This window comes from Ischnura elegans, chromosome 7 (assembly GCF_921293095.1).
Source record: "Ischnura elegans chromosome 7, ioIscEleg1.1, whole genome shotgun sequence".
Taxonomy (NCBI): Eukaryota; Metazoa; Arthropoda; class Insecta; order Odonata; family Coenagrionidae; genus Ischnura; species Ischnura elegans.
The window spans coordinates 43,812,622-43,884,710 of record NC_060252.1 but is presented as its reverse complement, the minus strand read 5'-3'; the positions used below and the strand labels follow the sequence as shown (position 1 = coordinate 43,884,710).

Here is a 72,089-nt window from a genome sequence, read left to right as displayed (position 1 = left end):
ACTTAATGTATTCAATATCGCTATCTAAGGGTTTCACTTTCCGCTGCGCTGGCGGAAACCGGCGCCCTAGGAGGTCCTTGAGACGGCATCCGCCGCCACCCACGCTCAACCTACAAGAGGCGGATGTGCGGTGTGGCGCGTAGGCGGAAAATCGCAGAGGCCAAGTTCATGCCCTCTATGCATCGTCGCATCGCATCTTTGGCTCTCCGTTTCAATCGCCCCGTCCCCCATCGACAAATATAAAGCCAAAATTTTTCCCCCTTGAGGTATCTATTGTATCTTCCCGATAAATTTCAATTTTTGTTGTCGAGTTTTTCATGTCGTTTAAAACTCGATTGCTCGAAAAATCGGTATTTTTCCATTTCTATTTACGCCAACTACAAATGTTGATAATTTTCTTAAGGGTAAAGCGCTCCATGAAGCTGAGGTTTAATTTTTTTCAAGCACCTTCAATAGAGTTGACGAGCCAAAAATATCCTTTGACACTTTGATGGCACCTGAAAGTTTATTTTATACAACGTACTCCTCACCAACCACAGGTGTAGAAAATTTTGTTTGGGTTAGAGCCCTCAAGGAAGTTAAAAATTTAGTTTATACTATGACCTTTTACAGGGTTAAGGAATAAAAAATATAGAGTGACACCTTGATGTTGCCTAAGAAATGAATGTTAATTTTTTACCAACTTTGTCTATACTTATCACGGACGCAGGCAATATTGTGTGGATAAAGGTGATTTGAAATTCGAAAGAGGTGAAAATAAATAATAAGAAATATATCAACCAAATAACTTTTATGAAAAGTGATAGCTGGTCTGAGTGAACGGTCCAATTTCAATTTTACTGAAAGTTACTTTTTTCATAATTTTGTAAAAACGGAGTTTAAAAATTGTGCCCATCATGATATTTTCAATTTTTTGGGTGTACCGCGTATGAAAAGGACACATGCCTCCTTCTCTTCCGGTCGTTTTTGGCTACATATTACTCGCATAACACGTAGGCTATCACCTTGAAAACTTTCAGGGTAGGCAGAGTAGACCCTTAATAATAAAACGTTATTGTACTTTTCCACACGATTTAATTAATACGACCGGTTTCGTCGCAGAGGCGACATCATCAGGTACAGAATCCGTTATAATAACAGTTATTTTGTTCTTGTTTATCTGGTTGCTATTACGTTGGTAGGGGAGGGTTGCGTTGGGGTTGGAGCGTCACTCAGCTTCAGGGGAATCTCCAAGAGCGGGGAATAGTTTACAAAAATATTTTCATTTGCTAAAATTCCATTTTTTATATGCTTCCTTATCTCCAACTCCTCCAAGCAGTCCATCCTTCTTCCCTTTCCCTCAAGGTGGAGAATTTCCGGAACAAAATTGCTCCTGTGGTCACTCTCCCATAGATGTTTCGCAAAATGCGATTTTTCTAATTCCCCGTTTCTCAAATGCCTTCCATGTTCCTCTGCTCTTACTCGGAACGAACGTCCAGTCTGGCCTATGTAATAGGTCTCACAGTCACTGCACTTGAGTCTGTAAATGCCACTTCTATCATTTAAGTCAATTTTATCTTTTGTATTGCATAATAACGCCCTTAAATTAGATGTGTTATAATATGCTATTTTAAAGTCTTCTCTGGGAAAAAGGTTTGCGGTTGCCTGTGAAATATTTCCATAATAACTCAGTTTGCACCAGCGTTTCTTATGCTCATTATGAATGGATGAATGGTATATCATTTTCTGTGCCCGGAGGGAGTATTTCTTCCTTAACAATTTATCTATTACACTTTCTTCGTATCTGTTTTTAACTGCAATGTTTTTGATGGTTTTGATTTCCATGGCGAGGTTCTCGGCAGATAGGGGGATGTTGAGCGCTCTGTTTAACATGGCATGAAAGGCGGCTAGCTTATGAGAGGGGTGGTGGCGGGAGTCGGAGGGGATGACATGGTCGGTGGTAGTCTCTTTCCTGTAGATTTTGAAGTCGTAGCCTTTTTCCGAGGTTGAAATAGTGATATCGAGAAAGTTGATACTATGGTTGGATCCTTTTTCACATGAGAACTTTATGTTTTTGGCTTGTGTATTCAGTTTATTCAAAAATATGTCCAGTTGCCTCATAGTACCAGTCCATATGGCAAACACATCGTCAACGTACCTGTACCAGCAATGGATAAAATTGGTGTTCACTGAATCTTCACTGAAAATTTTTTCTTCAAACTTGTCCATATATAGTTCCGCTAAAAGCGGCGATAGCGGAGACCCCATTGCCAAACCTTCTTTCTGTCTGTAGAATTTGTTATTAAATTTAAAATAATTCTCTTCCACACACACTGTCAGCAATTTCACAAAATCGTCGAGGAAGGGTGGATCGGCTCCGGCTTTCCTCAGTGTTTCTTCTGCTATTTTAACAGCCTCGGAAATTGGAATGTTAGTGAATAAATCTTTCACGTCGAAGGATACTAACGTATGTTTGGATGGCGGGGGCTCTCTTTGGGTGAGAAGACGGCACAGTGCAGTTGAGTTATTCACCCCGTATCTTGGCTTGAATCCGGTGAATTCTCTGAAGATTGAATTGAGGTGGGAGGCTAGTTTTCTTGATGGTGCAGCAACACTTGAGACTACGGGTCTGATTGGAATGTTTGTTTTGTGTAACTTTGGAAGACCAAAAAATCTTGGTGCCTGCGGGTTCATCACTGTTACTTTGTACATCTCATTTGTTTTAATGATACTTGGGGCAGAATTTAGGGCTTTTTTCAGCAACTTCTGAAATTTGTATGTTGGGTCATTAGGTAGTTCCACTACAGGGTTGTTCTCAATGAAATCGTTGCACTTTTTCGCGTACTCAACTTTGCCCATCACAACAACTGCGTTGCCTTTGTCCGCTTTCTCAATAATTAAATTTTCTTCCCTTAACAGTTTTTGGACGGATTTCAAGGGTTTCAAGTCACTGGAAAATTGTTTTGCTGTGGGGTTAATTCTCTTAATTGCATTGGAAATTTTATGAGAGAACACTGATTTATGTCCCCTGTTGCTATTAAATAGGGCTGCGTCGCAGTCTATGATTAAGTTTTCAAGCTCTCTTTTGCCTATGGGAAGGTCGGGAACGTATTTAAATCCTTTTTCCAGGAGTTGGATCTCTTGCTCATTAAGTTCAACGTTAGATAAATTAACTACTCTGTTATAAAAACAGTTGGCTGGTACATCTATACGGGGCTTTTGTGGTGGAACATGGTTGTCTTCTGTGAGATTCTTCAATTTATTCATTAACACCAACCTTTTCTTGTGCGCAATTTCGCTGCTTCGTTGGCGAACGTAGTCGTCAAAAATGGTCCATTCCGTCCAACTTAGTTCCCTGCAGAGATCCAGGTGTAGACGGAATCTATATTGGGCGATGCTGTCCCTCTTCATGTACCAGCTCTGGAGTTCCTTCCTTATCCATGTCCTGCGTGCCGTCTCTAGAGCTATCTTGGCTGCTGGAGACTTGGAGGCGGTGGTTAATGTCACATACTTCGGTGTCAAACCCAGAGCAAGGCATCTACTATTAAAGTAAATGTTTAAAGATGCCACTCTGTATTTTATAGTCAAGGTCCGGTAGAGTTTAGCCTTCTTTGCTGTACTGGCGTTTTCAATAAACTTGATTGTTTCTGGCTTTACTTTGTGAAAATCCATTCTTAATAATAAAACGTTATTGTACTTTTCCACACGATTTAATTAATACGACCGGTTTCGTCGCAGAGGCGACATCATCAGGTACAGAATCCGTTATAATAACAGTTATTTTGTTCTTGTTTATCTGGTTGCTATTACGTTGGTAGGGGAGGGTTGCGTTGGGGTTGGAGCGTCACTCAGCTTCAGGGGAATCTCCAAGAGCGGGGAATAGTTTACAAAAATATTTTCATTTGCTAAAATTCCATTTTTTATATGCTTCCTTATCTCCAACTCCTCCAACCACCGCCTCCAAGTCTCCAGCAGCCAAGATAGCTCTAGAGACGGCACGCAGGACATGGATAAGGAAGGAACTCCAGAGCTGGTACATGAAGAGGGACAGCATCGCCCAATATAGATTCCGTCTACACCTGGATCTCTGCAGGGAACTAAGTTGGACGGAATGGACCATTTTTGACGACTACGTTCGCCAACGAAGCAGCGAAATTGCGCACAAGAAAAGGTTGGTGTTAATGAATAAATTGAAGAATCTCACAGAAGACAACCATGTTCCACCACAAAAGCCCCGTATAGATGTACCAGCCAACTGTTTTTATAACAGAGTAGTTAATTTATCTAACGTTGAACTTAATGAGCAAGAGATCCAACTCCTGGAAAAAGGATTTAAATACGTTCCCGACCTTCCCATAGGCAAAAGAGAGCTTGAAAACTTAATCATAGACTGCGACGCAGCCCTATTTAATAGCAACAGGGGACATAAATCAGTGTTCTCTCATAAAATTTCCAATGCAATTAAGAGAATTAACCCCACAGCAAAACAATTTTCCAGTGACTTGAAACCCTTGAAATCCGTCCAAAAACTGTTAAGGGAAGAAAATTTAATTATTGAGAAAGCGGACAAAGGCAACGCAGTTGTTGTGATGGGCAAAGTTGAGTACGCGAAAAAGTGCAACGATTTCATTGAGAACAACCCTGTAGTGGAACTACCTAATGACCCAACATACAAATTTCAGAAGTTGCTGAAAAAAGCCCTAAATTCTGCCCCAAGTATCATTAAAACAAATGAGATGTACAAAGTAACAGTGATGAACCCGCAGGCACCAAGATTTTTTGGTCTTCCAAAGTTACACAAAACAAACATTCCAATCAGACCCGTAGTCTCAAGTGTTGCTGCACCATCAAGAAAACTAGCCTCCCACCTCAATTCAATCTTCAGAGAATTCACCGGATTCAAGCCAAGATACGGGGTGAATAACTCAACTGCACTGTGCCGTCTTCTCACCCAAAGAGAGCCCCCGCCATCCAAACATACGTTAGTATCCTTCGACGTGAAAGATTTATTCACTAACATTCCAATTTCCGAGGCTGTTAAAATAGCAGAAGAAACACTGAGGAAAGCCGGAGCCGATCCACCCTTCCTCGACGATTTTGTGAAATTGCTGACAGTGTGTGTGGAAGAGAATTATTTTAAATTTAATAACAAATTCTACAGACAGAAAGAAGGTTTGGCAATGGGGTCTCCGCTATCGCCGCTTTTAGCGGAACTATATATGGACAAGTTTGAAGAAAAAATTTTCAGTGAAGATTCAGTGAACACCAATTTTATCCATTGCTGGTACAGGTACGTTGACGATGTGTTTGCCATATGGACTGGTACTATGAGGCAACTGGACATATTTTTGAATAAACTGAATACACAAGCCAAAAACATAAAGTTCTCATGTGAAAAAGGATCCAACCATAGTATCAACTTTCTCGATATCACTATTTCAACCTCGGAAAAAGGCTACGACTTCAAAATCTACAGGAAAGAGACTACCACCGACCATGTCATCCCCTCCGACTCCCGCCACCACCCCTCTCATAAGCTAGCCGCCTTTCATGCCATGTTAAACAGAGCGCTCAACATCCCCCTATCTGCCGAGAACCTCGCCATGGAAATCAAAACCATCAAAAACATTGCAGTTAAAAACAGATACGAAGAAAGTGTAATAGATAAATTGTTAAGGAAGAAATACTCCCTCCGGGCACAGAAAATGATATACCATTCATCCATTCATAATGAGCATAAGAAACGCTGGTGCAAACTGAGTTATTATGGAAATATTTCACAGGCAACCGCAAACCTTTTTCCCAGAGAAGACTTTAAAATAGCATATTATAACACATCTAATTTAAGGGCGTTATTATGCAATACAAAAGATAAAATTGACTTAAATGATAGAAGTGGCATTTACAGACTCAAGTGCAGTGACTGTGAGACCTATTACATAGGCCAGACTGGACGTTCGTTCCGAGTAAGAGCAGAGGAACATGGAAGGCATTTGAGAAACGGGGAATTAGAAAAATCGCATTTTGCGAAACATCTATGGGAGAGTGACCACAGGAGCAATTTTGTTCCGGAAATTCTCCACCTTGAGGGAAAGGGAAGAAGGATGGACTGCTTGGAGGAGTTGGAGATAAGGAAGCATATAAAAAATGGAATTTTAGCAAATGAAAATATTTTTGTAAACTATTCCCCGCTCTTGGAGATTCCCCTGAAGCTGAGTGACGCTCCAACCCCAACGCAACCCTCCCCTACCAACGTAATAGCAACCAGATAAACAAGAACAAAATAACTGTTATTATAACGGATTCTGTACCTGATGATGTCGCCTCTGCGACGAAACCGGTCGTATTAATTAAATCGTGTGGAAAAGTACAATAACGTTTTATTATTAAGAATGGATTTTCACAAAGTAAAGCCAGAAACAATCAAGAGTAGACCCTGTTCGACATTTTCCTGTAACTCTAATATTAAAAAATTACGTGTGAGAAAATAGTCTTCTATATATTTAAAAGATGATGTCTGTTTGTCTGTTCGTTATACGTTTCCATACGGCTGCGAGGAATGCGAGTTAGTAAATAGGTGCCTCTCATGCTCCTGAACGCCGCGCCGTAGCACTACTTCTCGTTGCGTTCGACGCATCCTTTGCGTCGTTTTCTCAGTATGGTATTTGAAGGAGGCGACCGACAGCTTAGGTCATTAGCGCCATGAAGGAAGGGTAGGTAATTAAGGTTGGAGAGAAACCCGGCGTCGGCATTAGCCTGCTCTTAACGAAAAGCGCCAAGGGGACCACGGCTTAACGTACCATCCGATAGACGGAGTGTCCTTGAAATGTCCACCACACAACATTCAAGTCTATGTAAATTCTCTGCCACCGCTGGGAGTTGAACCCGAGCCCACAGGGTGGGAAGCCAACACTCTAGCCACCACACCGACCCGATCCCCGTCGTTTTCTCATTACCGAACCCCCCAAGTGCACTCATTGCCACCTAGCAACCATACCCCGTCCTCTGCTTACTTTCCCACCTTTCCAAAATATAGCATCTTGTAATAACATCGTCTATAAAGATGAGTTTTAAGCCGTCACCTATCAGTTTCGCATTCCGGAGATAAAGAGTTTTCTATATTGCCTATTTACACTAAGTTTTCCGTTTATTAGGATGACGGTTGCCACACCTGCTGTGTCCTTTACCTGCAAATCCTGCTATGTGACCATGAATTCTAAGCTCCATGTTTCCCCACCCCCTTCCCGAGCAACGCTGGGTGGCCTGCTATTACATATATTTATAATAGAGATTGCCCGTTTGTCTGTCCACGATACATTTCCATACAGCTGCACGGAATGCAACCGATGTTATTAGGTGCATCTTATGCTTACAAACCCCTTTGTGCTACTTTCAAGGGCGTCCAATGCGTCGTTTTCTCATTACTCTTTCTTACGTCACTTCTGTGGTGTGACATCCTGCTAGGTAGGCACACCTCTTGACTTTCTCAAAAGGAAAACATAAAAGGTTCTCTACACTCAATTACACAGGCCAACGATGAAAAAACTTTTTTTACTGAAAATACCTTATTCTTATGTTTCTTAAGTTGCTGAATCCAAATTTGAAGCTTAAAAAGTTGTATCACCCACCATTTATTCACATTTTAAAGTTAAATTTATGAAATCAAGCTATATTTTTAGAATTTAACAGCTTTTTTTATAGTTAAAGTAAAATTGAGAAAGTAGGTCTAATGAACGAAGATAATGGGGGATTACTGTTGGTACTTCACCGAGAAGTTCAGCAAGCGATTCATCGCAGAAAAAGCTACACAAGAAGCTTCAAGGAAAAAAGGGAAAGAAAATGTAGACCAATTCCAGTTGACAAGTGAACCCTGTATTTTCACACTGTAGTAAATACAAACAATTTTATCGCGATGTAGTGAACAGTAAATACAAACAATTTTATCGCGATGTAGTGAACAGTAAATACAAACAATTTTATGATGTAACACAGTGTTTCATTGATTTCCCTATGTACCGTATCGTGGTATTAGACTGAATATTAAATACACATTGCTTGGAAACTATGGGTGATACAAAAAAACTAAGGCCAGGTTTGGATTTGGCACATAAAAATCTATAAAGATCAGCTATTAAAATAAAAAAGTTTTCAAACAGATTTTTTTTGTTGGCCTGTGTTATTAATCCTCTTGGTGCAAACCCTTTTTGCTGGGGTATGCGTTCACACGACGTTTTTGGTCCACGCACGTACGGGGTACACATAACGAACAATTTTGTGGAGCGTGGTATAAGCTGATTTCCTGCGCGGTACACGGAAATAGTTTTTTCAATTGTTTGCTGTCGCATATCGATACCTCCACTGCAAAAACGCTCAACAATCGCCCACCGAATCAAATCCGCTAATCTAGTAGCCATTATAGTACTAGATGGGCGTATTTGATTGTAGCCACCGAGAGACAAGGCCTGAGCAACCAGCCGTGACTTCACGACAAGAAGGATTAGATTCCTGTCACTCGTCGTTCGCTTGAACGATCACAACTGAACTGAGCGTAATTCTTTCAATTAAATATTCGAATTCCTTCGCATTAACATCCCTACATTAAAATCATTACCATACATATTTCCGATTTACTTCATAAATTGTTCGAAAATCATGGTATGTATCCGATAATTTATTCTATAAATTCCTTATAAATGAAAAACTTTACATTATAGGACACTTTTAAGTTGTATAACACCAACACATATCTCAAAACGTGGGAAAACCGACTTTTGTCCGGAAAAAGGGTTCCCCAGGCTACTGCGCGTCAGAGGGCGAATGCCGGATGTATATACCGCTCCCGAGCTAATGGATTAACCCCAGTAGATCTGAAGAGGCGAAAATCTTACCAGCTGTGGACGTATATTTATCTTTTGTTTTTATTTAAGAGATATTCATGTACTGTTACTTCACGGAAATACCTCCTTAAAGAAGTAGACGCGAGACATTTAAGATGAAACTAAGCTAAGCTAATTATTGGCTTGAGTAAAAATGTCCAAAGAGAGGTAAAACCAACAGGCCAATTATCATTATCATCACTGGTCAACAATCCTAAGATTGGTTTGACGCAGCTTTCCTCTCAATTCTCCAATCAGACAATCTTTTCACACCTACGTATTTCTTCTCTTTCACATCCTTCTTTACTCGTTCCATATATTTTGTTCGAGATCTTCCTTTTCCGTTCTTGCCTTCCACTTGTCCCTCGACGATTGTCTTCATCAGGTCATCATGTCTCAAGATGTGGCCTATAAGGTTATTCCGTCTTCTTATTAAGGTTTTCATGAGGCTTCTCTTCTCTCCTACTCTTCTTAGGACTTCCTCATTACTAACTCGGTAGATCCATTTGATCCTCATTGTTCTTCTACAGTACCACATTTTGAAGGCCTCTATCCTTGCTTTCTCCGCTGCTGTCATTTTCCAAGCCTCACATACATAAAGGAGCATACTCCAAATGCAGGTGTTTATAAATTGTTTTCTTACTTCCATAGTTAAGTTTTTCGCTGTTAGCAGGTCTCTGTGCTTGTGGAATTCTCTCTTCGCTTGGGCTATTCTACTGATAATTTCTTTCTTGCTTCTCCCGTCGCAAGTGATACGTTGGAAAAATCTCCGGAACTGGAATCTCATTTTAATTGTTAATCATTTGCGGGGAGATGAATATGTATTAACCTGTCTATAGGAACCATGAAATAATACTCCATGTCTTTTCCTATCTTTCCACATTACCTTCTAAATTCTTGATCATATCTACTTATCCTCAAGCCATACACCTCCCCTAACCCCCCTATTGCATAACATGCTCTTACAAAAAATATGGTAATTTTGAAAATTTCAAGGTAGGTGGACATAAGTCAACATTTTATTGAGTCTCCGGTAGAAACAATCATGATTTAGAAAACACTGAGGTTAATTCGTCATATTCTAAGTTAAGACTAATGTTGAGAACTGTCTTTTTAATGTACCCTGAGAATTTCTCTTTGATAGCATCTTTTTTAAGCAAATTTTCTGTCATTGAATCATTACGGTGGAGATGGAAGAATGTGTTTTCATAATCACTTTCTTCTTTTCTTCACTGAGTGAGTCGGAAGAGAAGGGGTAGTAGTAGACACCTCCCAAAACACCCTCCTTTACAATTTCCTCCACCGATCCCGCCTCTCTCAAATAAAGCCCGTAGTAATCAATCAATCAATCAGACACCCTCTCCCCCGAGCAAGCCTTTCTCTGCTGAGCTGAGTCCTTCCTCCTGCCCCTACTTATCTTCTCCGCAACCTCCCCGTACTAACCCCTCTCATTCCTCGGCTCCTCCTAGAGTCCGTGTTTATCCAGAGAGGAAGAATGGAGGAGGAGGTATGGGCGAGCGGGAAGCGATCGAACTCTCTACGCGGTCAGGAAGCAAGTGGAGCAAGCACACTCAAGGTTGGTCGAGTCGATTTCATGAACGCTCGCTGATACGGCGATGAAACCGCGGTGTTCCACGGAACTTATAGGTGGACCTGAACGATATTCAAATTTCGATCGGATTACGATATCTAAATGTCAATATCGTAATCCGATCACTTTTTTAAATATAGATAATTGGCGACCACTATGCCTAATAAGTTGATTTGATAGCTGTAGTCTCAACGGACCCACAATAAAAATGTTGGTAATCACGATGAAATAAAGTCATGTATTACCCGATAAAAAGCCGCACCTAGAAAAAATATAATGATTTATCGCATTTAATGTTGCGGTACCGGATGTATATGTCGGATTATAATTTTGATATTTCATCAGACAACGATTTTTAGCGGATGGTTGCGTAGTATTGTATTCCGCGCTAATTAAAGTTGATATTTTTTTTTATTTACAAACTCTGCTTTATTGCCAAGGATTTAACATATTAATAAATAATGTGTTATAATGATGATAACAGCAGTAGTTTCAAAACAATTGCTTTAACCAATATAACAAAAAAAAAAGATTTTTATAACATTAGCAGCAATATATCCTCACGGTCCTGCTAAGCCAATCAAGGCTTGTCAGCAGGTGCCGGCTGGAGTGTGTAAACATAAAATTATCCATAAAAATACATATTGAGTGCGTTCACAGATAAAGAAAAGACAAAAAGAAACAAAACCATGTATGTGGAATTAACACTCAATTAAAATACAACAAAATATTTTCATTTGCAACAAGCAAAAATATCTCTCATTTAAGTAGTACAATTTCCATCACAAAAAAATGCCTTCACCCACAAGAAAAAGCATCCACTGCATATAAAATCTTAGTCCAGAAAGATTAATGTCAAGCTTGTGCTAAGATATTCATTAAGCTTCTTTTTTTTAATTCACTCAAATGATTTAGGCATTTAAGGCATTCAGGTAAAATCATTAAAAATCATTGGTATTTTTACCTTTGATTTGTTTTTTCTATACTACCAATCCAAACAAGAGAAAACATCACCATATATGTGGAATTAACACTCAGTTAATATACAACATAATATTTTCCTTTACAACAAGCGAAAATATCTCTCATTTAAGTGGTACCAATTCCATTACAAAAAAATTACCTTCACCCACATGAAATAGCATCCAATTGCAGAAAGAATCTTTGCTCAGAAATGATTATTGTATAGCTTGTGCTAAGATATTCTTTTAGTTTCCCCTTTTTTTTTAATCACTCAAATGATTTAGGCATTTAAGGCTTTCAGGTAAATCATTTAGAATCATTGGTATTTTTACCTTTGATTTGTTTTTTTCCATACAACCAAGCCATACAAAAGAAACAACCATGTATGTGGGATTAACACTCAGTTAACATTGTTAAAATAAAATAAATTTGCAATCTTCCACAGTGAATATTATATGATAAAATTAATAATAACATTATTTTTATCTTAATGTTACATTATATTAATTTCCGAAATTATATGCTTAAATTATAAACATAATTGTGGAAATGTGCTATTACATTTTATTTTAATGCGTCGAACTTCTAATACATCTCTTCTGAATCACATGAAGTTTTACGATATTATTGTTCCTTGCTACCGGCTACTTATAAGAGTAACTCTTGCTTTCTAAATTAATGGCTATTTTAAATCGAGCTTTGCGGTTATTTATGGGTGCAAGTTTCTGTAAACCATTGGACGCTTTTATAAAGCTTTAAACCCGTAGATAAGTCAAATTTATTTTTTGTGAAGGGAGATTTTCGTTGTTTTACCATCCCTCACGCTGTTAATCCTGATTTACACATCGAAGTGTACTGGTTTAGAAATCTGTCTCTCGTTACACTCGTTTGAGTAAACATTGACTGCGAAGCACTGCGAAGAGATTACTAATTGAATAAGGACTCGGTCGATCTTAATTTGATCTACTAGGCAATCTGAATCATTTCAACTCTGAATGCTGTAGGAAGCCATTGCTATCGATGCATAGCAAGTGGAAACGTTGATTTGACTAACACGGCAAATTTAATTTCGCTTTTTTTCATAATGAAAATTAAAAAGCAGGAGCAATTTCCACAATTTCACATTTATTAATGCTTAGTAAAACTTAGTATTAATACTTAGTAATAGTAGTATTAATAAATGTAAAATTGTGGAAATTGCTCCTGCTTTTTCATTTTCATTATGTCACGTTTCCACTCCATCTCGCCTGAAACCTCAGACTATATTCGCTTTTTTCAATTTATTACCTTTGAGGGGTCGATGGTAAACCATGACTTTACGTATTTTCTGAGAAACAAGAGAAGCTAAAGTATTTCCCTTTAGCAACCCTTAATTCTTTAGTTTTTCAACCTCTGTCAGCAATGAGGGTATTGGTACTCTTGGGAAACTTCTGTGCAGATAACAGTAGCGAGCTATCGTGTTTGAGGTAGGTACTGCTATAGCAGTGAACATAGAGGTGTAAACCACGTTTAATTACATCTCCGCCACCCAACAATGACAGTTTAGGTATAATCGACCTTTTCGATAAAATCGACCCTTTCCGATACAACCGACCAATTTTACTTTCGAATGCCCCCCATTCGCGTGGCGTTAACATATTTCACATCGATCCGTCCACGTGCGGAAGGAGTTTTCCCTCGATGCTGGACTGGAGGAGATCTTGGATGCCTGGGATGCTGCCTCCTCCGTTGCCGGCCGGGTAATTTATTTCCCTGTTTACATTCAGTCTGGAGAGGAGCGCGGCCTTTAGATTTCGCGGCATTCCCTCACTCGCTTCACTCCCCCTCGGCTCGAGGAGGGAGCCCGAGGGTCGACCCACTTGGACCCTTGAGGAGTGGCGCCCTATATGAGTCCCCGCTCGTGTGCCACCCTCGTCTCACATCGGACAAAATGAGCTTCGCGGAGAACTTGAATGAGAACACTCGAGGGAACGGGAAAGAAATTCACGAACGCTAACGCTCTAGTTTTTTTTCCTTATGGATATCCACTCTTGTTTCCCAAAACTTCCACCCTGATTCACCATTTCTTATCAACTTTATGTAGTTTTGTATTTCGTCGTTTTATTTTCATCAGATCTGTAGAAGTTAAGTAGCAAAGTTGGTAGAGCGCATGATTATTTCAAAATAAGGGCCTCAAGTTGGACTCTAAATGTGTTGCCACCCACCGCGAATATATCGTAACTGGGTTTGCAAAAGTCTCCACACGTGTCGCTGACGGACAAATTGATCCGAATTTCACTGAGAAATAAGGTATAATTTGGGGTATTAACAGAAACGTGTACACATTAAGATGTAATTTATCAAATTCGTTACTTTTCAATGCTATTCCTCGCAATAGTAACATTATTCAGTTATTATAATAGCTCCATTATTCATAACAATGCAGAATATTGGAAAAAAAGGATCGCATTGCACTCTCACCGCGCCGCGGACATTTTTGAAAACCGATTAAAATTCAACTGAATTGGCGAATGAGATCAGCCTTCTAGGTAATGGAATTGAGCCTACGTACTCTATGCAGTTTACTCAGCAGAGCACTTGACTTATGATAGAATCGACCAATTCACTATCGAATTCTCCCTATTCGTGTGGTGGTAGCACATTTCATGTCGATCCGTCCACGTGCGGAGGGAATCATCTTTCCTTTTTGAGGGTTCCGGGTTCAAAGCCTGAGAGACGCCTTAGGTATCCCAACGTAAATAACCGCATATCCTTAGCATAACTTTTCACTACTTTTTTTTATTTTCGCCTCCTCATTAATTTTATGGATTTCTTCCTCCGAGAGCCTAGGATCAAAAAGATTCAAAGTTTCAAAATATCTAAAAGAAAGTTTTATTAATCTCCACAGAAAACAAGATAACAATCGAAGGTGAAATTAAATTCGTTTTTTTGCATCAATTTTGTTTAAAATAAGAAGGTATAATTTCTTTTATCTGGTAATTATCTGGTAATATTTTTTTAATTTTATTTTCTTCGACCCAAGGGTAGAAAGAGAAATTTGTAGATTATTGCCAAATACTTAATTATGAATAGACGCAGTATAATTCCACTCGGTGACAGCCAAAAGATTGTACACGATCGCCACTGTCAACAGCTTCGTATCAGATGGAGAGAGCCACAGTGATCTGTGAAATAAATCCAATGTGTGGGAGTATCATTTCAATGTAATAAACGGCAAGGTAATAATGGTTGGCTGCTTCGCCTTATTTACGAATGCATCCGAGATACTCGATATCTGTGTTCTCCCCAATGCCAGGTGGTGCATCAGTGATGCTGGTTGCCGCGGTTATGGAATCTAAAATGAATCGCCTCCAGTGCAGAACTTGCGACATCCCGAGAAATAAGAAAATATTCCATCATATTGAAGACAGTTTGCGGTTCAATCCTCCCATGAAGACTGCGGTTGAGCTACCAGCATATTTCCTCTAAGCATATAGCTGCATTATAAGGACGGTGTCAAAGAATCTGGTTTAAACCGATTTGAACCCATGTGTTTGTTTGCTGTTTCATTGGTAATCTTTTCGTTTAGCTTCCGTTGTTAGCATTAGATTAGATAGCATGAATCCAATGTCTCTAATGAGCAAACCTCTTGGTTCAGCCTGCTACCATACCAATAAATTAGATTAGTGGATCATTCAGAAGTAAATTCGATCAAAATACTCAGAAAACGCTTTAGAATCGCAACAAACGCATTGAAATTTCAAAATTAAATTCCTCTGAGAAAACGGAGAGAAAGTTCACATAACTAATGTTTACGTAAAAAACCATGCCAGTATTTTTTTAAATGGGCAGTGAAGGGAAAAAAGTTTTCATCTCCCGTGGAATACTGCTTAAGCTTCACTAAATTAATGGTTTGGAATAGTTAGTTCGAAATTAATACGCTTTAATGGAAACTGGGACGGTGTATTCTTCATTTAAGTCCATATTATTACTAAAGAAGTGTTTTATTCTATTATCATGTTATAAAAAATCCACAAGATAAAATCTAACTGTAAATTAATTTCTTTTATTCCTGTGGGTAAAATAGGCTGTTCAATGAACTTGTTCTTTGCCGTTTTAAGTTATTTTTGCTGGTTACATGAATAATTTCGTTTCTTTAAAGGAAAATTTACACATAATATATTCATTTTATATTTCCGGAGAAACATTTTTCCGAAATATTTCCCTACATTGTATCATAATATAACTTTCTCAGCAAAATTTGATTATAATCTCATTATTTTAAAGAAAAATGAATACATATTGCTGGCAATTGTTTCAATTGTTAAGCCGACAGTAGCCTCACAAAACTGTACCAGCAATTACGATATTTAATTTATAGAAGTGAGTTTTTATATCTAATTTTATACTTGGTGATGTTTCCAGTTTTTGTTGGAGTGAGATTAATTTAGTCAATGTGTCAATTATATTACTTATTCATGTTTAATAGTAAAAATCTTTATTTATACGGATAATTATATAATTTAGTGGTATTTTAATTAGCTAATTAGGATGTAGGAGGATCTAATTATATCGTTTCAAAATTCAGATTCTCAAGCGTGGGATTTGATTGCGACGAGGAAAATGTATGCATGAAATATCATCTGCCAGTCATTAATAGCTCCAAGACTGATCCTATCTATCTGAACGTGATTTAAATTCTAATCCGCGCAGTTCATTCATGGCAAATTGAAAGTTGATTCATGAGAGTAATACGATGGCTATCTTTCCTTCTGCATCGTGGGAACAAAATGCAATAGTGAGTCACCAAGCGTTCCCCGCTGTGAAAGACCATTGCGGCATAAATCGCTATGCAAGTGAAAGGGAATTGACGTCATTCGAAGCTGTAGCGAGAAACAGAGACGTCATTCTTCGAAATGCAAGAAAGTTCTAGGACCTCGTCGCAGCAATAATCTACCCACATAAACCGTCGCGACGTCTGGACTCATTTCGTAACTACGTCTGTAAATTTTTCCTCATTGCAGAGAATTCAGTATTCGTTCAGAAGGCGACTATTACGTCAAATTTACTCGTATTAGAATAATACTTCTAATTAGGGGGGTTAGAAGGATAAGAAATTGAGAAAATATAAATATGAAAATTCTTACGATAATTATACCAGTGTAACTCAATTGATTGAATTTATAATGGGTAAGACTAACTGATGGAAGGGAAAAATTTACATAAAATCTTTTGCGGATATTGCGGGTACAATGATTTTTGCCTGATGTTCAAGACATTTTGAGAGAGCCTAAGTATTATGTAAGAAAAGATCACAAAGTTAAGAAATAGACTGCAAAACCGATAGATTTCGTACAATAAGGGGACATTACAGCTGCTATAGTTAACCTCTGGGATATCTCGACTCTAACTAGGTAAAATCGGCTCTCTATGTATAGTTAATGACTTATTATATTTGATTATACGAGCTATTTGCTTGCATTTCTTAGCATTTTGTACTTCATGTATGAATTACTTACGGTAGTTTTTCGTTTTATATTAACATTATCATAGGGTACTATTATCATACTTACTCTATTCTATTATCCTTACATCGATCGTCCTCAGGGCTATGACTGGTGCTGACTAGTGCTGGGGCTGACTTACCATATGCATTCACCCTGATGTTTGCTTGCGCGGTACCTTGTAGATGTAGATTACATACGTCCCAGCAGCGTGATTAAATTGACGCTCTAAACTGCGTACAACTTTTTATAAATAATTTTTTGAAAATTCTCCTAACATATGCTGTATCTTTTCATAATAAAACCTAGTTATCTACGTAATATCTTCATTATTATTCGTATAATTTTCAAAATAAAATTTTATTTCGACTATTTGCATCGAATGCAGCTTGTTTGGTATTAAATTAATCTATGTTCACTTCCGATAGTAATTCTGACAGGCATAATAGAGATAATAGCCCAGAAATTTGTCGGGTGAGGTAATTATTTCTCGGAGAATGAAAGATTTATTCACGCTTCAGTGAAAAATATTCTAAATAAATAGTCACCTGCATAGTGATGTTGATTATTATTGATATAAGTTACAGTTGAGAAACTCTAACGTACCTTATGTGTTTTCAGACATAATTTTAGTCGAAGTCTCCTTCTTTCTCACGAATCCTACGGCGCGTTTCCCTTATAGTGATAGAATCGAGAAAATATACAACTCTGTAAAGGGCTCGTCAGCTAAAAATGGAGTGAGAGGTGCAGTCAACAAAATTCACATCAGATATATTGCACACATTTCCAATACTGTTGCTCACTATCGATATGAGTTACATTTGATTAACTTTTACGCATGCGTCTTGAGTGTTTTCTGACATAGTTATTGCAAAAATCTCTTTCTTTCGAATACTACAACGCGTTTCTCTTATATTGGCAGAATCGAGAAAATGCAAAAACTGTAAGGGGTTCGAGTGGAGTGAGGGATACCGTCAATGGCCTTGAGAGAGGGAGGAAGGGTATAGGGAGGTAGACTGCGCTGGAGTGTGAGGGGTTGAAATGGGGTAAAGGGTACTCGGAGAAGGGGAGTGTGGTGAGAATGGAAGGGATACATGAATGAAGTGGCTGCGACCCGCAAATACGTCGATACTCAATCGCATGGAATGGAGAACCGAGCGTAACAGCCAAATACCCATTGCTGGACATTTGGGCGGGGTATATACCCGTTTATTAAAGAATTATTCTACCGATTAAGGTCGGCTTGCATCGGGTATTTACTCAGTACAGTAGAAACTTTACCCTTGATTTCTCCGTAGCTGTCATTGTCCATGCCTCACTTACGTACAGAAGCATACTTCGAATGTTATTTCCCCATTATATTTACGCGTTATTTATCAATTATATTTACGCGTTATTTATCAAATTAATTAGTAATACGGACATTTAATTTAATTATTAAGTTGTTATGTTCCGTATTCAGTATACTTTGGAGGATCAAATCATCACCTTCAATTCATGTATGTTGATGACACAGCCGAGAATAAAGGCATTATTCTGACCTAAGTAGGATCCGTTATCGGTGTTTGCCTATGACCTGCATTAATACCGAAAATTGATGCAATAGTTATGAATGTTGCTCTTAGGGGTTATTTTTAAGGACTACGCTTTACAATGGCTGATTCATATGTGATGCATCGGAAATGAGAATCAATTAGATATCATTGACTTACAAGAGCACTTTATTCCATGTTTTATCATAAAAAGCATTGATTAAACTCCGTGTCTGTGAATATCCCCCCATATGTAACGAACAAAGTTTTTCCTTCCGCCTCTACAAGTACAGTGCTATTCAATTACTTGTTATCATTTTATGTGTGAGTTACGCATAGATCGATATTTAATTGGTTATTTTACGGGGTCTATCGAGAAAGTAACACAACTTTTGTCATAGCACAGCACTGGTCGAGACTAGCGCCGCTATCTTGGTGTCAAAATATTTCTATACTCCGTACTCTTGCACTTCGTGGCTATCGAACTTTGTATACTTACAGTGAAGTGTTAGAATGAGCGCTGCAATTGTAAATTCCCGCCAGTTGTCAAGTGCGAGCCTTGGTAAGTTTTTATTGCGATAAATCACAAACCAACTGAAATTTATCGCCAGATTTTCTATGTGTACGGACAAGGAATAATCATTCAGAAAATTGGCATGGGCAACACAAAGCAAGCATCGGGGAAAACTCAGGAAGAAAGTTTTGTCTCTCCACTGCAACGCTCGTCCACATATGGCAATCTGAACCTAAAGATCTATTTGTACGGTCTTGTATGTATTTCTATGGCAATCTGAACCAAATTTTCTATTTGTGCGGTCAAGGAATAATCACTCAGAAAATTGGGTATGCGCGACACAAAACAAGCATCGGGGAAAGTTTTGTTTCTCCACGGCAACGCTCGTCCACACATGATAATTTGAACTCAGAGCTCTTGGATACTTTGGGATGGGAAGTTTTCAATAACCCACCATACAGCCCGGATTGAGAGGTGAGGTACCACTGGGACTAACGCATGTTCCCATGGATGAAGACTTGGCTGGCTAGTCAACTATTTGACACTGACAATAAACTGCATGCCGGTGTGCCGAAACCAGTGATTGAACTCGCAGGCGGCAGATATCTACAGAAGGGGTATTGAAAAGCTTGCATCACGTCATGATAAACGCCTAAATTAAAGTGGCGAATTTGGATAAAATTATCAAAGAGTTAAACTTGGAAGTGTATGTGATAACAATTGTTATTTTCAATTTGTTCATTTTTTATTTCAAAACGTCTGTTACTTACTGGATAGCCCTCGTATATCAATTAGAAGATAGTCTACAGCGGTATTTTGAGAAATTATCACATCAAAACTGAATCTAATTAACTCAATTAGCTTCTATTGCATTAAATTAGTACCATGTCGGCTGTAAAAGCTTCCTAAAGCAATATGTAGTTAAAAATGAAAGATCTGCATTCATATATTGCAAGTTACTGAAAACTTTACACAAATATTTAGAAAGCTGACACTCAAAACTTAGTATGTTCATAGTAAGGCGTGTTTTCGAAGGAATTTGCTGGTAACTTTTTATGCATTAATATGTAAGAATTCCATTGGATGAAGGCTGAAATTACTCTCTATAGATTTGAAAATCCTCATTAAGAGTAACCTTATTTCTATATATTACGCCTGTGTTTATCGCAAATGAGAGGCATACTTTTTCACAAAATAAACGGAAAGTATTTGTTTTGAGCAGGTCCATCACGGCAAAACCTCTAGATTTATCATTTATGTTATGCTCATACAACCCAGTGGCTGTGGTCTAACCTTGAAGTAACATTTTCATAGCATATTCTAGTTGCGATACTAGGGCTATAACGCTGTTAGGTCCCGAGAGGATGTTTGGTCCGTATATATCTCCTCTGGAACTATTTTCCGATGGAATTTTCTAGTGGCAGAGGCTAGTTAAATGGATATCGGTGTTTCCCGCCGGAATTCCGGGCGTTGGAGACGGAGCAGCCCGCCATCTCGTGCGCCGAGACCGCTGAGAATTGGCGGAGGGGGTTGAACGAGAATTTTCCGTTAATTTTCGCAGCCAGAGGTTTCCGCTTGAGTTATCTGCATAGAATTGGATTTCCGCGAGCTCGTAAAAAAACTGATATCCTTATCGCTCAACTGCTTTGAGCACCACAGAAATGCACTTTGTTAGATAGCTTCTGAATCCAAAGCCTGCATTGGTAGTAGCTACCTAATGATCGAAGTGGGTATTGAATGATTTATTCCCGCTAACAGAGTGGCCTTACTGTCTATTGATCATCGGTAAATTAATTATCAGCGTTTAAAAATACACCGAGCATGACTCATCAAGGGCGTACCCAGCGGGGAGCAAGGGGCAGCTGCCTCCTAGAAGAAAAAGTAAATTTAGTTCAAAACGAAATTTTTAACAAAGTTTCTTCAATCCACGAAAAGTGATATTAGTATAAAACGTGTAATTAAAATAAAAATATTTTTCCGAGCAAATAATTTTAAAAAATCATAAAGCGCTGTTATAATTTCTTGATATTTTGGTTACATAACCTTTCCTTTGTTACAACTTGAACGACCACGGCTTGCCCCCCTTTAGTTTTGATCCTGGGTACGCCCTGGCGACTCATTGAATAAAGTAGCAATTGTATACATAATTATGGAATGCTGGAGTTAAGATAGGTAGTTATACTCAAAGTAAGAATGCATCACTTACAGATCTCTCAGTGCTTATCCTTAGGCACTCCCTTTCTTTAACCTAGAATTTTCTATCACCTAACCCCAACTGAGCTATATAGGTATATACTAGTGCTTTAAATATGCAAATTAAATAAAACTAGGTAGCAGAGACAAGGTAGTATGAAGAAGGCGATGGGCAAACGCCTTAGAATTAGTCATATTTTTTTTTCTTTTCTCCTATAGCTGACCTAAGTTTATATTCGTGATCAGTTATAAATATGATCCGTCAATTCTAATCCTCGGTATTGAAAACACTCCTTCGCAAGCATTGGGATAAATGGTTCGATCTGCAATCGTCGGTTCGGAGTGGAAATTTTTGTCAGCCGATAAAAATGCGCCCTTTGTGAGAGCAAAAATGAAGCTTCTACGGGAAGAGCTGGGGACTTCCTGATGTAGTACCCATTCACTCTGGTTTACTTTGGGCACGCTCAGGCCCGGAACTCCTAATGGCAGAGTGGGCACGTTCCCCTGGCGGCAGATTTAAGGGGGCGTCAAAATTTGAATTTTATTTTTAAAAGTTATTTAATTTTTATTTAACAATGATTATTAATTTATAAACTATCAAACAATAAGATCAATAAAACTTCTTAATAGCAAACATTTGGTGAATCATGTCAACTACCGCATCAAAAAAAATTGCTTACCGATACATTATACTTTAGTGGTGGGTGAGGGGAAAGGAGGGAGCTAAGGGGAATCTGATCTTTGCCCCCCCCAGACAAAACTCCTAATTCCGGCCCTGGGCACCCTTCACTCCTTTACGGCGCGCCTTCGATAGGAGAGAAAACGCTTTGTACCTTGGTTTTCCCTCCTACTCATTCCCTTCATGGCAAAAATGACCTCACTAAGTTCTCTCTGGAGGTGGAGCCACAAAAGATTTCCGGCAGTCTCCCGCAGGACTGCATAATATTTCAGGTCCAGTGTCATAACGCCCCCACTGACGGCACGCCCACTTAATCGTACTGCAGTATAATGTAAAGATGTACTGGGGCTTTTCTTTTTTAAACCTGCGAGGGGCGTGGTGGCTTTAACTTTCCCCTCGCCGAAAGTACGGAGCACAGGTAACGATGACGCCCGCAGAATCAGACACATCCCCAACGCCTCCTCTTCCCGCCTTTCCGTCCAAAACCACCTCCCACATGCTCACACTCATGGATGGGAAGAAGAAATGAAATCTTTCTCTCTCTCTCAAATCTCTTTCAACTGAATGTGAAAATCGATGTATAAGTGACCGCTTATTAGATTTTAAAACAGAGTGCATCGAATTAAAACTCATATATTTCGGCGTTTACTCATGATAGTGGGCCATTATTTGGGGACTGAGAGCTCACACCGAAAGGATGAATATTTTTAGTTTTTTAGCTGTTTAACACCCACTGCTTAGGGCTTTTGTATTATTTCCAATCCATGTACTGACAATATTGAATTTTCTTATCTTAGTCCACACTCGTGAGACTGGTTTGGCTCAGCAATCCACTCCAATCTGCCTACCTTTTCATATTAATGGTTCTTCTCTTGTGCATCATTAATAATAATCTGTCCTACGTAGGTCCGTCCATTACCTGTAATCTCGTCCGATTGTCCTTCGAAGATTGTTTTCATCAGACTATCATGAAGTGGCCGATTAAGTTATTCCATCTTCTTCTTAGGGTTTTTAGGAGACTCCGTTCCCCCACTTTCCTTGGCATTGTCGTTATTAACTCAGTCGATACACTCAGTTGTTGTTAACTTAGTCGATACACTCAGTTGTTGTTTACTCAGTCGATACACTTTACCTTATTCTCTACGGTAGCACAGCATTTCAAATTTTTCCACTCTTGACTTCTCTGCAGCTTTCAACGTCCATGCCCTTCTCCCAATAATAAACGTGCCCCATAAGTTACATTTATTTTTAATATATAATATCGTAGGTTGATCTTATTTTAAATTACTTCCCCTTAAACTTTATTCGTGGCTGCCCCCCGAAAATATATTCTATTTACGCTACTGACTGTTGGTATTATAACTATTATCATGTTTATAATAACTTGATCGTGTGATCAAAAACGGAAATTCACTTCATTTTTCTGGTTGCCGTACGGATGCATCGCATGTACGAATTAGTAGCCACAAAATGGATTAAGATATTAACTAATAGAGATGAAAACTTCTGACATGGTAATATGCATACATCCTCTCCATTTCTTTTTTCGGCTGGCTCCCAGCAGCTTAGCGTGCTCATAACCAGGAATAACTTGTAAACGATGCTTTCCATGGTATCAGGCTTAACTAAGTATGTGGAAGTTGATATTCACAAATGAGAAGGCGACTTCGTTGACTTTCACTGGTTTATTTTCATGGCACGACATGTTTCGATCCATAGAGGGGATTCAAGTCAAAGTACCAAAATTTGAATTTTAAGCAAGCATACCATACTCCTACTCAAACTTTTTGTACTTGAAAATGACTTCTATGGATCTAAACATGTCGTACCAAGAAAATAAATCTGTCGGAGTCAACGAAGACGTATTTCCATTTGTGAACTTGTAAAGGATATAAACTTGCCAACAAATTTCGTATAAATATATTCAGTTGATTTGTAACGATGAACACTAGAGCAAAATTATGATCTGAACAGCGTTATCGTCAGGATTTCTGATCAGTAAAAATGAGTTTTTACATTTTCATCAATAATTAAAAGATTGATCGGGGAAGTAAATCGAAATTTCATGTGCTGATTGTGAAAGCCATAAGCCACAACATACAGAAAGTAAATATTATTATCTCAATCCAAGATAATAAAATTTCCTTTAATTTAAGATTTTTTCCGCAAACTATGAGGAACCATAATACTTGCTCATAATAATTGTTCTAGAATAGCCTGACTAGGTGATATAGGCTCTTCATGTGTAGTAAATAACTTATTATAATTGTAAATACTATCTGCATGAATTTTTGACATGCTTTAATTCGTGTATGAATCACATATATCGATCACTTTACGTTTTTCTATCACTAACTAGTAATTTTATTTGCATGGCGGCATGCTCGTACCATTAGAACTCCCCAGGGGCGGATAAGGATTTCTTTCTGGGTAGGGCACACCCAAGGCCGTGTCCAGGATTTTGTTCTGGGGGGGGGGCACAAGGTTACCTCGTAATGCAAAACGTACGCAATGATAATGGGACTTTATTAAAATCTTCCATATTTTTTAAGGTTCTGGAGGGGGGCACGTGCCCCCGTGCCCCCCCCCCTAGATCCGCCTATGGTACCCCCCTATTTTGTGGTCTGAACGCGTGTCGTTGTCCTGGTTGCTTGGCCTGTCTGGCTAACGAGCGCGTTCTAGGCTAGGATGAATTCTGAATGCCTGGAGTGGAATCAGCCGTTGCCACACACCCTGGTGGTGGCTTGCACGGTACCTCGTAGATGTAGATTACATGCGTCTCAACTACGTTGTAAAACAGACACTGTTATCTGCGTACAATTTTTTTTATTTTTCAATAATTCTACCACATGCTACATTCTTCCATAATAAAATCTAGTTATCTACATATATCTTCATTATTATTTGAATATATTTCAAAATAAATTTTTATTCCAGAAGTTTGAATCGAAAGCAACTTCATTGTCATTAAGTGAATCTATTTTTACTTCAGATAGTAAGTTTCACCGGTATTAATTAGATTGAACCCAGAAGTTTGTCAGTCTAGGTACCTAATTATTTCTCTGAAAATGAGATATCTACCGATTGAAAGATTTTTTTTGCGCTTCTGTGAATGTGATTCAAAAGAAATACTAGCCTGCGTACAACTCTTTGTAAATATATCTTTGAAGATTTGGCTTTCATACGTGATATAATTAATTTAAAAATAAAGACTGATTACTTACTAATATTTATATGTCAATGAATTTGTTTTTAATAAATGCTTTTTCGAGCAGTCTGAATCGACTGCACCACCTTTCCAATTACTTAACCGTTATTAACACAGATTTTTGTATATGTATATCCGGCGGATTGGCAGAGTTGCAGTCACCATGGAGTAACTTTGCCACGGCGAAGCGTCAGTTAATGGGAAAGTTTCGAGATCACACCCCTGAACCGTCTTCCAAGTCCAGTGTCCATGTTCGTGGTAGCCACTCTTCAAATCAAGGGCGTACCCAGGATCATAACTAAGGGAGGTAAGCCATGGTCTGGGGGGGTTGAAACCAAGTTATGACATTAGTTAATGAGATTATTTCCTTGAAAAAATAGTTTCATTTTAGTTACATATCGTATACTAATGCATATCATTTTTCGTGGGTTTAAAGAAAATTTGTGGAATGCTTTCGTTTCAATTCAATACTGTTTTACTTAAAGACTTTAGCGATTTTTGCTTCTGGGCACGCTGAAGCTGGGTACGCCCATGCTTCAAGCAGCTGGTTGGCGTGCCGTGACGGTAATTGCTGCGGGCGGAACAAAAGAGCAGGGCGTCCAATCCAATGACGACGGCCAAAGACCGTTAATTTCTCCTTCGCCTGTTATCAAATCGCACTTCCGCGAGACTCGCGCACAGCGGGCGTCCTCCTCGCTGCCGCGTTCCTTTGATCGCTGCACGATTGAAATTACATCCCCGCCGCTGGGCCGATGGACTCCGCGGCAACGCGCGGCTTCCTGGATCCGAGCTTTCACCTATGCTCCCCGCCCCGATGACCGCTGGCGACGCCCGCAATTGCCCTCGGAGCAAGGACGACCGCGGTTGAAAAACTTGCATTTTTTTGAGCGATCGTGTTTTCCGCGGGCGACCAGGTCATAATTGCTCTCTAGATCTTGAAGGCATCAACTTACGGAGGAATATAAAAAACGGGACCAAAAAATACTCGAAGAAAACCCAACATCAAAACGTATTAATGCGGCAGTGGAAATTTAGTAATAGACGAAAATGTCGTGAAATAAGTCTCCCGTTCAAATTATTTAGAAACAGTGGTTCAGACCGTAGGATCTTCGTTATTAGAAACAGGGCTGTAGAGCATGAGAGAGCAATTGGAATTTGAGCATCATCACGAGGACCTATGGTAGAAACCGCAATGATTTATGGACCAGAAATATGGATCATAAAGGAAAGAGAGAAAAATAAATTATGAGCTACAGAATTTACTGTTGACGAAGGTCCACTTGAAACTTGTTATTATTATTATTATAGAGTACTACCGATTAAGGTAGGTTTTCATGGAGTACATGAGAAATTTTGAGAAAATCCCCTTTCTTCAAGCTCTTCCCTCTTCAATTCAGAATAAGGCCTATTCCCTTTTATCCTATCTAAAAATACTATTCTATTCCTTCCTCTTCCTCGTTTACCCAACACTCTACCCTCCAACACTGTTTTCAGCATCACCTCCCCGCTAAGTACTCCCTCCATCCATACCTTCGATCCCCTCCGTATCTCATCTAAAAGCTGCCTATCCTCATCCACCATGCCCAGCTCTTCGTCCGTTCCTCTTCCTTTCCGTTCACTTCACCTTCTCTATTCTTCTCCACTCCCACATCTCGAATGCCTCCAGTCTTCTCTCGTCCTCCTTCCTTAGTGTCCACGTTTCCGTACCGTAAAGAGCTACACTCTAGATCAAACTCTTCACTAACCTTTTCTTTAAACTCTTATAACGACCCTCTCATAAGCTCCTCCCTGTTCATGAACGCCTCCTCAGCCAATGCAATTCTCTTCCGGATGTCCTTACTACTGTATCAAATTTCCTCTAATGTGCTTCAGTACAGAATAAAAAAATTAGGAATGAAGAAATTAGATAAAATCGTGATGTAGAGAAGGGTGTGGAGAAAAATGAGGTAGATAGAACATCGCGATGGTTTGAACACGTCATAAAATGGGAAGAGAAATGGTTCCGAAAATTTTTCTCTAATGGATATTGGAAGGCTACAGAGGAAGAAGAAGGTTCCAATGAATCATAAAAATTGATGCCCCCATTTTTTCTCACGTTTTTACTCAGTCATATTTAGACATTATCGGTAGATCTTTCAGAGATGCAACAAAAGGAGGTAGTTGAGGGATCGTAACATTTTCTCCCAGGATATACGCCAGTGATATACGCCACTGAACTAATGTAATTGAGGTGGATCTGCAGGGACGGATTGTGGTCATTTTTGGGGGAATAGTAACTATACCGCAAAAACTCTCTCTCAAAGGGGCTTGCTTTAAGAATTTGTTCAAAAATTCTACAAAATATCGTATGAAAAGTCAAGAAGAAGAGACATTTTTGTGAACGTTACCAGAGTTAATCTTCTCCCGCGGCGCCTTAATGGTATGCAATATCTCTTACTTATGCGAGTGATCGTCCGAGGTCTGTGCATGCATGGGAAAGGGGCTTTTATGTTATCAATTACTTCATGCATTGTTTATTATGCTGGTCAAATGAAAACTTTCCTTTGAAAGTCATATTCGAATTCGTCCAAAATTACGGGAGGAGGACGTGGCCGTAATTAGTTGTAGGGAGTATAAGGCATTGGTCATGCTTATATGAACATGAAGTAAGTAGTTGAATTTCACTCAAATACTATTTTAATACTTATTTTATTATTACCTTTTAGTCCAAACAGCAGTAGCCTGGAGATTGCAGATATCGTGAGATTTGGCTCGACCCCTCCCTCTACTCTCACGTTATGCGTATTTTCGGTGTAAATGCGTTAATCTATACTTCATGCGTTGCATTAAATATAAAAAAATTTGTTTATTTATTTTTATTTAATATTAGGGAAGACTAGTATTTAAGATTACCAAGATCGTAGTCTAGAATACATAGAATACTTTTACTGGTGGAAAACAATACGTAATATTGGCCAGGACCCTCTATTTCCCCCACGTGAGAATAGGTGAGAATTGACTTAATCCCCTCCCCCTTCTAAACACTACACATAATTAATGGATACCCCCTCATCCCGAAAGTTTTATTAATTGACAACATATGGACCGCGAAAGTTTTAAATACGGTGAGAACGTTGTTTTTATTTTCGCAAGCGTCTCCGAGCGGGAGCCATTATGTGTCGCCTTCTCCCGGTTGCATTCTTTTCGTCACTCGTTTGTTTTCCCTCGCACACCGACGCCGCCACCGCGGTTTTGGAGGAAGGGGGCGGAATGGATGCTAACTAGGGGGTGGGGGTGAGATTTTTGTGTGGAGCAGTGCGCTCTGTGGAAAATTTTCCGCGTCCCGACGCCGCGCTGCTCTCGACAATGAATGGAATTCATTGAGAATGCTCCCTTCCCCCCCCCCCCCTCCACCCTCCTCCCTCCCTTAAACTGCTGCGGGATTTTCGGATTCATAACCCGGAATGCGTCATGGCCGTCGCGCGCCGAAAATTTCCCCAGAAGCAATCGTTGGACTAGTCATTCGGTTTTGCCGATATATCCTTAAATTTCGATTGAAGCATGTCGCTTGGTAGGAATGTCTAGAACACCAATTTAAGCGATTTGACCTCACATGTTTTATTTTCGCTTAAAATTCAAAATGGCGGCCAATATCGAATAAAGCTGATTTTAATTTTTATGTATACTTTTTGACGACACTGGAATTAAAGGTGTCGGTGATTAGTATCAAGGATTACAGGCCTTAAAGACTTAAATGAAAACATGTTTGACCATCGATTCGACATATATTTATGTTTTCTTCAACGCTTTTTACAATGAATTTTAATACGATTTTACGAATACGAATTTTTACAACGATTTTTAATGAAAAAACATCACATTCATTGGAAAAAAAACTTGAAGAATGTATATAAATTTTCCGAAACGTTGGCAAAAACTTGTGTATTTAATTCTTGAAGACTTCATGACACTAATCACGTTGTAAAAATTAAGATGAAGAGAAATTTTTCAAACTTAATATATTAAAGGTGTCATATTCTGCTATGCCTGGGAAGAGTGGTACGGTAGTGGGATTTATTTGTACTTTCGAACCGCGATTTTTTGGCAAAATCATCCAGTTCATAGCGGAAATTTGATCTGCAATTAAATTTGTTTTATTTTATTTTGTCGTTGTACCGATAACTTCAGACTGTATTTAGGAAGGATAGACTTGAAAGTATTAATGAATGCGCTCGCAATGCGCGTGACGTGGCTGATTACAATTAGATGTATTTTTTCTCCTATAGGTAGGTGTCACTTGGAGAAAGAAGCCAACAGCTTAGGTCATGTCAAGTTCGTCATCTCGGACTTCAGTTACATAATTCATGCGCTTATAACCGGAAAGAGTATTCCGGTAATAAATTTAATTTTTATTATCAATCTAATAGTAGAACGAATTTTTGTTTTTTGTTTAAAAGTTTTTGTTTAAATATACTTACAATAATGAATATTTTGCATTTGTTGAGTCAAACTGTCCAAAAATTCCGGATAACATTGCTTCGGAAGATAGAAAATTTTGTGTTCATTAGTTTATGAAGTACCTACAAACAAGATCATATTGTGAAATTTTCACGACGATGACATATAGGATGTGTATTTCCTATATTTTCTGAAAAATTGTGATATTGCTAATAAACTTCAGTCAAAGTATGATCTTTCAGCTCCAACAAGCTTCTGCAGACGAGTTATCCATGCTTCTCACACTCCCTGGAAGTGAGCAACCAAAAACATATATGCGTGCAAGCCACTTTGACAGCCTCCAGGGTCCCGTATTGGCGTCCTTTGAGGGCAGTTCTCCCTTTGCTCAAGAGAAAAAAATTCTACCGCGGCAAATCTCGTCTGTAGGAAGCTTGGGAATCGTTGCGATGCATTACGATGTAATTTTTCGTCAAGTGCCGGTAACCACGAATAACCACAAATGACCTTTCACGCTGTAATGCGTAGTTATTTACAACAAGGTCGAAATTTGCTATAAAAGAATATATCAATGGCTAAGTTCTAACAAAACGTATCTCATAAATAGTAACTTTTCAGGAGAGCAAAAAAATTATTTTTTTAATTTTATATATTTATTGAAATTAAAAACCAAAAATACATAAAACTGAAAAAGAAAGAGTTTGCAAACAAAGAGTTGTTTTTCGCTTGAATTTTATTTTTTATTAACAGTATTAGCGGCATTAACTCAGACAGGCCAAATTTCGAGATACGTGTTGTTAGACCTTAGCCATAGATATGTCTTAGCCGGTATTCGAACTCGGATCTTCCAATTACCGGTCTGATATGCTGCCTATTCGACAAACTAGCCTTCTCCTCTGAGGAAAGTCCCACTGGAAATCCTGGTTAGGATTCCGGCTATGCCAACTAATTATTTCATGGAGAATTTTGACCTTTGGTGTAAATTATTTTGAGAAGATCAGCCCGGAAGGAGGCACGTTGAAAAAATATATCTCATCAACACCGCGGTAGCCTCGATTGCGGATGCTTGAGTGCGACTTGAAAACCTTTAGCGCGGTGTCAACATCTTGACCTCAGCTTCCTTTCGCAAGGGCATAGTCTCCGAGCATTGCGGACGATAACGGTATTTATGAAATATAACCTCTCAGGGTCAACATCATCCCTATGAACTACTAGAATCGAGACCGAAGCACGGAATATAGTAGTTCGCATCGTAAATATGAATTTTAGGATCGTACGCCTTGTAGAACACAATGGTACCACGTGTCGCAGCCATCAAGCTGCACCATCTGCGATACTTATCGATAAAACCTTGCCCTCTAATTGGTCATTGAAAATACGTGTAATTGAAGAGCATCAGATAATTCTGTTGTATTTCAATCCAGAAAGACTTAGTAACATTATGACCTGATCACTTCAAATTCCTTCTCTGTCTTCACAGATTCCTGTCTTATCGTTTCTGTTGGTTCTAGATAGGCTTCTAAGATGATGCTATTCGTGTAAGTCTGAAAGATATCTGTTCAAACAACCTAAGCCTAGCCTTCGAGTTTCATTCGGCTCCCAGTATAATATGCGTGTAAGAAATGTGTAACGCTGTGTTCACTCGAAGCAATTTTTGACGAATCGCTCAGCTTTCCTGTGTACTCTATTAAGTTCAGTCATTCTAAAGAGTATGAGCTTTTCCCGGTGAATAGCATGGGTGAAAGCTTCTCGGGTTTCCGACCGGGTCAGGGAATTCAGTCCCCTGATTCGATCTTTCTGCTCCGAATTTCATACTCTCGTCGCGTATTCAATGAACCATATGCTGTGTGCGAGATGAGATGAAGTAGCATCTCTTTTTTAACCTTTTCATCCAAACCTAAGTACAACGTTATTCACTTATTTTTATTTCTTCAGGGCTCTCCCTCAAATATTTATTTAATGTGTTACTCACGTTAGGTCTAAAAAGACCTTGATTCATTTACTTACCTATTATTACGATACCTTGCGCTCACAGTCGCAGTGAAAAACTTGATTTAGAAAACTTAACGATCTCATTTGAAGCTACATAATAAAACCATGCCATATAAGCGAAAGCCTCTAAGAAAGGTTATTTCATCTTTTTTTTCATTGTACAGAGGATACCGGTTTCACGCTACGAATACGGAATCCAAGAATAAATTGGTCTCCTCCTCTTTATGAGAATGGAAAACTTTGAAAATGCATTCAAAATACATATTCCTTCGTGTAGGACATGTTGAGCAATAAACATTCGCTCACACCGTAGTGATAAGTGGAGATAATTGTGCTCCATTTCTTCAGCTCTATGCTTTGCAGAAGTGAGGGCTCGAAAAATTTCGTACTCCTATTCTATTCACTCATTTCCCCTCACTCACTCATCTCAGATCTATCACGAAATCTATGATCGAGGTTTAATGCCAGGAGGATAAAGAACCTCTCCAAGCGGTACTAAATGAAAAGGAAAAACCACGGAAAATTCTTGTGTAGGCTTTTGCGGTATGGTGAAGATTCTGCGGAGACGTTTTCGGGATATCTACATCTGCATAATACCCCGCAAGCCGCCTAAAAGGCGTGTGGCAGGGGGTGTTACGACAGCGCCCGTTTACAAATACAAAGGAAAAGCTTTAGGGAAATGACTACTAGCATTTATTAAAGCCCTTTGTGGTTCGGGAGACAAACGAATTCCCATATCTATCCGTTCGACAAAGCATCTCTCTTAATTTATCGCCTCTTTCGGACCTGGAAATATAATAATAATAATAATTTGTCTTTATTATACAGCGAATTTAGGACAGCGTTGTCCTCTCTTACAATTAACTTGTTAGACATTCACAAACATCCATGCCCTGGATGGTAGTCAAGCCACCCAGGCGGGATTCGAACCCGCGACCTCTAGGTTGGCAGTCGGGGACTTTACCCCGGCGCCACCGAGGCCGGCAATAGTGGGGTTCTAATATTGTTGCTCTTAAAGATATTCATTCTCAATTGTTCAAGCAATCTAAGCCTAGCGCGCAGCCTCCGAGTCTCCAGCGGCTACTAGCCTAATTCGCTTAACATCTGGGTAGTGCTGTCTGTACGCCCGAAGCAGTTTTTGACGAACCGCGTAGCCTTCCTTTGTATTTTATTCAGTTCGCGGATTTAGTCTTTCTACACCGGATCCCATACGCGCGCTGCATATTCAAGGTGTGGTCGGACGAGTGCGAAATAGCACCTCACTTTTAATTTCTCATCCGAAAATCTTCCCACAATACGCTTGACGAATCCTAATTTCTTCAGGGCTATTCCGCTAATATTCCTTGTATGTGCTCTCCACGAGAGGTTCGCGGTTATCGTTGCTCATAGGTACTTCACTTCGTCTGTTGCGGGATATGCGTCCATCTTCGTAGACGACTGTTTCGCCGGCATTGCAGCGGGCTTCTTCAGGTCTTTGGAGAAGAAAACTGCTGCAATGTCGGAGAAACTATCGTCTTCGAAGATGGTCACACGCGGTCAAGGGCGGATCCAGGATTTTTTTGTGGGGGGGAGGCCTGATAGGCAAACGGTCTTCTCATATTTGGGATAAAGAACGACGTACAACAATTACTGTGCGGAATATATTTTTTTGTTTATTTTATGATAAAAGTTATAAATATGAAAATATTAATTAGTTTCATACATAATAACGACAGTTTTCTTTTATATTTCCTCAAGACATTTTTTTTATTATTAACACGCGATCAATACCGGAGAAATCATTACGAATTATTTTCATCTTTGCATGGCATGCTCTCTGTCAACTTAATGATTTTCCGACTTTCGCGTCTTACCAACTCGGTTTGATACCTTCTTTATTTTATTTTAATTGTATTATTATGTGTGATACCTGAATATAGGTTCGAAAAAAAAGCTTTTCAAGTACTCTCTAGATTTAAATCTATTACTAATTACACAAAGCAAAGCAAAGGTAATGATAGTGGAGCCGTGTTAAAAATCTTGTCTACTTTTTAAGAGTCGCGGGGGGGGGGGGGCACGTGCCCCCGTGTCCCCCACTAAATCCGCCTATGCACGTGGTGCATTTCCCGAAAACCTCTCCGCTGAATCGAGGTAAATAAATTAGGATAGAAAATTTAGGCATGGCTGAGCAGAATGCTATTGGGAGCGTTTGAGATTAGGCATGACTGAACAGAATGCGTTTGAGGGTGAGCCCCCAAACCCCACAGAAAAATCTCTTAGACGGAGGAAACTGCTTGATTTCCCTTTGCTTCTCCGCTCTCAGCTGGGTTTGGTCGGAAAAGTATGCCGCCCCCATGAACTTGCATTCTGCAGTGCACCTCGGGGATCGATAAGAACTGCCATCACTTGGCCACCTTGAAACAACCCGACCCTCATTCACCCCCACCCTCGCCTTTGCGTGGGCGTTATCTACCCTTCTCCACCCCTCCCAGCCCCATCGTGACGTCTCCGTGACGTCAGCGCTCTGGTCCACCCATAACAATCGCATGGTGGAACCAAGGGTGGGGGGAAGGGGTTGTTTCCCCCTTCAGAGAAGCTTCTTCCTCCCCCTCCCCTATCTACCCCTTCCCCCGTCGGCGGCGCCTCTAACCCTCCCCTCCAGCCACAACGCCGGCTCCGCGTAAGCGCCATGTCGCAGATGAATGCGTCACAAGGCCCACAGCTCCGCCCGGGCCAATGGGATGCCGACGCGCCACCTACGTCACGACGCTAGGAGAGCGGTTGCTTAGCAACCGATGAGGCTGTGTGTGCTCCTCGTACCATTTGTCTGTCTTCACTGGTGCCTCTGCGGATTTACGAAGTCTCCGTTATATTATTGATCGTAGTGATTTCTGCTTTCATGAACACTTTTAATTCGGTAAGCGGTATCAATGAAATTACATTAGTGTGAGAGCGGATTTGTTCCTTCCATTTATATTTCGATTATTATTTTTTCGCGGATCAATAAATTTTCACGGAGCAAAAGGCCTGAGAATATTCCCAGGTTTTCTCAGCGGCAGTCTGAAGAGAAATAAAAAATGAGAACTGGTCTTGCGGGAAAAAAATGTCGTCCCATCCCATACAAAGTGTGAGGAAATGTAGATGATTCGTTCCAAGACTTCACATTTTTCAATGTACCTATTCGTGGTCTGAATAGTGTGGCAGCCGCGAGTAGTAGAAGTGTATTGGCCGCTCGGAGGAGATTGAGTAAGTCCTTTGAGAGCGGAAGGAGTCGTTAAAATGAACCACTGCACTACCGTTGAACCTCCTCTCCCCTCACGCTCGCCTCTGCTAACAAGATCTAGTGACCTAATACCCCCACTCTCCCTTCCCCTCCTCCGGTTGTGGCCTCGAATCAGAACAACTTTTACCTTCCTTCCACAGACGGAGACCGGCCTCTTAGGGAGTCGTACATGACGGAACGTTCGCAGGTAAACCTCGTCTCACCCAGTCTCTCCCACAGTTCGCGCTCAGAGAGCTTGCGGGTTGAACGTATCGCGCGCCGAGGATTTCTGCGGCACCGTAAACGCCATCAGTGGCCTCTTATCAAAGCAGGATAAAAAAAAGTGAGGAGCGTTATCGTGGCAGTACCGTTCAAAAACAGTGGCATCGAGTGATGTGAATGGAAGAGTTATTTTTCTTGGAAACAAGTGGGTGTTGTCAAGTCAAGTTGTTGATCTTTCCTGGCGAATATTTTCTCCCTTGCTCTAAATGTTCGCTGAGGATCGATTTCCTTAAGTGTATCGCTCGAAGTGAGAGTTAGATGCGTTCAACTCCGGTTCTGTAAAGAGTGGTTAATAACCTCTGGGAACGGTGAAAGTGTTGTGTGCTGCAAATAAATCGTGAATGAAAAATCCCTCCCTTACCCCATTGATATATTTTGGTGTTTTTCTGTTTATTGGTGCTTAATTGTTTGTGCGGAGTGCTCAACATTTGAAGAAGGAGGATAACGCTTCATTTCGAAAATATTTTCTTTCAGCATAGAGAAGAAATGAAGTCACTGGTGCTGTGTATTTTCGTCTGTACCTTTTTGGGAGCCCATTCTCTCGAAAATGGTTTGGTTCGGACTCCTCCCATGGGTTGGTTAGCCTGGGAAAGGTTCAGGTGCAACACAGATTGCAAAAATGATCCTGACAACTGCATCAGGTGATTGTGTGCTTTTTCTCTCACATGATTTACCTTTAATACATACTCGCCGGATTACTTGTGTCTTTGGATGTGCTAAATTGAGTATTTCTGTTTCCCCATTATTCAGTGATAGGCTTTTTCGGACAATGGCAGACTTGGTTGTGTCTGAGGGATATGCAGCTGTTGGTTATGAATATATTAACGTAGACGACTGCTGGCTAGAGAAGGAGAGGGATTTCAATGGTAATCTACAGCCAGATGCTCTACGTTTTCCGTATGGAATGCGTGACTTATCTAATTATGTAAGTGTATCTTATGTTTCTCTTAGGGCCGTTTGCCACCATCGTTGTAAGCTTTTTAGTATCATTGGAAGTACGTTTTGTTTTAACACTCCTCCGCTTGATGGCCTTCATGGGACAAAAGTCATAAGTGGGAGTTACTAGTTTTCATGTTTAGCGGGTGGGTTTTTAAAGTTGGTTAATTTAACAGCTATGCTTCTGGCTCTTATTGGACGTTATAAGCATTTCAATTCTATTTGATCATTTTTTTACGAATTTTCTTTTCAGATTCATTCCAAGGGTTTGAAGTTTGGTATATACGAAGACTTTGGAAATTATACGTGCGCTGGATACCCAGGGGTATTGGGGTATCTGGAGAACGATGCATTCACGTTTGCTTCGTGGGAAGTTGACTATGTAAAACTTGATGGTTGCTACTCACATCCTAAGGATATGGACAGAGGTATGGTTTAGTTAATGCAGTAGAAAATTAATTTTATTGCCCGTTTAAGTTGTTGCTTTTACGTACTATACTGGTGCAAGGTGTTGATACATTTTCATTCAATGTCACAGGTTATCCAGAGTTCGGATACCACTTAAATCGGACTGGTCGACCCATGGTATACTCTTGCAGTTGGCCGGTGTACCAAATCTATTCTGGAATGCAGGTAGCTATTGCTCTGAATCGCCACCTCTTACCCTAGAATTCAAGTGGTATTATTTGATTTTATTATTTTTCCCAAGAATTTTTTTGAACCCATCGAAGAACTTAGCGTTGCCAGTGATTTTTTGGCCTCTGTATTCATACCCGCAATATATGCACCTTAATGATTTTGTTTTGAAGCTAGTTGATGTGGTGTTGCTGTCTCATAATAGTTCCAATGTTATACTCTCCTATTTCTATTACTGTAGGCAGTGACTACGTGTAGAGGTTTTGAAATTCGTTCCCCTTCATATTAACTGTCTTGATTGTCTGGGTAGTATGTCCCCTGAAACTAATTTGCAGTGCAGTTTAGGTTCATTAAAATAGGGCAATGTTGGAATCATATTTCAGTATGTGGCCCTCTTTCAAAGAAATTTTATGAAAGATGGATCCTTGGAAGATTAATGCAATTTTTGTCTTTAGAGTGGTTTTCCTGTGTACTACATGCCTAACCTAATGGGGAACATGCATATCAATAATATGATGAGCTAAGTGGAAATATTAAAAATTAATAAAATTGTCCATCCTGGTGTCAGTGGTAACAGCTCTCACCAAAGGGTGGTGAATGGTGCCTTTTATGGTGTCGTCCTCACTGTGTGTTCTGTGATCCACCTACTGTGGGTCTTTATGTTATATTCATAGAAAGTGTTTTAAAGTGACAGTTATGTGTTAAGTGCTCTTTTGGCTGCTACCCAGGCATGCAAATAAAATCATGCACTAAGGTGAACTTGTTAATGTCTTTGCTATCATATCTATCTCCTATCCTTCAAGTAAGCTTAACTTGAAAATTTGAATCAGTAGCCTTATCTTTTCAAATTAATAGAAACCAATTTTGTCAAAATCATTCCCCTCTTAAATTTCACTTATCTGTCTGATTTCTAATATTTTTGAATGTGAGATTATAAGTATGATTAACTTGCTAAATATATGTGAAATTTAGGAATATAGAGTTAACATGACAGCAATTGGTATGGTATAGTATTTGGCGGAGGTTTCTGACCGATAATGTCATTTTTACTATCAGGGAAGGGTAGGAGAGGAAGGCCTGAGAGAAACCTGGCGGCTGATTAGCCTGCTCTTAAAGATAGGCACCGATGGAGCCACAGCTTAATTGCCCATTAGACAGATAGAGTTCTGTGCACATAAAATTCAAGCAGGGATCGAACACGATCTGAACCTGTGCCCTCAGAGTGTGAAGCGAGCACTGTAGTCACCACAACTGCCCGATCCCCCTATAGTGATTGGTTTATACTCATTGATGTTAATTACCTCATTTTTGAACTTTAATCTTTATTTATATTGAACATTTCAATATTTTCATTTTCTCTACGATTGTTAGCAACACATTACGATACCTCCAGTGCATAAACGCTCAATCTAGATAGCCCTTATTGTAAAAGATGAGTGGATTTGATTCGGTGGGCGATTGTTGAGCGTTTATGCAGTGGAGGTCTCGATTACTTAAGCTTTATTCAACCTCTCTTGCCTTTTGTAATTGCTCTTGAGATTTCTAACTGTTATGAGTGGAATGATGGTTACTTGTCAATAGCCTTGTTGTATCAGGCTTTAGTGTTTCAGCTCATCATATTTAAAATATCATGTTTTCATTCTTACAGCCTAATTTTTCTTCAATAATTGACAACTGTAATTTATGGAGAAATTTTGATGACATCCAAGACTCATGGTCAAGTGTTGAGAGCATCATTGACTACTATGGAAACAATCAGGACGTGATTGTCCCTAATGCTGGTCCAGGGCACTGGAATGATCCAGACATGGTAATATGATTATTTAAAATGTTTAGTAACTCTGTCAATGGCAACTTCTTGTTACCATATTGATGAACATGATTCCTCTTCTATTCCAGTTGATCATTGGCAATTTTGGCTTAAGCTATGAGCAAAGTAAAACTCAGATGGCCATCTGGGCTATATTAGCCGCACCACTCCTCATGTCTGTTGACCTACGTACCATTCGTCCTGAGTACAAAGCAATCCTGCAGAATAGGAAAATTATTGCTGTTGATCAAGATCCATTGGGAATTCAAGGAAGAAGGATTTATAAGGTATGTGCAGAGATGTGAAGACTTTTGATTTATTCTTGTATTTTATATTTCGCAAAAGATCATTATTGTTTGTAATCTATTTGTGGACCATGTTATTAATAATGTGTTGTGTAGTAATTAATACTTATTCTAACCTCTTCAGTGCAAATTATCTTATGCTGCTTATAAGAATTGTTCATGAATTTGGGCTGGAATTTTAAGAGTGAAAAATTGGCTAAATAACTTACAATAAGTACTGTGGTAATGAATCTCGAGTGTTGAGTATGAGCTGAATTTTTTTAGTAAATGGGTGCCATTTGCTATTTTCATTATGACTTTATACAGAAAACTTTCTCAAGTCATGAAATGGGTATATAATGATGCTCTCTGACTTAAAGGAATTTTTTAATAGATCTGTGTAGGAGGTCAGATGTTAGTCTCTTTAAATGGGACATTTCATTAGTGATGCCCAGTATCAAATGGAATGTGTAATAGTTTGAACTGTGTGAAAAAGGAGTAGATAATTAAAAGTCCTTTTTGCTCTCTCACAGAATTTTCCATTTACGTGACTGAAAAATCATTTCTATCCTTTTATTTTATTTTAAACACTATGATAGTTATTTCATATTGTTTGATAATTTATTTTTAATGGTCTTGATTATGATTATGAATAAAGCTTTTAAATACCATAGTATCAAGTATAACTCTTCATTTTAAATGTCGCAAAGGTGCAATGTTACTAGATGATAAAAAAATGTGTGTATGAGCTCTCTTATACATCCCAATGCTTTGTGCTAATTTTTTTGTTCGTTTGGGTAAATTTTAATATTTTCTATGCTTTGTTGTTATTTCTTTGGCAAAATGTGTGATGACGTTGGATGGTTGTGAAAGGCTTTTTCTATTAAGTCTTCAATTTGTATATGTATTTTTATTTGACATATTTTTCATTGCTCCTTATCTGTTTTTTTATAGAAAAATGGAATTGAAATCTGGGCACGTCCTATAACCCCTGTTTACCAAAGCTACTTCTCATTTGCTGTTGCCTTTGTCAACCGAAGGACTGATGGAACCCCATCTGACATTGCTGTTACTCTTTTTGAGCTGGGATTGAACTTCAGGGGAGGATACTTTGTGGAGGTAAAGTTTTTTAATTTACGACTATTTTTCTACTTAGCCATCATAAATCTTGTATAATTATAGATATCGTACATTAGTTGGTGAATGGGAAAAAACATGCCTGCCTATGCTTGTGATTAATGTTGTGTGTATACTTGATAGATTGAAATACTAAACTAAAGCAATAATGAGTGATAGAAAGGTTGTGTAGAAAAATTGTGTTCTCCTGGGTTATCATCATATAGTTTGAGCTACAATAATTTAAGTGATGAGGGCAAATGAATTACATGAAGTGATCATATGTACGTGCTTTTATTGTCATCTTATTTGTTTGAATTCTGTCTATGAATTATATCAATTCTTTCAGAAGCTTCATTTCCTGTCTTTAGTACTTATAAAAGAATTCTACTTTTGCTCTCCCTGATTGTATATTTTTCCTCTGGGTATCCAGCTACTGGTGAAATATGTAAAATCAGGAAAATGTTGATAAATATTAGAAATTGCGTAAAAAATCAAAAAGTTTTACATAGGTCTTGAAAACCCTGAAAACATTTAAGTAATATTATAAAATCGTATCCGGCTCGATTTTGTGGAAGTTCTGTATATCCATGATAAAAAGAAGAATACAATGGTAATTTCCACACTTTTAATATTACAACTCAGCACCGACCATGGTTTCAACACATAAGTGTCATTATCAAGGTGAAAAATTCAGTACTCTCTTGGTATATATACCCAGGCCATATCAGGCCAATTCCATATGCCTCACCTCCTACCTTGGCGTGGGTATATATACCGAGAGAGTACTGAATTTTTCACCTTGATAATGACACTTATGTGTTGAAACCATGGTCGGTGCTGAGTTGTAATATTAAAAGTGTGGAAATTATCATTGTGTTCTTCTTTTTATCATGGATTTAAGTAATGTTTTCCACTGCAAATAAATTTGTATTAAATAAAAATAAATGTCATTAAACACCTGGCGTGTGTGAAGAGCCTTGGATTGGGGAAACTTTGATGATCACCCCTATACATAATCTATTCCAGAAGTGTACATTATCATAAATAGAAATTTTACTATCAGTGGAACTAGAAAAGTTTAATCTTAGTATTGTTGAGCTTGAAATTGTTCCCACTAGATTAAACCTTGTTGGTGGCCAGGATTTCATCTTAAAGAAAAATTCACGAATATTGGAGTTCAGATCATTAAAGAATGTAGTAATTTAGTGTGGTAGAGATTGTGATTGTCTTAACAAAATTGGATCAATGACATTTTTGTATGTTTCTATTAAAAAAGATTGTATGCATACCTTTTTCTATGGCATGTTGGATATCAGTAACACCCTGTTAATTAAATGAATATGTGAATGTATTTCTTTGAAGTTCTTTCAAAATTTACTAACCCCTTTTGGTTTTCAAGCATTTCCTGAAACTGGAAATAGAATTTTGTGATGAAGGTATTGTTCTTGTTTTTTTTTCTCAAAGCATTACTTTCTTCCTTAGGATCTGTACGAAGAAGTTTCCTATGGTGTTCTTACACCAGACACGAAGATCAAAGTGAAAGTAAATCCCTCTGGTGAGTACATAGTTTACCTATTTCTCTCCATCTTTTGAAGTACAAATCAAGCTCCTTTAATTTCTAGGATGTAATTAAAAATAGGTAGTGCATTACTTCTAACCTATCTATTTCCACTTATCCAATTAAATTGGGTATGTGTTGTTTTGTATGCATCGTTACCTGCTCATTGTGAAGTACCTGGAGAGTTACACCTAAAGGTGTTAATATTTAATTTAAACCTTTTCAATTATTTCTTACTGACTGTGAATCATTTCCTCTCATTGAGCTTGATAAGTTATTATTTTAATAACCATCAAAATAGATAATGAGTTGTGAAACTGTTCCACTTCTGAAAAAAAGCTTTGCTCATGATTTCCAAGGTTGTGTTAATTTTTCTATGGACTGGTAAAGCATTGCTATACGGGTTAATTGGGAGTGGAAGGCTAGGAAATTTCAAATGAAATTATAAGTAGGAGCTCCTTTAGCCTAATGAAGAAAAACCATTCTTTGCTGAAGTAGATGTTTATTCCGTGTCACTTTTATCCTTAAATACAAGCTTACATTTAAATTCATTGCTATTGCTGATCTTATTTTGTAATATTTGCATTTCAGGTGTCGTAATGTTGAGAGCTGACGTGCAACTCCCATCCTTTAAGGATCGCCGTTACCCTCCTGCACAATCTATTTATAGACCCTATGACGTTTTCCAAGTTGCCAGGCCTTTTCTCAAATGAAGTCCTGGAGTTGTATCTGTAAGCTAAACACAATGACCATGTGCTGTACACCGTGATTGCAACACCTGGTCGGACCGATTCCCAGTTGTGATAGTATGTGGGCCGGGTGTGACTCCCTTGTCTCGATCGGATGAGTAAGTGCAATTGTGTTGCGTACTTTGTGTCATCATATCCATTTTCACTGCTTGTCAAGCCATACAAATCCACAAGTAGTGATTAGTTGAGTGCCCATGGTATCTGCAACATGTAATCAATTATGACTTCCAGTGATGAGCTAGAGGTACAAAGCAGCAATACCTTAGCTGCAATTTCTGGGGCACCAGTTGGCCAATAAATCGACAAAGTTACCAGACATTGCACTTGTTAGAAATGCCCATTAACTGTGATATGTTACAAAAGACCATTGTGAAAAAGAGCTGTTACTGCTTATTTTTCATTGGATTCCAAATATTTTAGCATACTTGCAAATGTAATGGTGAAAAAAAACATGAATGCAAACTTAACAGCTTTTCCTAGGTCTTTTAATGATGAGCTCCTCTTTTCCTATGCATAGTTTTAAGTTTAGTGATCAGCATTAAATGCTAGAATACTATGTGAATCACTTTTTATTAAAAAAGTTTATTAGTTCTTAACCTTTAAAATAACCAATTGTGACCTAGTTGTACATACTAAGAATACCTCGGATTTGACTCTGTAGATTCCAGCTACACCATCTCTTGGGAAGGTATGTCTGGTATTGGGCCATAGGCGGTGTAACCTCCAGAGTTTAAAGGACTTAGGCAAATGTGAATGACTTCCTGAAACTACTCATCATTTGCCTATTATTATTAAAGTTTTAATGTTTTCCATTGTCAAATGAATGGAAATATGCACATATGCATGTAATGGAGAGCTGTCAGTATGCTGACATTAATCAAAGGTTGTCACAAAAATAGGAGTTGGTTGACATCATCCATAAAATTGCTAACACCTTCCACATTTTATTTAGGGCCAATTTTTTTATATTTTTGCCTAGCGATTGAATTTGAACTGCTACAACTTGATTCATTAGATGGTTGTGATACTGATTGTGGTTGGAAATTATCCACTTGGAGAAGAGCCCTCACCATGAGAAAACGTGGAAGAAAAATTCTCATTTCAAGTATGAATAATTTGCCTTTGGTTATTTACTTCTTTAAATAAATACCTCTCCTTTTTTCTTATCACATTGAATTTTCTCGTACAATATTATATACCTACATAATACATACCTTGCAGCCTATGAAGGGGATAAGTGAATCCTGAAACCTTTCATTTATAAGTATGGAATATTTCTTTGGGCATCATTATTATCAGCTAAGAGTTTTAGTTTCTGTTGAATATATATTCACTGAATGTGACATTTATTGTACAAGACATATTTTGATAAAGTGTTTAGGGTCAGTAGTTCTGGCCTTTTCCATAGCTTAGAACTTTTATCTATAAAACATATCTTTTGGTGAATTAATGGAACATGATCTCCCATGACAAACCTGGTCGCCACTGACTTCCATCTCATGCTGCGATCGATTTGATTGAGTGGAAAAAAGTGAGGTGATTTTTGTATAAATCATCATACCTATTTTCCCAATTACTAGCAAGAGGCAATAAGTATGAAAACCTAGCTATCAGATAAAGTTAAATTATAGTGTAAACAACGTAACGTTGCACAGTAGGTGTAAATTACCAGTCTGTGCCAGGTGAATAGATGTTATTTTGAGATTTTATGGTTATCCTTTATTCCTGGAGTTAATGTTTTCAGGATGAGTGAAAGCTTATCGTTTTTCAGAATGAAGGAGGCTAAAATATTTTATCCACTTGGAATAATTCAAATGGCAGCTGAAGTTCCTAAATCATTTTTTGGCCCCAGTGGTTAAGAATGTGGTATAGTGGAATCTACAGTGTTGATTATTATGTGAGTAATTCTGAGAAAACATTAGGACATATATATATTTAAGATCAGTACCTCAAAGAAAATCATAATTCATCACACTGTAGGTAATATGACATATATGTGCCATTTGGCCTCTCAGGTATTGAAACAATATATTTTTCCTGTATGTAATACCAAGTAATAAAAGAGTAATTTTGTATCACTGAAAAAACTTTTTTTCTGCTTTGTATTCGAAAGTAAATATAATTTTTTAATCATACATATTTTTAGGGCGGTTTACCTCATGTGGAAAGTTTCAATGGGGGAATCTGAAATGTTTTCATATTAATGCACATTTAAGTAAGTGTTAATTACTGCTCACTAACTCATGATTTGATTTGATCGAAGGCTGGTTTGGACCAGGAATGGTAGAGTTCATCCCAGACTAAACAACAGGTCAATTATCACTTCTAGAAAGTCAGCCTTCCAAGTTTTTGATACTTAACTTTGATAAATCTCATTCTTTAATTTTCAGTTCTTTGTACATATGTATTTACATTCACTAGGCCAAGGGCACTTCACCGATTAAGTTCACTGCTTACCATTTTATGAAGTTTGTAGTTTCTTTATCCCAATCCTCCTAATAAATATTCATGGTATGTTACATGGGTTAAGTTTCATGGGAATGATTAGTCGATTTTTATAATTAAAAAGCAAATATGTATCATGTTGCCTTATTTGGTCTTCAATTGTGCCATAGAATATCCTCCAGAGGTATTATTTCATCTAAAAAGCATATCTATGGCTAGCCTTAGAATGAGTAATCATTACATTCTTTCCACATTTTATTGTAGATAGTAAAAATGTTGTGTATTACAAAGATTATTCTACTTAACATCAGCAATATTCATGGGCTGATACATTTTCAAAAATGTGTGCGTAGTGCCTTCCATGTTTAATGAATTTCCATAAATCCAAGCAGAATTTTTTTTTTAATTAACTACGATCTTTGTTGCCAACTTTTATATTTCCAGTACTAATTCATCTTTTACCTGTATGATGTGACCTCCGAATGATGTAATTGCTTATTTTCCTCCCAGAATGTATTGAATTAATGGAAACTGTATCATGTAAATGTCAATCCTTACCTGAGTCATTACATAGCAATTGTAAGGGTAGGTACCAAAAAACTGGCAAAAACACAAGTACATATCCATCAGATCTTCTTGTTTCTAAAATTGCTGGTTACGGGAGTGCACTGAACTCCCATCAAAGCCATTTTTGTAATATAAATTGTAAGATACGCGTACCCTCAGTGACCTGGGAGATGAATTTGCCCCTCTTCATCCCATCATATCTATGTCTACGGTGTGTTGAAAAGATCATTGGAACAATCCTTGGCAGCACAGGGGTGGCAAGAGGGTTAGATAGCATTTTTTTCTCCAAGCCCCTAGACTTTTTTGGAATATCATTCTAAAAAAGCTGTCCAGCATATGAGGAATCTTTGCTTTATAGAAGTACATATGAGGAAAGTTTTGCAGAGAAATGAATTAGCGGCTATTTTCATTTGCTTGTGTAGTGACTTAAGTCATTTTAAAGCATGCATAATTTGTCTCACTGAAAGCATGAAATCCAGCCAACATTGGTTTAATGAATATTTTAAGGAGACTTTTCAGCACACACAAGAAATGTGAAATGTTTGGTGAATTAAATCTCATAGAATGGAAAGTTATTTTAAGTATACACCCGATTGAATCAATTCATTCAAACGTTCAATCACGGATACAGGAATATTCGAGTGATAAAGCCGTTCGGTCTTCTGGTGGCCAGCTATCCACTGCAGAGTGGTGCCCTACTCTACTTAACCCTTTCACTGCTGTTCAATCTCCAAAAACCTTCTCCTCACATGTGGCGAAAAGGTTAAAATGCCTTTGGTTGGGCCATGGAGCAGGTACTTCCAGCAGGATGGGCGTGGTACACCAAGGCCACAAATCCGGGACCCTGTCCTCGACGAGCTCACCCTCGGTAGTCATAGTCTCTTGGACCCTCCGAGCGGGAAGCCTCCCTCCCGAAAAGTGACCGCTCTGACTGCAATTTGAAAATCAACCAATCAATCCGATCGTCCAAAAATGATTGTTTGCATCGCACTCCTGCCAATCAAGTACATATTTGAACCGTATTTCTGCGATGAAAAATAACGATTTTATTAACTATGCTAAAAACGTGGCTGCGGACCACCGGAAATTGGCCATTGGCCAAAACATGGTTCAAAGATGTACTTGATTGCCTGATTGGCAGGAATGCAATACAAACAATCATTTTTTGATCATCACATTGATTGATAGATTTTCAAAATGCTGTCAGAGCGGTCACTTTTGGGGAGGAAGACCCCCAATCTCAAGACCCCAAGACCATCACGGAGGGTCAAAGAGAGGGGCCAGCGAGGGTGAGCTCATCGAGGAAAGGTCCCGGATTAGGGACCCTTCAAAGTGCCTGGCCGGGAGGAAGAAAAAGTATGTTCGCAACAGCCTGCTGTGCAAACGTACCCTGTACGTTCACAGCAGTGAAAGGGTTAAAACCCTCTAAATGTTGGAGAGGCCAGATTTTTTCCTCCATCTTGACATATTCACTCTTTCAAAGAATTCTGCTCTGGAATCTTCGAGGATCACAGAACCAAATCAATAAATTTTGATACAAAAAATCCCAAAAATACCTAGTTAAAATAATTAAACATTGTTATAAACAATAGTGAAGTAGACAAATTTTACCGAAATATTGTGTAAAGTGATGCAAACTTACCTTGAAAATAATATTTGAATCCCATGAAACTAAAACAGTCATGTATTAACTTGAATTTCCTTAAAAAGGACTATTTCTAGGTATCGTTCACTTTGCCATCAATATGCCCATGTATGGTGGGTAACACTGGTTAACGCAATAATCACATGGTACAATCTGGTACAAAATATTCTTGGCCTTATCCTGTAGAATTCAAATAAACCATTTGAAATTTCCTTGTAGAAAGTAAAAAAAAAATTAGTTTTAGCCTGCTTTTTTCGATTTGGGACCACTGTGCATTTTTCCCATAAAATTTAGGAATTTCATATGCTATCAGAGGTCTAGTTGAGGTTTATTGAAGGTCATTGGTTGTGACATTGAAGGAAAAAATGATAATTATACTGGTTTAAGCTGCAAGGAATCATTTGAGACTATTGCAATCATTGATTCGGTCATAGCTATCATTATCAGGTGAGTTTCAAGTTTTCTCATAGAGGATCTAAAAGATTAAAAATACCTTGATTTCTATCTATATATCTCTGGATCCTCTTCCTCATTTATCTTTCAGGTTCTAATAGATAGGTGAATAGTGAATGAGTCTTATCTCTGCGTGTGTATTTTAGAGATATCAGTTAATTTGTATTCAAAAAATGTCAGTAAGGCCATTGCACTTCCTGGAAGAAAATAATGTTATCTTATCAGTTATGTCAGAAACCTGCTTCGTGCATTAAAAAGGAAAAGATATACCTTTGGGCTGATTTGTTCGAAAAAAATTCCTCACCAAATGTGAGTTAAACGTGCCTGCTTAGATACCTATTTGAAGGTTGTATTTCCGATAAGGGAATACTCTCCAAAAGGTATTGGCAGTCGGCTTGACACTTGGCGGAAGGCAGGTGATACCTCACCAGAGGTAAGTGTATTCTTTTTGATGGATTAAATTTTTCCTAAACAATTATTTCTTAGATTTTTATCTTGTGTGAAGAATGTTTTACCTGGGCCATATTTTTCTTTGGTTTACATGTACCAATGATATTGTATGGACTAAATATTTTAATATTACTTTATGGTGAATACAGAGATAAGTAGATAACCAATAAAGATGGATAGGATCAGTAACAGTTAGACACCCTTTTGAAATTTTAATTGCTTACAAGTGCTAATAAAAACATTTAATGGGTTACAGTCAAAGAAAGTTACAAAATAATTTTTTTAACTTTTTTGCAAGTGTTCTGCCACAAGATTTCCCTCTATGGTAGCCACCACAGGTATGAATGCATATTTATATACTCTCTACCAGAATTGAGTTCTATTTTTTTCTATTTTGATTGTTTATACATAAATCATTTATGTGGATTATCTTACCAATTCAGCATATGTGTGTGTACATGGAGTATTTGTGCTCCGGCAACTATGGGATGAACATTTTGAGCTATACGAAGTACATAGGATATTGGCAAAAATATTTTTCTACCCTTCAGCCCTTGCTTAACTGTAAAGCCATCTCACTCCTTCGCAGAAGAAAATAATTTTAAATTCTACTCTCTTACCCATAAATCCATTTCATTGCAGTCCTAATGTTGGTATGTACTATGGGGGAAAAAAGTATCCCAACAAAGTTTGTGATCAAAACACCAGCACGAATGACATCAGGCGATTACGTCCACATTCTACGATCTTCCTTGCTTCCATACGCGAAGGAGGTAGTGCCGGAGGGTGAAGAAATTGTGTTTGTGCAGGACAATTGTCCCATTCACAAGGCGCACACTACGATGCATTTTTTTGAATCGCACCGGCACATTACTATCTTACTCTGGCCATCTAATTCTCCGGACCTCAACCCTATAGAAAATATTTGGGGCCTTATGGTTAGAGAATGGGAGAATGCCGGCGAAAGGAGCCAAGAGACTCTGGAACTTCATGTTCGAGAAATATGGGAATCTTTGGGTACACGCCCATTATTATTTCAAAACTTAATAGGCTCAATGAGGCAAAGGCTTCAAAGAGTAATTGATTGTGATGGAGGTGACACTAAATATTGACCCAATTGAAGTGTGAGTACATTGTTTTATGTTTTTCGTCCATTGATATTTATGTCTATATCAAGTTAGCTATTTAATTTGACCCTTGTACGATGTCAATATAATTTCACAATTATAAATATGCCTTATATAATTTACAATTTTCTATTTTACAAAATTTGTTTTTTGAACAGTTTATAAGAAAAGGATGTAGGTCTCAAATTTCAGAAAATAAAAGTTTTTTGGTGTTGGCTGCTGGCTAAAAAAAATTAAAATTTTTATTTTACCCTATTTATTGAATTTATCCCGGAAAATTGTGTGTCATCATTTAAATTTGTATCAACCATGTGCATGTTAATTGAGCAAATACTTTCAATCGCAATTGACGTACTAAAATCTTTTATAGTGATGATTTTTTAGGTATAGTAATTCCTGATCCTTTCTGATACTCAAAATCGTTCCTCGCCATTCCTGCCTTGCGGATTACGTTTAGCGAATACATCTGCCTTAAATTTCCAGACACGGCAGAGTGAGGGAGTGGAGATGGGCTTTAAGTGAATTTCAGAACGAGTGCCTCAGCAGGTGCGATGAACAGAAGGGAAGGAGGGTTAGAGGGAGATAGCAGGGAAAAAAGAAGGCACGAGGGTTAAACTAACCAACCACTAATAAGGATATCGAATGCGCCAGCATTCTGGTGAACAGTGCAAATTACGTTCGAGGCCGGCAAGTTTACCTTCAAAACCTTGGTTTCTGAAAAAAAAACCATATTTGAATTTCCCTCGTGTCTTTCCAAGGATTGTATAGGGTCAGAAAGGGAACCCATTCTCCTGCGAAGCGATAGTGGCGGCACAAACTTTGTTGGGATACTTTTTTCCCCCATAGTACCTGTATACTGCAACCTTCCACTTCTCACTTACGTTCCTTTATTTCACGGAGGTCCTTCTATTCTGTGTCCTCTTCATCTAACTCAAGTGCTTGTACCTTGGTTTTCCTTTGGGTGACATTTCTTTTAAATTTTCCCTCTGCAATATCACTCATGTTACTTCAATTTCTCATGATCTGGCCTATCCACGAGGTCCTTCATTGGCATGCGATACTCCACAGTTCCCTTTCAGTTCCTATTCTTCATTATACCTCCTTTTTTCTCACACTATTCCTCCATTTAATCTTCAGTACTCACCTCCACCACTAGGTTTAGAAGACACCCATTTTTTCTGATCAATTTTTTAAATGATCCATGCTTCTGATCTGTAGAGTGCAAATCAGAGATGTATATGTAGAAGCCTTGGAAGACCTGGTGGTGGAGGCAGATGCTGAAGTTCAGATGGACGGATATAACGATGGGTATTACTATTTACATCTTCTTAGCCTGGACTCATTCCTTTAATAGGGTGCCCACGAACTAGAAAAATAGGGAAATAAAATGCAATGTAAAAGGATGGGGAAAAGACAGGGAAATGTCTTGGATCTTGGAATCTTTTTTGGAATGTGGAAATTAATAATACTAGCAGGAGATTGTTCTGTTTTTTAACTTTTGATAATTGATTCCAACGTATCTAGGTGCTACAAATCCAAAAACGACCTTCGATCAGTTCCGTGAAGTCATATTCTTTTGCAAATTTCAATATGCTGAATGTGGTGTATGGTGAAAAATATCAAAAATATGCGAGCTAATGGCCAATTGAAATAGGTTGTTTTCTATATTGTGTATTATTTTTTGGCTTATAAAAAGCAAAATAGTACAATACAATATTTTAAAAATAATATATGTACATTAGAAAGAGAATCTACATATTGTAGAAAATAGACCTTTCACCATTAAGTCATTGTGTGGACGTTTCTTTGGACGAGAAATTCTTTGTGTCAGGCTTTTCTCTGCATGTTCTCTTCTGGGATCATCTCAATGAATCATCCAGCAAAAGTTCGCCATCATCGTAGCATTCCATGTGCCATGGTGCCTTTGCTATCTTTCACCTATATCTTCACTAACCACACCGAGATTTTCAGGAAAGAAGTGTAAATGTGCATGTAGAAAATGAACCTTTAAACTCATTGAAAAAAGCTATAGATATTGGTGCATGTCATTGAAAAGTCAATCTCAAATGAAAAGAGGGTCCCAAATAATTACCATGAATCCTAAGTTCCTTACTGTTTAATAAGTTTTGTTACCTTTTTCTTTATTGAGGATCAATTGACAGATATATTTATTTTTCTGTTTGTACTGTTTCATTTTTTAAATTGATCATTTCATCAGAATATTTTCCATTAAAATTTAAATCTAACACGATGATGAGTGTGTTGATTTCTGCTTTCATTTACCCAAATTTATTTAGATGTACTTTTGGGATGTATTATAAACTACAGTAAGCAATTTATGATAATGTTATTTAGTAAACAGTCAGGGAAATAGTACAGTAAAAAGTTTTGGTCATCCTGGTGAAGCTATTTTATTTGTTTTTCCCTTATTAAAAATTTAAGAGAGTACCAAATTGATACTTTTCAACCTACCATTCCCTTTCATGGGGAACTACTCCACCCTTTCCTCCACTGGTCTGTTGCAGAAGTGCTGCCCTCATTGTCTTCTACGATCTAATAAAGAATGTATATGTTAGTTTTACGTAACAAGTCACTTAAAAAATTTCAGAGTAGCTTCTTACTCATTTATTTTTTTAAATATAAGGTCAAAACTTTGTTGCTGTAGCCTAAAAATGAAAAATTGCATGAGTCAGAGCAAAAACAAAGAAAAAAAACCAGCTGCGAAAGCATAACCATGTGTAGAGGCAGGTATGGGGAAGTTTTCTGATGCAGAAGGCATTTTGAGGCTGGTTTGTTAGCAAGAGTGTTAGATTCCCACCATCTTGGACAGGATTAAGATTCCAACGGCTATGGATTTGTGAGGGAAAGCATAGTATTTGCTTCAATCTGCTATGGATCACAAATCAAGGATGACTTTCATTTTGATCAATGGGAAATCAAATTGTGGTTCCCTTGCCGTCTTGGTAAAACTTCTTGTAGTAAATCAGATTTATCTAACATGCAATATCTGACTCATTTACATACTGCCTATAAGCGTTTACTTTTACTCTCACAATTGAATTGACTGAATTAAAAGAATTTGGTGATAAGAATCTTTTTATTGGTCTTTTTCCCATTTGCACCATGTACACATTTGGGAAGCTAATCTTCAGAGCTTCCCACTCCCTTGTCTTCCAACCATTTACTCCTCTGATAGTGAGATTGAATAACAGCTGGGGTTGATTGGTGAAGTGACAGAAGAATTGTTTTGTTTGTTTAATGTAAGTGATAATGGTAATTCCCATGATTTAATATGAGTTCCAATTCAATTCTCAAATACATACCACTCAGCTTATCAGTCTCGTTTTATCACATTTTTTGTGTCCATCTGTGATATCTTGAGCTGAGATCATTATGTAAGAAGGAGTTCTCCTATCAAGGTGAGAAATGTTTATCATACAGTTGTTGTTGTCCATTTAAGTGTAGTGAATTGACTCATTCGTTTTCAGGTGATGATATTAGTTTCTACATACATCACACCTCATTAATCATGATCATTCTTGTGCATCTCTGCTTGTTTTCCTCCAAGGAATTCAGTTTTTCCTGATCATGTGATGATCTCCTGCCCTTGGTGATATATTAAAGGAAAGATAATCTTATCATTTAATCCAGCTCTGCACGAGTCTTGAAAGATTAGTGGGAAGCCTTATTATAGCAGATGATTGCCTGATTCACCCGAGTTCAAGTTTGGTAGCAGCAGAGCTCAGCTGGGACAGCAGACCATTGACAATTCAGTTTTCTGGAGGTGAGAAAGGTATGTGTTATAGAGGAAAAATATTGATTTTCCATTAATTAGTTTTATAATGTTTTTTTTTTTTTTTCTTAATTCCTAGTTCTTACTTATACGTCCAACCAGATGTCAATGACAAGAAAATAATTTTTTTACGAGGAAATTTGAATGAAAGGGAGATTTTTTAAGAGTTCAAATAGGTATTACTTTTAGCCATTCATGCACAATGCCCCAGCAGGCATGGGACAGCCAATAATAATAATATTTATTAACTTCATTGGGATAATACATCCATGAGTTTCGTCAAGTTAATACAGCATAAAATGCTAACATATAATGAAATATGATACAGACGTGCTATACAAACACACAGCTATCAGTGGGATTGAGGTCATAGGTTATTACACAACACCAGTTAAAAACTCATTTAGATTGTAGTAGCTCTTTTCAATTAGCATATTTTTCAGTTTGGCTTTGAATTGGATTGATGAGGAAATGGAACGGATGGTGATAGGAATCTTATTGTACACAGTGGCAATGGAGTGGTATGGACCTTTTAAACAGACTCTGTAGGAGTATTGGAGGGTGTGTATGTTGTTTTTGGAGCGTGTGTTGTGATTGTGTAGGTTGGCGTTAACAGGGAAAAGATGAGGATTATTTCGAACAAACATGGCACAGGTAAGGATATAGATTGAGGGGAGAGTTAAGATGCTGGAATTTACAAAAAGTGGTCTGCCTGGTGTGCGGATGGGGACTCTATAGATAGCTTTAACAGCTTTCTTCTGGAGAGAAAAGGTTCTTGACAACAGAGAGGAATTTCCCCAAAACAAAATGCCGTAGGATAAATGAGAGTGTACTTTGGCATAGTACAGAGCTTTGAGTGTGTTTTTGGACACTACAGGTGCAAGTTTTCTTATCATAAAAAGACCCACAGAAAGTTTTTTATTCAGTTCAGAAACATGTCATCACATGCAGGAAGTCTGTGTGCTGCTTGGGGATTGGATTTTCAGCTTTTGAAGCCAATTATGATATATTTATGTTTTTCATGTCACGCTTATGTTTTTTCTCAACATACTCGTTTTCTGGGTAAATTCCTGTGTTACTATGCTTAGCATACCTATTTTTATTGGCAGACTTCGTCTCTTATGATTTTAATGTTACTAAAGCCATAATAATATTTGATCTACTTCAATTGGATCAATTAATTATCTCCCAAAAAGTGCAGTCCACAAGCCTAAGACCAGCACTGAAGGAAGAGTTAAAGATATGTTCTTTACCATGCATTAAGATAATTATGACATGGTTGGAGTGTAATCTTAAATATTTGATAAACAAATTCTGTCAAAAATTTGGGAGCATCAAAGGTTTTTTATTAATGTGTGTTTAGCATGTACTTCAGATTTGTGTTGATTGAAAGTTGGAATTTGATCCGTGATTTTCCTTTTTATTTTAGTGAATTATAGTTAAGTGTTAATCATCTCATGGAGGGTAGCTCAATGCTATCTGCTATTGAAATACTCTTAATGATGTAATTTACCTGCATAATCAGTTGATGTTTTTACAATAAACAAGTAAATTATGCCCAAGCATTCGGTTGAGGAAAACTAGTTACCTTTTCTTAATGTTACCAAATTTCTCCCCCAAAAAAGTGTTTTCCGCAGATAGCTATAATTAGTGGCGCAGCAAGGAGGGTTTTGAGGGATAAAACCCCCCCAGAACTCAGAGAAATTTTAAAATTTAATCCATTTTACTTAATTGGATAAATATTACTTATAGAATAGTGTAAGGATTAATAAAATATCCCTCAGAAAGGTGTAAAACTAACCATTTTGTACCATTTATTTTAAAAACTTTCTTAGGGAAGGCATCCGCACCTCCCGTATTCCATACCCTCTGGTATTAGTTGCTCTTAAAACCCCCCTAGCCTTAATTCCTAGCTGCGCTTCTGGGTGTAATAAATGGAAATATAAATAATTTTTAGCTACTTATGTCATCTTTAATTAACAAAAATGTTGCTCCACAGTTCTTTACAATGCTCCCCAGAATACAGCAGTTGTTTCTACTTCTGCTTGGAGTGTCTGGAGCCATTTGCTTGGAAAATGGACTCGCAAGAACTCCACCCATGGGATGGATGTCATGGGAAAGGTTTCGTTGCAACACGGACTGCATGGCATATCCAGATGAATGCATAAGGTGAATTTTTTACAGTCATTTTCACTTCGTGATTTAAGCCTATTTACCACAAAGGCACTATCTTAAATAATTGCAAATTAATCTTACTAAAAATATTACTTTTAATTTTGCAGTGATAAATTATTCCGGGAAATTGCTGATGCTATGTCTTCTGATGGATACGCAGATGTTGGCTATGAATATCTCATTATTGATGACTGCTGGCTTGCACACAATAGGGATGCTAATGGCAAACTTCAGCCTGATGCTTCACGATTCCCCAATGGAATGTTGGATTTGTCTGACTACGTGAGTGAATGTCGATATAGTTCAGTTATGAATATCTTTATGGCTGTTGTAGTTTACTTCATTAGGTTTTTATTTGAGGTTAGGTTAATGCTAAAAATCGCCATTTGAGGTTGGATTTAAATTTCTCACTTGCCAGTGCTCAAAAGCCTCAAGCTTTTGTGCCATTTGATTTTTCTTTTTACCTCATGCAGATACATTCGAAAGGATTAAAATTTGGTCTCTATGAGGATTATGGCAACTTCACATGTGCTGGTTATCCTGGAATAATTGGACACATGGAGGATGATGCAAATACCTTTGCTAGTTGGGGTGTGGATTATGTTAAATTGGATGGGTGCTATGCACACCTGCACGACATGGACATTGGTATGTAGACCAAAATTTTACGATCATTAGCTTGCAGGAAACATGTAAATGTGTAATGCTAATATTATGGCGATTATGTATTTGGTGTTCAATGGTACAAAAATTACTATATCATGACAATGTAAGTAAATATATATTGCCTCTCAATCAAAGCCATTAGGAATGCATTTTCCCGAATCAAGTGCAGTCATCTCTTGTGTTCCTCATACTTACTTACAATGGCGTCATTAAATAAGATTTAAATTCACATTTCGTTAAAATAGATGGAAGAGAAAGATAATTTATGATGAAAAAGAAATCTTCCTCATTCAGTCATTCCCCTATAATTTTAAATTTAAAAAAATGTTAAAGTTTCCTCCCACTTTTCATGAGTTTCTGATAACATTTGAGTTTAGACTCATTCCCAGTGAGAAATGGGTGGTGGAATCCACGTGGAACCCACGTGGAAATGTAACGTGGATACCACGTGTTTTTGGTCGTGGAATCAACGTGGAATCCACGTGGAAATATGGTGGAAAAATTAAAACAGCAGTAGGTGCTGTCCTAAAACTATTAAAACCTCAACAACTCTATAGCTAAACCTTCTATATATGTGTCTACGATTTTTCATGTGCTCTCATGGCTGCCTTTCCACGAATTATATAAAAATAGAATGTGCGATACATTTTCACATAACTAGCGTGGTTTCAGGATGATAAATGACGCAATGTCACCAGAGAGTTAAGTTCCACAAATTAGAAATTCTGTTTACCATTTTATGCTAATCACCACAAATCCACTTGAAATCAACGTGGATTCCACGTGGGTCCAACCACTCAATATCCACCACCACCAAATATCCACCACTCAACGTGGATTCCACGTGGGTTCCACGTGGATTCCACCACCCATTTCTCACTGGGTTTACTCATTCAGAGATGATTGCTTATTGAAGGAAAGAAATGGTCACAAGACTGTGTATATCAATGAAGCATACATGGTCTGGAGCAAAGCTTAGGAGTAGCTTAAAACAGTGATCTCTTAGGCATGAGCTAGTGACCTCTTCAATTAATCTTTAAAAGGCTTAAGGGTGCTGAAAATCATTAGATGCCTGGACCACACATTTTCAAAAGACCATGAATCTGCCTCTTGAATGCTCATGTTGTGGATTTGATGTAGGTTTGTTTGTGTGATGTTCTGGCATGCATTCTTTGCTGATTTAGTTCTCTCGGTGTTGAAAAACGTTTTCTCATTGCTCCTGAAGTTGAATGCATGAATTGCTTATTTAAGTATGTGTATAGAAATTTTTTTGCTTACAATAGTTCTTGGTGTGGTATGTACTACAAAAGCCTATAGAATGCACGCATGCTATTTGGGTTGCAGACCAGCAAGGATAATAGTGCAAAGGAGGTGAATGCATCTAAGGAATTACATTTAATCCATGCTGTTGAAACATACTCTAACATCCTCATTTAATTTGTTTGCTATATTTTATGGACAGCAGAGCATAATATCAAGCTTAAATCATTTGTGAAAAATTTCCTTGAAGAATGAGGACCTTAGTGGCATAGTGTCCTGATAATTATGTAGATTCAAAAGCCATAAACCTGACCCAAATATCTATACATATTTAACGTGTGGGTTTGGAGCTTTTTATATACAGCTCTTTATATCGTAATGGAGGGGACCAAAATTTGGGCAATTTGATGAATGGAGGTTCACTATAGAGAGGTTGTAGTGATAGCCACCATTTTTTCTTATCCTTCGGAAATGAAAGGCACTACTGTCTTCTAAACCATTATATTTATGTGTTTAAACAAACATGCAAGCATTAGAGAACATGTATTTATTATTTAATAATAACAGTAAGCGAGCGCTAACGCATGATTTTTACCACGATAAGAGAGAAAACGATATGATCTCTCTTAATTCAATAGTCACTTAAAATGATTAGGATACTTGGATACCTTTTTTCTTATTTACTGTTAGGTATTCTCTCATATAGAACAAAATGGCCACAGCTAATGATTAACGTGAAAAATACAGCATATTAAAGGTGTGAAAGAAAAAAAAAGGGTGAAACATTTATCGCTGAAAATGTCATTCCATGTATGTAATGGCGGCTGCATTAATGGTCTCCAGTTGTCTCAGTACGATTTGTAGAGGTAGTTCTCGTCTCAAAGGTATCTCCTTGGTATGATAAGTGTAGGTTTTATGAGATAAAGAGGTTCACTACAAAAAGGTTTGCCTATAAATTTACATGTAAATCTGACGAAATCTGATTTGGGTGGTATGATGTATGGAGGTTTACGATCTAAAGAGGTTCACTTCATAGAGGTTTTAGTGTATAATGAGTTTGAAAGGCTATAGTGATAAGTGTTGAATACGTATAGCTTTGCCTTCTGGCAGGCTTATTAGGGAAAATACAGGTGTCAGACACAGTTTAATTTTTCTATTTGATATAAAGGTTATCCTGCCTTTGGCGATTACTTGAATAGAACTGGAAGACCTATGGTATACTCCTGCAGCTGGCCAGTATATCAAGAGTTCAATGGAATCAAGGTTAGTACACTGTACAATCCTTTGAAACTCTTGCTTTATATGCTACAATTTTTAATCTCCCAGAATAAAGTACATATGCAGTTAAATTCAAGTGAGAAATTAGTGGTTGTATTTTTTCCATTTAAAATAAACTCTCCTGGCTGGCTGGCTGAATATAAAATAAAATGTGTACTTTTGTGCATATTATGATGGTTTTGTTAGGCCTCTTGATGCATATGTAATATGTGTACCAATGGTGATCAGTATTTGAGTCTCTGGAAGAAGTTTTTTTTTCAAACCAACTGGTATGCCCTTAAGTATAATCATATAATAATTACCTGCTCCTGATTCCTCATTTTATGAATATATTGGAAAAATTCAGTCATCTATGTCAATGCAGGAGAAAGGCAAAATAGGTAATTCAAAGAGACAACATCCATTTCTCAATCATTTTTTTAATATTTTTCTTTTTCTATATCTTTTTTTGTGAAAAATTGGTACCTTTGAAGTGGGAACTGTTAGGAAAGTGGAATTCATAAAGTTAGAAGAGAGAGAGAGTTGAGGAATGTTTGAGGGAGTAGCTAGGGAAGTGATAAATGCACATCCCGTGCTCCATATCCCCCCGTATAAGTTGCTCCTAAACCCCCCTAGCCTTAATTCCTAGCTGCGTGCCTGGCATGTGGAGGACTACCGCAGTGTCTGGGGATGTGGATATAATAATAAATGTATTTTGAAATTTAAATCCTTTCCCTCTTGAGATTGAATTGAATCTTACCAGATTGAATTATATTTATTTAAATTATTGTTTTGTTTACTCAAGACGGTGTTAATTATGCTGATAAATGAGACATCATTGAAACCAAGTTAACTGCTCAATGTTGGTATTCTGACTGAAAAAGTTGTCAGTCTTGGAACAGGAGGGCACCAAAGATTTCTAGGCTTTAGGGCGCAACAGGATATGTCCCGGTGTTCCGGCAGCACAGCACAGGCCTGTCACAGGTAGTCTCAGGTATTTTGGGTCCGTCGCCAAGATAGTATATCTACTCATTTGGAAGATGATAATCCCTTCACAGAAGCCAATGACATCTTTGTCAATTGTCTGCCATCATGCTGAATGGGGCACCATTGGTGAAAAGCATACTTAAATACATAGATTTCCAGTCGCCGGATATTGCTCTCCCATGTGGTCCATCACAACTCCCGCTAACCTCACCTCTCATAACAGTATAACTAGCTTCTTTGCTAGAATTGTAAGACACAGGGTGCCCCACTTTCAAGAAATGTCAACCAGCTCTATCCTATCTTCTCTGTCAATCACTGATCTCACATACTCATACCTTATTTCATATGCCAATGCCTTGACTATCCCTCGCTAAGCACTCACTCAAACACCACCTTTGCTTCCTGCTCAATTCATTGCCAGATAATATTAATCCGTTTTTTCTGCCCTTACACTTATTTGTCAATCTCGCTATGTCCCATTTCCCAGCGAATAAATAAACCTCCTTCTTATCCACCCTTTCCATGTGTCTCGTACTTTTGTTCTTTACTATCTTTTGCCTTTACTCTTTGTTTTGATTTTTTACGTATAAATTTCATGTTTATTACTGCATCACCGTAAATTGGCAGAAATGCTGTATGTGAGCAACTATTAAATAAATAAATACAAGGAGAACGACTGAGGTTTGGTATCACTGCTCAACGAGCAGATTCATGATATTAATGTGATGGAGGTCTGAGAGTGACTGAATTTCCGAAGTGCTATGCCACGCCTGCTGTCTGCTGTTTGGCTAAGGGAAATTCACATTTTGGGAAACTTTCCCTTCTCTCACCCCCACTTGCTTTAGTCACATTGTCTCTCCCACAAAGATAAAATGGACAATGGACAAGGATTCTAGCTGGGGAGGAGGGTTCCATGCAGATTTACTTTTCTATTTCTAGCTTTCTATGAAAGTATGCAATGTAAAAAGTCACATTTCAGTCATTTTATCTTCATTCCTTTGTATTATGCAAAATTTTCAAAATGTGTTCAAAGCAAAACCATTTGCTCTTTCAGCCTGACTATGAGGCCATCATCAAGACCTGCAACTTGTGGAGGAATTATGGAGATATTCAAGACTCTTGGAATGATGTTTTGAGCATAATCGATTACTATGCCAGCAAACAAGATGAAATCATCCCCCATGCAGGTCCTGGTCACTGGAATGACCCAGATATGGTATGATATTCCTCAAGCAGTCTTCAATCCATAAATTTCATTTTCCTAAGCTATAGGTCTCTATAAAGTTTTTATTTGTCATTCATTCTATGAACCTAAGCCCTTGATAGTGACTCATAGCCATCAAATGCAAGTACATATCTAGGTAATGCCCCCTACTTGTCTAAGTACAGTGATACGTCTCTGAAATGATTCAAGTACTGCTAAACCTTAAAATACACTGAAATATGGACCTCCGTTCTGCCATTAATACATATATAATCATGGATGAAAAGTGCATAACGTGGTTTTAGATATACAGTGGTTCTCACTATGTCCCCCGCTTGTGCCTCACTTTTTGGCAAAATTTGTCCTACCAGCTTCCGCATCAAAAGAAAATATCAGATTGTTTTAGCAATTACTGTTATAATAGATTGGGGACAATACCTTGAATGATAAAATAGCATTTTCAATATGTTATGTGCAAAAATATTGCCTGTAAAATTTAGCTTTCAAGGTTTCTTTTTCTTTTTTTCCCCGAAAATATTCCTGTAGGAATGTGGTTTGCCCATAATATGAGATGCAGCTGACCCTCTATTACTTTTAACTATTTAGAATAATCATTACATTCTGATGATGAAAGAAAAGCAAGTTAGTAAATTTTTAGCATTGGAATGCATTAAGATTAAATCTTATGTTACAGCTGATCATTGGAAACTATGGGTTGAGTAAGGACCAGAGCAAGGCTCAAATGGCATTATGGTCTGTTATGGCATCACCTCTTATCATGTCAAATGATCTCCGATCAATTGGTGCTGAGTTCAAAGCTATTCTTCAAAACAAGAAAGTGATTGCTGTGAATCAGGATCCATTGGGTATGCAGGGACGAAGAGTGTACCAGGTGATTACTTTTCACTTAACCTTTGTTTCACATGTTTTTATTTATTACTTCTCTGTTTGATCACCCTTAGTTAACATCCATTTGCTGCAATTGCAAAGTTAACTTTCCTTTAGGTTGTCCCCAACGATTTTTTATGGTAAGAATTTGTTTGCTAGTAATACCATGCCTTCTTCCCTCTAAAGTAGTTTCTGTCTTCTTATCTCTATATCTCTATGCAATATTAGTAAGATTATATTATTCTAAGGATTATTTTTATCATTAGAGTGACAGTGTTGAGGTTTGGACTCGCCCTATTACTCCGGTTCAAGATGGTCAGTACTCTTATGCTGTGGTTGTTCTGAATCGCCGCACTGATGGGACACCATACAGGTTCTCTCAGAGCCTACAAAAGCTAGGATTGACTAACCCAGCTGGATATGCATTTGAAGTGAGTTTGTTTGATTCTCAGTGAGCAATTTTTTCCTTCTATTAGGATATTGTTATTGATTTTTTCAGAGGTTGTCTTTAGCTTTATCCATTCAATAAAGTTCTTTATTGATTAACCAAAACTAAGCAAACAATAATTTTCTATGTTTATCTTAATTTCATTTGACTGAACTGCTCCTGTTCAATTTTCTCATGTGCTGCATTTTTCTGAATTTCTTTGTTACCGATTTAGAAATGCCATTGATATGTGCTGTTCAAAATTGGCATTCAGTCTGAATAATTATATTTTCATTATGAATCATTAGGAATAAACCTCCCCGTTCTAGATTTTGTTGCTTTAAATATCAGCAGGAAAAAATGTAACAAAACCAGAGATTTTGAAAATGTTATGAAGGTATACCCTCTGAAATTTACTTTTAAGTGTGATACATGCTTTATTTATGTAGTCATTTTTTTTAATATCTGCATTTTATTGAAATGCATTTCTTTATCTTACCAGGAGCTCTTTGATGGTGTCACCCATGGGGAATTACTTCCTTCTGACAATTTAGATGTCAGAGTAAACCCGTCAGGTTAGTAAATTGCTAGTTATGAATGTCCATTTATGTGGAGTTGGTAAGTTTAAGGAACTTTTTTGCCTTTTTGACTATGGTTTATATGTCCATCACTTACCATATGACCACTTCTGTGAAATAGTTGCAGGTGGGAACAGTGCATAATTACCTAAACAAAAATTGAGTCTTAACTATTACTCAGAAAGATGATGGTTTCCTTCCTGATGAGATTTTATTCAGGGTTCTAGAGAAGGGAAATTTGAACAAAATAATATTATACATGTTTTCTTGTTTTTTGCAATAGCAGATGAGGGCTTTATTGTTGCTTGTCTCTCCAGAGTTTTATTCGTGATGACCCTAAGACCAGAGGTGCATTGTATGCTCGATGTATCAGTTTAATTGCCTATTAGACCATGAAGTTTTGGATGAAGTGCGCTGCTTTCCCTTATATTTTATTTAGTTTAGGGGCTAAATACTTTAAAGATGAGTGGGGGATACAGAAAAAACTCAAAGGGGATATGCAAAAGATATCTTGAGCTACCTTTATTTTTATCGTAATAAAAAAATAATAAAGTCATTAAAAAATTTAAGAAAGCTTTATTTAAACTGATTATACACATTTAAAAGACAATGCCATCTCATGTTATAAAAAAGTTACAATAGTGATTCTGCAATGTTAGTAATTCAGGTGGCCCAGCATACCTCCCATATATATCTGCCACTAACTGAGGGAGGATGAAGCCAGTTTAAGTTGCAAGGCTGCCAGGCAAGCCAGTGAAAGGAATAACTTGAATAGGCTCTAGATATGGATAAAGAGAAATAACATTTATGTGGGCTTGATGAATATAGGTATAATGATTGGCTTTAGGGTGGATTATAGTGTTGGAGTGATGGTAATCTTGATTGGACTGATGAGTTTTTAGTTCAATATATGTGCATCTGATAACTTCTTTCCTTCCAGGTGTGAAAATGTTCCGTGCTGAAGTTAAAGTCAAAGCAGAAGATAACAGCCTTAGACCACACATTACCCGTGTTGGATTTTGATTTTTGGCTTACTAAAAATTCAGTTGATTTTATATTTTTTTAAGATGGGAGTACTAATTTATATCTGTTATCACAAGGAATGATAAAATAAAAGAGTATCTAGTTTTTTAGCATTGCAATTTTTTTACAATGCACACCTATGAATTTGTAAGAAGGAAGATTTTTTTTCTTGTGGCATTGATATGGAGAAACAAATATTTATATTAGTCAGTTGAATAGAATATTAATGTAAATATTTATATTTTGATTTTAAGGTCAAGTATTTAACCAAAAGAGGCCAAAATATTTTGATAAGTCCCTTCTTATAGATTATTCCATTATTTGATACTTGATTGTAATTACAACTAACAGAGTTTTTCCAAAAATATTTAACCCTTAGACTGTGGGAATGTTTTTAAATGTTTTGTACCCTGACCAGTGGCATAGCCAGGAATTTTGTTTGGGAAGGGGGAGGGGTCCAAAACCAAGGGTGAAAATTTTTGAAAAACAGGGTACATACTAAGTTGAGATATACATATTGTAAGTTAATGATTTTACAATATTTTGTTTTCTTTTATGAAGGAAAATAATTACGTTTTTATATTTTGGGGGGGAGGGGGGGGGTTGGACTCTCCCCTGGCTTTGCCCTGACGCTGAGTGGAGGAAAAACGTTTTTAAACATTTGACCATTGATCGGCTAACTGCGGCAGTATTCCAAATTTTTGATTGCTACCCGAGTATGTAGTAACAAAGTGCACTTTCCCTCACCGTAGGAATTTCTAATGTGGCTTACTTATCCCTGACCAGCCCTCGCGGTAATTACCCCCTAAGGACCCTGCGGTAATTACCCCTTAAGGGGTGCCTTCCGGCAATTTGTATCGTACGGCCCATTTTGTATTGTTTCCTTTCCACTCCACGCTGTTAATATACCTACAACAAGTACCCAAATGTAGGTCCATCCATTGCTAAGAAAGAAAGAAGGGTTGCCCCAGATTATAAGGGTTCATTCCTTGCAAGGCACTCGTCCAGGCTAGAGGGAAAAATATTTCTTGGTTCTCTTCCACACAGGCTGGTATCCAAAATACTGTACTCCCACAGCCAAAGGGTTTATCATAGGTTTATAATTATGAGTTAACTGATGCATTATCCTGGGTAGCACTTGTTTAAAACTTCTCACCTATTTACTTACCAATAGTTAACATCTGAGTACAGTTCACCACTTGATGATGCAGGCTGCTCTATGAATTGAAGGGGATAGAAAGTTTCAATCACAATACTTGATGTGGTTAATGATCACTTTATGGCTGTTCTATGATTTTCTGGGGGATAGGAGGGGCTACGTGAAGAGATAGTATATTTCAAGGGAGATTCATCAGAAGGGGTTAAGTAATTATCTTCGAACCATTGCAGGTAGGCTTGAAACATGTAATCCCCGTTGAACCCTACTTCTGCACCTGCTCCTTATTGCCTTGAATCAAATCACATAATGCCTAATACAAAAAAATCATCAATTTTGGTTTTATTCACTTTTTTTAATGGTATACAGCCAATCTCCTAGTCAAGTTTAAAGTATTGACAGTTTGACATTCGAATGTGTGACCAAAATCTCTCCTTGCAGGTGTGAAAATGTTCCGAGCTGAACTGAAAGCCAAAGCTGAAGATACCAACCACAGACCTCTAATTTTTCCTGTTGGATATTAATTTTCTTCATACTAACAATGCTGCCATGACGTAATGCTCCATCTCATTTGAAATACCTAACTTTTATGCTGTGATCATTGGATGAATAATAAAAGAATATCTTGTATTTGTTAATAATCCACCTTTGTTTGTGTATCAATAATCTTGATAAAGATTACATTGACTAACACCTTAAACCTTATTTAATCATTTTCTTTCTTCAGCCACTCTCTAGTAATTCCTGATTCCATCTTCTCTCCAATGATTTTGCCCTCTCCAGTCTTCTCCAAACTTGCATCTCACACCAATTCTTATCCTGTTTCAAAGTATCCTTGTGTTCTTCTGATGAAGCACTGCTATCTCTCTTATGATGTTCCATTATACTAACTTACAATAACAGGGCCGGATTTATGATGTGGGTGGTCCAGGACCCATTTTGGTGTGAGGCCCTCAGTTTCAAGGTGCTGCAAGTTGTGACGTAATAACAGGAAAAGCGTGCCACTGATTGCGTTCAAAGCTACATTAACAACGCTAATGGATAAAGTTTTTTATCAGCAGTGTTAAACATTTATTAATGTCAATTGATATTATATTGATGACTACATGTGTGCACCCGGGTACATGTGCCCCAGGTTATGCTAAATGGAAAGCAAGGACTCCTTTTATCGCATGCGATTTATTTAGCACATGACTTTCCGCGAAGCGCACGGCAGAAACTCGGAATCCACAAACACAGCGTCTGCTCTCTACTCTCGACAAACACTGATTGGAAAAACCTGTGATACCCCTGCCGAAGGCAATTCGAAAGAGTTACTGACCCTCGAGTAGCGGTAATGCCTGGGAGCCCTCACTCCAAAAGGGTGCGAGTGAAGTCCCCTTGACAGAGAGGTCAGGCGAAAAGGCCAAACCTGGGAAACCCCGAGCACGGCAACACTCACTGAAAGAGCCAAAAGGAAAGGACCCAACAACATGTTAACCCAAAAACAGCCGAGCTTCATTTTGTTTCCCTTCATACATGATGGGTTTTTTCTGTTTTTCTGATTTTGTTAGATTTACCCTTATATTGGTGGAAGGCTCATGCTTGGTGGGTAGCCCATGAGGGCCCGGGTCCTTCGATCTGGCCCTGTACAGAAACTTGTGTATACACTCGATTGTTTCAGGCTTTACTTAGTGAAAATCCATTGTAAACAATAAATAGTTATGGTACTTTTCCACACAATACCGTAACTATTTATTGTTTTGTGTATACACCTCTATGCCCCTGCCACTGAAAACTTGTTTATGCCAAGATGTCAATGCCAGGTGTGATGAAAATATTATATTCAATCTCTGAGAATATTCTTAATACTAGGATACTGTATACATTTATTGTATTTTTTGCACTTCTTAACCTTTTCCCTACTGTACACATATATATACGTGTGGACGTTTCCTGACCCGGGAGACGACGGGCATATATATACGTGTGAGATTTTCCCGGCCAGGAGATCGAAAGCCGTATATATACGTTTTCTAGCTCCCCCCCTTTTAGGATGGTCGTGGGTTTACAATGTCTTTGTCTCGGGACCCAACGCTTCGGGGTTTAGGATTAACCCTCGGAATCCGGGAGCAGGTACCCGGACCCTTCGTCTTTTAGAACCCCTCTCAGCGGTACGGGACAGCGGTCATTCAATTGTTTATATAGTCAATTTTCGAAATAAATATTTGTTCATTTCTCAAGAAATATACACTAAGAATTGAATTATTTGTCTTTTGAGGATCGTTTACAATTTTTAAACGAAATTCTACGACAAATATTAACTTATATCTCGAGTTATGTATAAACATCAACATGGAAATTGTTGCTGCGTTAAATGCATTAATAATGGCCTTAGAACTTCGTTTAAAATTTGACAATGCTCAGATAAAAATGACGAATTTAATTCAAAGGCTGTAATTTACGTGCAAGCAACAATTATCCATTTGCTAAATACATATAAGCAATACATAAGTTGACCGCGAACCAATGCCGCAAGTATGGTCGTAAACCCGGAAAGGAGGGAGCACAACTACTCTTGGAGTCCGAGATAATGCAAAGTCCCTGCGTATAGGGGTCGAAAAAGGTTCAGCGATACCCTTCTTAACGAATGCCCTCCAAAAATGCTCCGTACCACGAGAAAGAAGAGTCTCTTGGGGCTCAGTGCAGGAGTCATGCTAAGACGAAAACTCCGCCGTCTTGAAAGGGTTAATTTATGGAACCTAGTTTTCAAATATAAGTGACCATTTTGCACGATCCAGACCATCAGTGTGACACCTGGTGCACATAAAAAGGCCACCAAAAATACCCCTGGATGCCATGACCATCAAATATGTATAAAAGGCACCCGCATGTAACAAACTCATTTCAAAACTGTGCGAAAAGGGGTTGTGCACGGTGGGAGTTTACAGTGATTTTATGAAATTTGTGACTAAATATCATAAAATTTGTTTGCGCACAGTTCAACCCTTAGCGAAAAAACTGTTGGATTTTAACAGTTACGCTTGGATTCAACTGTGGTCCCAATTAACTGTTGAAATTTTCAACAGTTTTTTTCACTAAGGGAGGATTTGGCAAATCAGTACTTTTGTACAAAATATTTGAATGAAAGGAAGGACATTATGTGACTTTGAAGGCACATATTGTACTTCTTTCCCTCACTGTCCCTAAATTACCGTATTTCTCCGAATATAGTCCCCCTCTGAATATAGTCCCCCCCCCCTAATTTTGACGCTTCAGTTTCGGGAAAAGTTAAAAAAATGTGTTTGAATATAGTCCCCCCCTTTACTTTTACCACAGGCAATTATGGAAAAAAAGGGGGGACTATATTCAGACACATACGGTATTTTAGCTTGCATTTTCTTTTCATGTTTAGTGAAAGATATCCATAATTTGGGGAGTATGGTAGCTAAATTGACTTTGGCTGATGACTGAAGGGTTTCAGATTCAAATCTCAGGTCACACCCCACTCTCAGACATGTAACCAGAAGTTTGCTCTGGGTCAAGTTTTGGTGGAATGCCAGTTACCTGTAATGGTGATTTTTGTTTGAGTTGCATACATGGGAAAACTATCCATTTCAATAAATAAGATATTCATTTGGTTCGCATGATGCTGAAATATTATCTTTTGTTTTTACCAGAGGGACAGTGTGCACTCATTCTACCTGCCTAGTGGCCCAGTAGTCAGATTAATCATGCACTTGCATCTTTTCTTTGCCACAAAGGTAAGATGAAGTAATATTTCTATCTGTGACTTTCATACCCAATTTTCATGATCTGGATTCTTTCTGTGTACTTATAACTACATACATGTTGGCCAGAGGCAAAGGAGATAGAATTATGGATTTGTTTTTTCAACATGATTTGGTGGCAGATGGAATCAAATGTAAGTATACCAAAATGAAAAGTACATATAGGAATTTGATGCTGTAATGGCTAACTCTTGTGATAAATATTTCTTGGGAATTCAACTAGGTCAGGCTCTCCATTTCTGCCAATGTTTCGATGGAATAATTTTCCATTGTCCTTAGGGCTGATTAATGCTGAGTGCTTGGGTGATGGGCTTATAGGCTGGTTGTCCGTGGCATCCCACCAGTGAGCATCTAGCATGTTCCCATCCCTGAATTTTTAAATGAATTCACCTATTGTGCCAAAGTGTTATTCTTTTTCCTCTTGCTTTACTTATTGGAGAGTTTCCATTTGAGTTTTAGTGTGCACTTGGCTATGCGCGCCGTATTGGTCATGTTATGTATATGACACCGAAGTAGCTGTTACCAATGGAGTGCTATGAGAGGCCAAAAATGTGACTCACTCTTCAGCCATTATGACTGAAGTGGCGTGAAGTTGAAGTATGTGTTTCAGTCATCATGACCAAGGCAGAAGTGAACGTTCTAGGGGCAGAACGAAGATATGGCATTGGAAATAAAGAAATAAAATTTTGTAAGGTTCACTATTATATTAATATGGGCACGACCCAGGTTTCGTAAGGTAGTTACATCTTCAGGTGACTGATCTTACATCCGGGGTCGTGCCCATATTAATATATGTAATAGTGAACCTTACAAAGTTATATTCCTTTATTTCCAATAAGGAGAGGTCTCACAAAGTAAAGCCTGAAGTTATCATAATTCACAGTGTCCGGCGATATATAGTGGAAATGTTTTATATTCATGAGGATAAAATAAAATGGTTAACTTCCACACACTTTTTTATTAACAAACTACCGACCCGGTTTCGACACGTAGTGTCACCTTGATAATGACACTACGTATCGAAACCGGGTCGGTAGTTTGTTAATAAAAAAGTGTATGGAAGTTAACCATTTTATTTTATCCTCTAAAGTTATCAGTTGTAAAAGATATGGCAGATTGTTACTCTTTGCTCTACCCATCAACCGATGTAGCTTAGTGACTTCTTAAGGAAAGGGACAGTGTGTTATCAAATGGATGTTAATGGATGCTGATACCCATGGAAATTGAATGAGAACTTATTGAAATTGAGTGTCTTCTCCTCCTTGACCCCCTCCTCAGCCTCGCCCCTCCACCTCCTCCAACCTAGGTTGAGGAGGTGGAGGAAGGTTATATCCCCATCCTCCTTCATATCCTCCTCAACCTTGTCATTTGCCTTCTCTCCTTTCAATCCTTCCTTTTATATCCTTTTCTCTACCCCCTCCTTTTAGGCCTTTAGACCATTTTTTATATCATTGTGAATTCTGCTATGGCCTTTTATCGTTCTCACAAAGAATTAATTTAAAAAACCTTTTTATTCTCGATTTTATTTCCCTTATTTTATGCTCATTGTATGATTTACTACAGGGTGTTGGGTCTCTCAAAATTGACTGTCAACTCACCGTCGATGCAACTCACCGTCAATGCACTACTGCACAATACCATCAAATTCATGGTGCTGCCAATGATGAGTGTACTGTCAAGCTTGTGTTATGAGATTGCTTTTACAGTCAAATTGTGTTACTAACGAACGAGCAAAAATAATTTTACTAGCCTAGGAGAGTTGGCAACTCCATTTGTTCATACTATTAGACCTTTAGACCATTTTTTATATCTTGGTATATGTTGTTGTGGCCTTTAATTGGATTAATATTACTTATAGAATAGTGTGAGGATTAATAAAATATCCCTCAGAAGGCCGTAAAAATCACCATTTTGAACCATTTATCTTAATTTTTTTCCAGCAAAAGGCCTCCGCACCTCCCAATGACCCTAGTGGGTATGCAATATCCCAAGTACCCCAGTATTAGTTGCGCCTGAAACCCCCCCTAGCCTTAATTCCTCGCTGCGCCCCTGCTCAGGATGAATGAATTGAAAAACCTTTCCATTCTCGAATTTATTTCCCTTATTTTATGGTTATTGTCTGATAAAGGGACTACAGTGTAAGGGATATCTCATACTCAACTGTAGTGTCACCATTGGCTGTGCCATAAATTTGATGGCATGGTGTGGTGATACACTTACAGGGAGTTGCTCTCCCCATCCTATCACCTTTTATGATGCTCCTCGTAATACCTCCCCAAGATTGGAATATATTGGAGGTGGCACCATTCACATTCAGGATAAGGCAAAGTGTGTTAGTAATAGGGGTGCTTAGTAAAATAGGTAATGCTTTCTTTGACCAACGCATTGCAAATCGCCCTATGGTCAATAAAAAGTTCTTATGAAATTTACGATCATCGCTGATCAACCCTTTTGCTGCTGCTCAACCTTCGAAATCCTACCCCTCTCGAAAGTGCTGAGCACATTGCAAGGAGGAAGAAAATGTATGTTCACAGCAGCCTGCCGTGCGAACGTACCAGGTACTTCCGCAGCAGTGAAAGGGGTAGTACATTGTGATGCACTTTCTAACACAAACAGTTAATCTGTTTTTCTCTATTTATTGGTAAACTTATCTAAACTGAGACCCATATATGTACATGTCTTTTCTTGGGGCAATGCCCCACGATTACATATATGTAATCGTAGATATATCTACCACTCTCCCTGTTAAAAATAAAATTCAAGCTCCATGAGAGTAGCTTCAAAGACAAGAGAGACAAAATTAGCTATTCTCCTGTGTTTTAACTTCACCGGGTTGAGCTACGTGTTTATGTCCTGTAGACTGCTGGAGTGTAGAAATTATAAAAATCAACAGGCCGGGGCCCTGGGCAACCCACCAAGCATAAGGTGCCTTCCCCCAATGTAGAGGTAAATCTTAAAAAAAAAAAGAAAAATCTAACATATGTGAAGCTGGGTTGATTTTCGGTCGTCATCATTAACCTTAATATAAATGAGCAATTTTGTTACTTGAATTTCTTGTTATTACGTTACAAAATTTGCACCACCTTGAAACAGTGGGTCTCTCACCAAAATGGGCTCCAAGCCACCCACAACCTAAATCTGGTCCTGCACATCAGTATAAAGGAACTCTGACTATGCTAACAATTGGTAAAAGGCATATCTTTATATTCCAACCCCCTTACCACGAATTTCCTACGTGACTGACCTCACGAAGCGCCGAACCTCTCCCATTCGACTGCGAGACATGTGCTCGGACTAAAGCCATATGTTTTTACCTTTCCCTGAGTCATTCATTGGCAACGTTGATTTTTATTTATATTTTGAGAATTTTTCTTACTAACTCATCAATTTTTCTTAGTTCACGCCAGTTATTTCCGTAAATCGACGTATGAACCCTGAATATTGGGATAGTTGGATTTAGGAAATACGCCATCTTAATTGATGATCTAATTTTCGTGACCCGTGCTCACGAATGAATCATTTTGAATGCAATCCAAGGCATGATTAACATCAATACTTATGATTGCGTCATTAACGAACGAGCATGAAATTAATTTATGTCCTCTGGAGGATTGGCAACTCCATTCGTTCCTTCATCCATCGCGGGATGTGGTTCAGTCGATAGACAGGAAACCATCGATATATCGAATCAATCGAATACCAATGTCGACCTATTTCATTTCGTTTGGCGGTAATTTTACCGTGTCCGTCGTGTGTTCGTATTAACAGTATTAATTTCTGTTTTTAATGCGCTACAAGGAAGTCTGTCTCTGTAACGAAGTGCTAGTGAAACCCATGAGTTAGTTAGCAAAAGAAATTTCGGGCTGAATGATATCGGTTACCGAAATTTGCCGATGCAACGGCGCTCCATCAATGGAGACATTTGTTGATCGTGTTGCTGATGGTGAGTGTCAGTAGATGTAAGTGTATATATTCTTTGCTAGTGACCAATGAGTATAAAAGATCGATGCCGTCATTTCGATTCCGTTACTGGGTATTTCATGCGACACCTTTTTTTAAGCTGCTCGTCTTTTACAAAGAGGCATGGTTTATTGGTAAATCAAACGTGGTATTCTATCAGGAAAAAAAACTTGATAAGGTCAATATCCCCAGTTACTGT

At 38.1% G+C, this 72,089-nt stretch overlaps 2 protein-coding genes across 7 annotated transcripts; both read left to right on the top strand.

The window, feature by feature from the left end:
* Positions 1-34,307: 34,307 nt before the first annotated feature.
* LOC124162004 (alpha-N-acetylgalactosaminidase-like) lies at positions 34,308-42,615 on the top strand. 4 transcript variants are annotated; one of them, XM_046538319.1, is made up of 10 exons: positions 34,308-34,340; positions 35,442-35,608; positions 35,718-35,892; positions 36,157-36,331; positions 36,442-36,536; positions 38,188-38,349; positions 38,439-38,636; positions 39,588-39,752; positions 41,235-41,307; positions 41,902-42,615. In XM_046538319.1, the coding sequence occupies exons 1-10, from the start codon at positions 34,323-34,325 to the stop codon at positions 42,021-42,023; spliced, it is 1,350 nt and encodes a 449-aa protein (XP_046394275.1). In that variant the 5' UTR covers positions 34,308-34,322; the 3' UTR covers positions 42,024-42,615. The 4 variants fall into 4 exon arrangements, with proteins under 4 accessions (XP_046394275.1, XP_046394274.1, XP_046394277.1 ...); XM_046538318.1 differs by lacking the exon at positions 34,308-34,340 and adding an exon at positions 34,792-34,893; XM_046538321.1 differs by lacking the exon at positions 34,308-34,340 and adding an exon at positions 35,021-35,112.
* Positions 42,616-52,322: 9,707 nt separating this feature from the next.
* LOC124162418 (alpha-N-acetylgalactosaminidase-like) lies at positions 52,323-64,860 on the top strand. 3 transcript variants are annotated; one of them, XM_046538946.1, is made up of 10 exons: positions 52,323-52,539; positions 54,539-54,708; positions 54,822-54,996; positions 55,188-55,362; positions 57,809-57,903; positions 59,939-60,100; positions 60,783-60,980; positions 61,243-61,407; positions 61,906-61,978; positions 62,922-63,114. In XM_046538946.1, exons 2-10 carry the CDS (start codon positions 54,548-54,550, stop codon positions 63,002-63,004), a joined length of 1,287 nt encoding a protein of 428 aa, XP_046394902.1. In that variant the 5' UTR covers positions 52,323-52,539; positions 54,539-54,547; the 3' UTR covers positions 63,005-63,114. The 3 variants fall into 3 exon arrangements, with proteins under 3 accessions (XP_046394902.1, XP_046394904.1, XP_046394903.1); XM_046538948.1 differs by lacking the exon at positions 62,922-63,114 and adding an exon at positions 64,602-64,860 and having other exon boundaries at positions 52,326-52,530; XM_046538947.1 differs by lacking the exon at positions 62,922-63,114 and adding an exon at positions 64,602-64,860 and having other exon boundaries at positions 52,327-52,539.
* Positions 64,861-72,089: the final 7,229 nt, after the last annotated feature.

Excerpts from the sequence above, each read along its gene's own strand:
- LOC124162004 (XM_046538319.1), top strand. Across the intron at positions 38,350-38,438 it reads ACTGGAATGATCCAGACATG|TTGATCATTGGCAATTTTGG; the intron begins GTAATATGATTA and ends CTTCTATTCCAG. Across the intron at positions 38,637-39,587 it reads AAGGAAGAAGGATTTATAAG|AAAAATGGAATTGAAATCTG; the intron begins GTATGTGCAGAG and ends GTTTTTTTATAG.
- LOC124162418 (XM_046538948.1), top strand. The coding sequence starts at position 54,548 with ATGCTCCCCAGAATACAGCAGTTGTTTCTACTTCTGCTTGGAGTGTCT. Across the intron at positions 60,981-61,242 it reads AGGGACGAAGAGTGTACCAG|AGTGACAGTGTTGAGGTTTG; the intron begins GTGATTACTTTT and ends TTTTATCATTAG. Across the intron at positions 61,408-61,905 it reads CAGCTGGATATGCATTTGAA|GAGCTCTTTGATGGTGTCAC; the intron begins GTGAGTTTGTTT and ends TTATCTTACCAG.